General features: G+C 42.0%; 3 protein-coding genes and 1 long non-coding RNA gene across 4 annotated transcripts; 1 reads left to right on the top strand and 3 right to left on the bottom strand.

Annotated features, from left to right (window-relative positions):
* Positions 1-25,541: 25,541 nt before the first annotated feature.
* LOC122046331 (ethylene-responsive transcription factor 8-like) lies at positions 25,542-26,851 on the bottom strand. Its single transcript, XM_042606968.1, has 2 exons — positions 25,900-26,851; positions 25,542-25,807 (listed from the first exon to the last, which is right to left on the bottom strand). The coding sequence occupies exon 1, from the start codon at positions 26,826-26,828 to the stop codon at positions 25,941-25,943; it is 888 nt and encodes a 295-aa protein (XP_042462902.1). The 5' UTR covers positions 26,829-26,851; the 3' UTR covers positions 25,542-25,807; positions 25,900-25,940.
* Positions 26,852-26,903: 52 nt separating this feature from the next.
* LOC122046332 (phosphoglycerate mutase-like protein AT74) lies at positions 26,904-33,047 on the bottom strand. Its single transcript, XM_042606969.1, has 4 exons — positions 32,916-33,047; positions 28,135-28,231; positions 27,511-28,060; positions 26,904-27,433 (listed from the first exon to the last, which is right to left on the bottom strand). Exons 3-4 carry the CDS (start codon positions 27,959-27,961, stop codon positions 27,003-27,005), a joined length of 882 nt encoding a protein of 293 aa, XP_042462903.1. The 5' UTR covers positions 27,962-28,060; positions 28,135-28,231; positions 32,916-33,047; the 3' UTR covers positions 26,904-27,002.
* A 1,859-nt stretch (positions 33,048-34,906) lies between these two features.
* LOC122048449 (M protein, serotype 24-like) lies at positions 34,907-36,838 on the top strand. Its single transcript, XM_042610014.1, has one exon. It carries the CDS (start codon positions 34,907-34,909, stop codon positions 36,836-36,838), a length of 1,932 nt encoding a protein of 643 aa, XP_042465948.1.
* Positions 36,839-64,303: 27,465 nt separating this feature from the next.
* On the bottom strand, positions 64,304-70,773 carry LOC122049281. Its single transcript, XR_006130906.1, has 3 exons — positions 70,636-70,773; positions 70,436-70,526; positions 64,304-64,347 (listed from the first exon to the last, which is right to left on the bottom strand). It is a non-coding gene; the product is annotated as an uncharacterized LOC122049281 (long non-coding RNA).
* Between the last annotated feature and the right edge of the window lie 1,316 nt (positions 70,774-72,089).

Genomic DNA, 72,089 nt, shown 5'->3' with positions numbered 1-72,089 from the left:
CATATACTTTTTGAATACTTCTTAAAATAGTCTTGTATAAAGAACTTAATACTAAATCTTAGTCCAATTAGTTTATACTGAATAGAGGTAACTTCAGTTAGTTCACTAAGTTGATTGTACCAAGTTGAACACATATGATTCTTTTAGACACTCTTTCATCTTAGCTTCCCGACCTATTATCATCTTAGTCTCTTCTAAAACTAAGTTAAAATTTTTCCTAATATTATTGGTCCTAAATACCTAGACAGGTAGGTTAAGTTATTGAGGTAACAACTAGTTTGTTGCCTCCCTTGAAATATTAATTTTATGTTTTAAGAAATAAATATTATTTTTTGGTACATAATATTAATTTGGTCCTACTTGCTTTGTTAGAAAAGCTTTTAGAACCCACGCTCAGACTAGGTTCCTAACATTTTTACTTAACAAAGACATAGGATTTGTTGTTTGAGTTATCTTCATATCCAAGTCTAGATTTGTTATACACAGCTCATTGAGATCCAAACATCATATTCAAATACTTAGAGCCCAGATTAAACTTTTCTAACATTTTCTCGAGTCCTTCTACTTGACTTTTCAAGTTGAAATTTTTCTTCCTTAAATTTTGCAACTTGAATTGAAGTTCCTCTTGAACATGGTCAGTTAAGGGATTCAAGTTGACTTGCTCCTTAAGGAGATTGACTTCCTTAAGTAGAAAATCATTCTGAGCCTCAAATTTAGTTAATTTCTTAAATGAACATTTGATAACTTCGTGCATTTAAAATTTTAAAAATAAATTTACCTCTTTTGGTACTTCTAAAATGGATATGGATACGTGACTTGACTTGGATTTGGACTCAGACTCAAATTAATGCTTGAACTCAGATCCTTCATTCATTGCTATAAGTGCAAGATGATTTAATTGCTTTGGTTCTTCCATATTCGATTCCTTCAATGAAGATTCGTCTCACATTGTCTTAAGTGATTTCCTTCTTCTTACAGACTTGGTCTTCTCCTCCTTTACGTTGGGACACTCATACTTGTAGTGACCCTTCTTATTATATTTGATCCGGCGGTAAGAACAGGGGACCCCCATTCTGGGGAGTCAACGCCACGTGGAAGTCAAAGGGCCAGGTGACCGACCGGAGAAGGGTGGACTGACCGCCCGGCCGGTCGACCGGTGTCTGACTGATGGAAAAAGGCGCTCCGGCAGGAGTCGGGGTTCCGACGCTCATTGAACAGGATCGCAAGGCCGAACGGATGTCACGCTCGGCCAAAGACATAAGGTAGCATACTGCTAACAGTCTCCACAGAGCACGTTATCAAGAATCTCCCAAGTAGACCACTATATATGACCGGCCGGACATAAGGCGAATGCTGGCCGGTCGGACCCCAGGCAGGGAGTAAGGAGAAAAGGACATGAGACATCTTCTGACAGCGGGCATGCTCTATAATTTGACCATACTCCAAATCTTACGACCAGGGGTTCCGCTGTCCCATCGAAGACATGCGTGGACTGTGGCAGTATGGTGGCAGGTAAGCTCACTGACAGGCATTTACTTGGGTATGGGCTGAGGACATGTGTACACCTCGGTATGTGTGTAGCCGCTTCTCCACAGCCCTATATAAAGTCTCTCATCCTTCGACGGAGGTACACATTCTATGATTCTTGGAGCCACTTTCTGGTTGAGCTTCGCCTTACTTGAGCGTCGGAGGGTCGCTGCCAGGAACCCCTTCCCGGCCCGACTTCTGTGCAGGTTCGCCGGAGGACCGTACAACCGGTTGGAGATCCACGTCATTGACTAGGGGAGCGCCACGTGCCCAGCGTCCGTTGAATCAGCTTTCGGACAGGATCAATTTGGCGCCGTCTGTGGGAACGCTCCTGCATCCGATCGAAAACAATGGACGAAGCTGGACGACCGCACTCGGTGATGCTCTCCACAGAGGAGCTCGATGCTTTGATCGAGACAAGGGCCGCCAAGCTCATGGAACAGAGACAAAAGTCACAAGCCGAGCGGGCGGAGCAGCAAGCGACATCAGCATTAGGCGGCCGAGCGGAAGCACCGCAGGCCATAGTTGCATTCCATCGGGCCCTATTCCGCACCCCTGAAGCAGCAGCGACTAATCCAGATCGGGGATCTTCTTCGGATGAAATGCCAAGACGAGACGACAAAAAAGGGAAAGCCCCCCGAACGGACGCATCGCCCGAGCGGATCAATCGCCAATTTTCAGAGGCTATTCTACAAGACCCTCTGCCCAAGCACTATGTGCCTCCAACGATCGGCGAATACAATGGAACCACTGATCCGGATGATCATTTGGGTAAGTTTGATAACACGGCAACCCTGCATCAATACACAGATGGGGTGAAGTGTCGGGTTTTCCTCACCACCCTCTCTGGATCGGCTCAACGGTAGTTTCGGAGACTGTTGGACTGATCTATCTCAAGTTTCAAAGACTTCCGAACGGCTTTCCTCCACCACTTCGCAAGCAGTCGGCGCTATCAAAAAACCAGTGTTAGTCTGTTTGCCATCAAACAGGAAGCCCGCGAATCGCTCCGAGCCTACATCCAACGGTTCAACAAAGTGGCCATGGATATTCCAATGGCCACCTCGGAGACCATGATGAATGCCTTCACACAAGGCCTCGTGGATGGGGATTTCTTCCGATCACTCATTCGGAAGCCGCCCCGAGACTACGACCACATGCTACGCCGGGCCAACGAATACATCAACGTGGAAGAAGCCCAAGCGGCCCGGAAAAAAGAAACTCCAACCGAGCGGGCTCCCCCTGCCGAGCGAAAGCAGCACGCCGCTCATCAGCCACCCAGAGGACTGAGGGCCGAAGCAATCCGCTCCCCCCATGCTAGGTCCCACGTGCAAGAGGTAGCTGCCGCTCGGCCCAAGCCAAAGAAGAAATAGACCCCAATGTTCTGCTCCTTCCACCGGACGGATACGCACAACACAAGAGATTGTCGAAGTCTTCCCTTGATCGCTCAGCCCGTTCCCCGGAGTGGCGGTCGTCGATCGCCATCAGCCAACAGGCGACAGAGGCCTCGTGAAGTCGATCAGGCGCAAGTTGACAGGCGACAACAACAGACTCCCGAGCGGCATCGCTCTCCGAGGCAGGAGAATCTCTGGATGTCTAGAGAACGGCCCCGACCGTCCGCTCGGGAAGAAGAAAATAGAAGTAATACTTCCCGAGGCGAGATCAACATTATTGCTGGCGGGCCGACCGGAGGCGACTCTAACCGAGCAAGGAAGGCGAGCGTCCGGCAACTCCAGATCCATGCGGTCGGCTGCAGCCAGGAACGGGCAAGTGGACCCGAAATCAGTTCCGGGACCAGGGACTTGGAAGGAGTTGAAGTCCCCCACGACGACGCTCTTCTTATCAAAGCGGTAATAGCCAATTACACTATTCATCGCGTTTTTATCGACACAGGAAGCTCGGTCAATATCATATTCAAAAAGGCATTCGATCAACTGCAAATTGATCGAGCCGAGCTACTGCCCATGACAACCCCCTTTTACGGGTTTACGGGCAATGAAGTTCAGCCGGTCGGACAGATCCGGCTGGCCATATCGCTGGGAGAAGAGCCGTTCAGAAGGACGCGTACTGCAAACTTTGTCGTGGTGGATTCTCCGTCGGCATACAACGTCATATTGGGGCGACCGGCTCTCAGTGAATTTCGAGCGGCCATTTCCACCTTCCACCAGAAGATCAAGTTCCCCGTTGAGGACAAAATAGGAGAAGTACGAGGGGATCAACTGGCAGCTCGACGATGTTACGTCGAGATGGTCCGAGCAGAAGCCAATGCCGCTCGGAAGACACCCCGGATCGAGGTGAACGCTATCACTGAAAAGCCACCCTCTTTGATTTATGAAGAAAAAGAGGAAGTGCAGATTCACCCGACCCGATCGGAGGCCACGACATTCATCGCGTCCGATCTGGAGGCAAACCAGATGGAGGAAGTGATCCAATGCCTCCAGAGAAACCATGATGTCTTCGTCTGGGCGACGCATGAGCTGCCCGGAATTTCACCAAGTATAGCGCAGCATGAGCTCCATGTCCGACCGGATGCTCGGCCGGTGAAGCAGAGAAAGAGGGATTTCAGCGCCGAACAGAATGCCATCATCCGAGCGGAGGTGGAGAAACTCCTGGAGGCCAGCCACATACGCGAGGTCCAATTCCCGAGCTGGTTGGCGAACGTGGTGCTTGTCTCCAAGCCCGGCAATAAGTGGAGAGTGTGCATCGATTTTCGGGATCTTAACAAGGCATGCCCAAAGGATTTTTATCCCCTGCCCCGGATCGATCAACTGGTGGACTCTACGGCCGGCTGCGAGTTGATATGCATGCTCGACGCTTATCAAGGATATCATCAGGTGCCGCTCGCCCGAGGAGATCAAGAAAAAGTAAGCTTCGTTACGTCCGACGACACCTACTGCTATAATGTGATGCCGTTCGGACTAAAGAACGCGGGAGCCACTTACCAACGCTTGATGAACAAAGTGCTCAAGGAGCAGATCGGGCGAAATCTGGAAGTATACGTGGACGACATTCTCATCAAATCCGTCCGAGCGGCCGATCTCTCTGAAGACATGGAGGAGACTTTCCAAACGCTAAGAAGGTATGGAGTTAAACTAAATCCCCTGAAGTGTCTGTTCGGAGCAAAAGGAGGGCGTTTCTTGGGTTACATAGTGACCGAGCGGGGTATCGAAGCGAATCCCAGCAAGGTGAAAGCCTTACAAGATATGCCGCCTCCAAGAAATCTGAGGGAAGTGCAGCTCTTGACCGGTCGGATAACAGCATTGTCTAGATTCATCTCGAAGACCGCCGATCGGAGTCTCCCATTTTTCAAAATCTTGCGCAAGCCACCAAGTTTCACTGGGATGAAGAATGCGATCGGGCGTTCGAAGATCTGAAGACATATTTGAATTCTCTTCCGGTACTAGCCAAACCAGCTGCGGGTGAGCCACTTTGTATCTACTTATCTTCAACTGAACAAGCCGTCGGCTCGGCATTAGTAAGGGCAAGCGGAGAAGAGCCTGTATATTTTATGAGTCATATTTTAAAGGATGCTGAATCTCGCTACACTGGTCTCGAGAAACTGGCTTTCGCTTTGGTCCTCGTCACTCGGTGCCTCCGTCCTTATTTCTTGGCTCATACTATCATCGTCCGGACGAATAGCCCATTGGGAAGAGTGCTGTTGAATCCCGAAGCGTCCGGACGGCTAATTAAATGGACGACGGAGTTGAGCAAATTCGACATCCAATACCAGCCCCGGTCGGCGATAAAGGCGCAGTCCTTGGCGGATTTTGTCACCGAAGTACAAAGGCCAGAACCCGAAGCCATGTGGAAGATATTTGTGGACGGATCGGCCACTCGGCTCGGCAGCGGTATTGGTGTATTGTTGCTTTCTCCCCAAGAAGAAAAGATGCATCTATCCGTCCGGCTTGATTATAGAGCTACGAATAATGAAGCTGAGTATGAGGCCCTTATAGCCGGCTTACAGGCTGCCCGGCATGTAGGGGTCGGATGGGTGACGCTACATTCAGACTCCCAATTGGCCGCTCAACAACTCTCAGGCTCCTTTGAAATCAACAACGCTCGGCTCAAGCTTTACGCTCAAGCCTTCGAGAAACTCAAGGCAGACTTCAGAGAGGTTATTATCCAGAAGATACCCCGAGTGGAGAACCAAGCGGCCGAGGAGTTAGCCAAACTCGCAAGCTCAATAACGCCGGTCGCCATCCAGCAGCCAATTGAACAAGTTTCGCTGGTGGCTCATGTCGACCGGATGGAGGGCCTCTCGTTTTCGATCGACTGGCGGACACCCATCATGGAATTCCTCCGCTCGGGAGCTACACCGTCCGATCGGGATGAAACCCAGCTACTAAGGAGGAGAGCCGGACGGTTCACGCTCATTGGAGACCAACTATACAAGAAGGCTTTCTCTCGCCCACTGTTGAAATGCGTGAGCTCGGAAGACGCGGCGTACATCCTCCAAGAAGTGCATCAAGGATCCTATGGAGGACATCCGGGCGGACGGTCGCTGGCTAAGAAAATCCTGCTGGCCGGATATTTTTGGCCAACTTTACAAGCAGACGCCGCTCGGACCTTCGTGACGTGCCTTTCTTGCCAAAGGTATCATAATTTCTCTCACCGACCGGCAGAAGAAATGAAGGCAGCTACTGTGTCTTGTCCGTTCGACCAATGGGGAATGAATATTGTGGGTCCGTTTCCTATGGCGACCGGACAGCGAAAATTTTTATTGGTGGCGGTTGATTATTTTTCCAAATAGGTGGAGGCCGAGCCGCTAGCCAAGATCACTGAGCAGATGGTCAAGAAATTTATCTGACAACATATCATCTGCCAGTTCGGCATCCCCCGTCGACTTGTTTCAGACAACGGTCGGCAATTCACAGGAAAGTTGCTCGAAGATTGGTGCAGAAGCTATGGCATCGAGCAACACTTCACGTCCGTGGCATATCCTCAAAGCAATGGTCAAGCCGAAGTAGCCAATCGGGAAATTCTTCGTATTTTGCGCGCTCGGCTCGACCATCTGGGAGGAAGTTGGGTGGATGAAGTGCCGGGCGTTCTGTGGGCCATCCGAACGACCCCAAAGGAAGGAACGGGCGTCATGCCTTTCCATCTGGTGTACGGCGGCGAAGCGGTGATTCCTGTTGAAATCGGCGTCGAGTCCGCCCGGATCCAGAATTATGATGATGGCAACGCCGAGCGGAGGAACATGGAGCTAGATTTGGTTGACGAGGAGCGAGCCAAGGCGTCCGTCCGGTTGATGGCGTACCGACAACAGATGAAGCAAAACTACAACCGGCGTGTCATCCCCAGATCATTCCAGGTCGGCGACCTTGTCCAGAAGAAAGTGAAGTCGGCCGGCGACGTCGGCAAGCTAGAAGCTCCTTGGGCGGGCTCCTTCAAAATCATCGAAAAGCTCCGCTCGGGTGGTTATTGTTGGTGCGGGAAGCATCTGACGATCGAACTCGTGTTTTGATAACGGCAAAGAATTCAAAGTTAAGATGTTTTTTAGTCTAACAAGTCTACTTGAGGATTTCAGGAAAGTCCTAGCTGCGGTTAGGCAAAGGGAAAACCCTAGGGGGGCGGTAACCCTAGGTCATAGGGGGTAGTAACCCTATGCGTAAAGTCTTGGCAGGTCGATGACTTCAGGCAAAAGTCCTAGGGGGTAACCCTAGGTGAAAAGTCCTGGTGTCGCGAACCAGGTGAAAGACTGGACTAGCCGGGGAAGCGGATGTCCAGCAGAAAGTCCGGAAGCATCGAGTGCTGAGCAAAAGTCCAGTCGATGATCGTGCTGACATCAAGTAAATCTCCGAGTGGAGTAGGTGAGGACGCGTTCCCACTGAGGAGCAGGGCGTCGGGTCGACCTAGGGCTTCCTACCGGAAATCCAAAGTCGACTCGGACAGAATCCATCAATTATTACTTATCGTGTTTTATCGATTCTAACATTGTCTTGCGGTATTTTGCTCGGACTAACCTTTGTTTGCAGTGAGGAACCTGCTGGAAAAGGCTGTCCGAACAGTCCGAGCGCCGGAGCAGTCCGCGCCCGGACCAAATTCTATCCCGGCGACTTCGCCACGTGGAGCATCCTGGTTGGTTGGCCACGTCACACCGGAAGGGATCCAGGCGCCCGGAACCGCATATAAAAGGAGGGTTGAGGTGCAGCTTCAAAGGACAACGAATTCTAAGTGATCTTTCATCAACACGCTGCTCCAAAAGACGCTCTGAAGTGCTACTACAAGTGCCCGACGACCCGAAGCTTCAGATTTAGTATTTCTTGTTGTCGGTATAATTTTTGATAGCTTTTATTTGTACTCATAATTGTAATCTTTTAACGATCTTATAGTTGTTGCCCACCGGAAGCGATCAAGGATCGCGGGCCTTCGAGTAGGAGTCGACTTAGGCTCCGAACGAAGTAAAATCGACCTGTCTCCTTGTGTTGTCTCTTTATTTTATTTCCGCTTATTCCGCTGCACGTTTTAACTCCGATAGTTTTCCGATAATCGAACGAAATAGCCACGAGCGCTATTCACCCCCCCTCTAGCGCTTCTTGATCCAACAGTTATTATTTGGAAGATGAAGACGGGCGGCAGCTGGATCGGCCGTGGAGCGCGAATCATCTTCAGCTGTACCGAGCTGGGTAAGAGGTGCGCTGATGTAATTTCGTATACGTTTTGGTCACCCATGTACCTGTAATGCATGAAGTCAAAATAATTGAAGGATGGCAAATAGCCTCGCCGAACAGCTGTGTCAAGTTAGCCTTAAAGACCGTCGAGCTCCGACGTTAAATATCGAGAGACGAGCCGGCGTCTATAAACCCGCCGAGCGGAAGACCGTCGAGCTCCGACGTTAAATATCGAGAGACGAGCCGGCGCCTATAAACGTCCGAGCGGATAGCCAGTCACATGATGCAATCAACAATAGCCTGGTCATACGGCTGAGCGGCTCGCTTATCAAAAATGTATGGAAAAACCCTTTGGGGGTAAGGCACAAAGAAAAAGTGGGTCAGTGGAAGTTAGGGATATTAGCATGTAAATGCCGAGCGTTTACGTTCGAAAGCCTAGCAGCTGCGCGGTCGCATGATAAATGTCATTAAAACGATCGAATTGAGCCGGACAGAAGCGTGGTGCCGAGCGGAAAGGATATAAAGAACACTTTGACGTGACGACGGAAAAACGACGTTAAATATCGAGAGACGAGCCGGCGTCTATAAATAATCCGAGCGGAAGACCGTCGAGCTCCGACGTTAAATATCGAGAGACGAGCCGGCGTCTATAAATCATCCGAGCGGAAGACCGTCGAGCTCTGACGCTAAATATCGAGAGACGAGCCGGCGTCTATAAACCCTCCGAGCGGAAGACCTTCGAGCTTCGACGTTAAATATCGAGAGACGAGCCGGCGTCTATATACCCTCCGAGCGGAAGACCATCGAGCTCCGACGCTAAATATCGAGAGACGAGCCGGCGTCTATAAACCCGCCAAGCGGAAGACCGTCGAGCTCCGACGTTAAATATCGAGAGACGAGCCGACGTCTATAAACCCTCCGAGCGGATGAGGGCAATAAAAAGGATGCGAGTGTCCAAGGGACTCGCCGTCAATATTGTTCGACCGTCTCTGCGTTCCGCTCGGCTCAGTACCCAAAGGTACTTCATCAGCATCTAGCGAATGATCTCTGCTATCAAAGCGGAATGTTACGTATCCGGAGTATTACATATTTAGCCGAGCGGAAGGGTCACGCCAATTACTTCGTAAAAATCCCTTTCGGATACTAGCGGTGCGATAATAGACGAGCAGACAACACACATCAACTAGCAAAAGGACAAAGTACGCGAAAGGAAAGCATTGCATTAAAAATAAAACTTTAGGCCGAGCAGCCTAAGTACAAAAAAGGATCATTTTTGGCCGAGCGGTCGAGTTACATACAAAAATATCTACTATATATAATCGTAAAGATCCTTGGGAATGTTGTCCAGGAGCGCCACTTGATCGCCGGCCGGAATAGTAGTGGACTCCGGAAGAAGACCCTTAGACTTCAGATACGTAGTGGTGGCGGTCATAGCCAAGTCGAAGGCTATGTACATCCGCTCGCAGATTTTCTCCGAGAATTCAGGCGAGCGGATGTAGCCCTGTCTTAGGGCAGCGACCCGACTCGGCTCGACCTCTTGATACTCTTTGAAGGCCACCTGAGAGGCTGTGAGAGCCTCCTTAGTATTTTGAAGCTCCTCCTTCTGCTTGTCTGCGTCGGCCGAGCGGCCCGCCTTCTCTCTATCGAGCTGCTCAATCAGCTCCTTTACCTTCTGCTCCAGGCCTCGAGCCTCCACGTTCTTCTTCTCCAAGTCGGAAATGGCCGTGTTTTTTCGAGTGGTGGCCAAGGTTATTTTTGTGTCGAGCGAATTGACTTGTCGCTCGGACTCGGCCAAGGCATGGGCCTGATCGGCCGTCTTTTGTCTGCTCAGCCGCCAACAAATCTTGAGCTTTCTTCAGCTCCTTTTGTAGCTCAGAATAGGAGGGGCCTTTAGAGCCGGACGGACCGACGACCGCCTTCAGTTGCCTTAATTCTTCGTCTACCAAGGCCAGGTGGTTGGAGACAGCAATCTCCTCCACCCATCTCTAACAAAAGAAATAAGAAGTTGCTATTGGCCGATCGGAAGGAATGCACATAAAACTCGGAGAGAAAATAAACTTACCCCCGTGGCCTGCTGCATATGGCTATTGGCCAAATTTCAGAGGGGGATGAGCGTGACGCGTGCCCGAGCGTCGGCCCACATCTCAGCTAGTGGGCCCTTCAAAGTGATGGTATGCTCGGGCGTTGTCGGTTGGTCGGCCTCTGGCAGCAGTTCTTCAGTTGGAAGATGAAGAGTGACTCGTATTGTGCGGCCATGACCTGGGGTTGTCCGACCGGCATCCGGAAGAGGATCAGAGGCCGGCGCCGAAAACTGCGAGTGGATGGTTGAACGCCTGACTGGTTGAGGGGGCGGAAGGGTGCTGACCGGAATAGCCTCAATAGGGGCCTCCGGCTCATCCCATTCCGAAGGAGTCCGATCGGACGAAATGGCTTCGATCTCCGGAGCCTTTCCGCGAGCACTTGCAGTGGCTCGGGCGGAGGGTTGAACAACAGATGTGGCTGAGCGGACGGGAGTCTCCACTCGACGCCTTTTCGGAAGAGGCTGCTCTTCCTCCAGAGCTGAGTCGTCACCCCGAGCGGAAGGCTCTTGGCTGATGGTTGCTCCAGCCGCTGGTTCTGGGAGAGAAGCCTGAGCGGCTGACTCCCCGGCATGTGTCCCGCTCTCTTCTTCGTGCGAGCCGACCGGCTGGATGCCGAGCGTCTCCATTTCCTTGGCTGTCGCGGCTTCGAGCGCCGCTGCTTTTCTCTTCAAAATGTCGGCCATTACCGACTCCATGACGATGTCCGCTGCATAGGAAAGAAGAGAAATCAGTTAGCAATCAAAATATATGCCCAAGTTAAATTCTTACCGAAGCTGCTCGGAAGGGGAGTCCGCATGGGACTCAGACCGAAGATGTACATCACTCCTTCGTGAAGAAGCTTATTGATGTCGAGCCGTAGACCGGCTAGCATATTTGCAGCATGGAGGTAGTCCGGTCGGGTCTTGAATTTCTTCAGCTCAGGAGTGGGGGGTAGGTCGACCTGCCACTTGGTCCGGAAATTGGCCTGCTCGGGAATACGGATATAGAAAAAATACTCCTTCCAATGTTTATTGGAAGAAGGCAGTTTGTTAAAGAAGACTAGGCCGGGCCGAGCTTGGAACATGAAGGTGCCCGGCTCAGATTGCTTGGGGTAATAGAAATAATAAAAAACCTCCGGTCGGAGAGGGATGTTGTGGATTTTGAACAAAACAACAACACCGCAGAGAAGGCGAAAGGTGTTGGGTACTAGACTGTCGAGCGGAACACCAAAAAAGTTACAAACATCTATGATGAAGGGATGTACAGGGAAACGCAGACCGGCAGTAAACTGATCGCGGAAGACACAAAAAGTTCCGCGCGGTGGCCTGTGTGGCCGAGCGGAGGGACCGGCTAAAAGAAGTTCAAAATCACCAGGGATGTCAAAATTGTCTGTCAGAACATCAAAATCACGCTGGTCGAATCGGGACTGCATGGTGGTGTACCATGGGCCGAGAGACTGGTCTTCAGGATGAGAAGAACTAGCCATGATCCGAGCGGAAGAAAGCAAAAAGGCAGAAAGGTAGAAGAAAGACGGCCGCAAGCGAAAAGAGGCCCCAAGGATTGAAACTGGGGAAAGAAATGCGGAGCAAACACCGGAAACAAGGAAGAAAAGATATAGAACCTTACTGCGAGGAAAAGGATCAAGGAAGAGGCGCCGGAGAGCATCGGAGAGCAGGAATGGAATCGTCGGAGCACCGAAACACTGGGGACGAAGGTAGAAGTCGCGAAAGCAAATGAGGGGAATAGGGGAGAACGAAGATTTTATATAGCGGAGGCCGAGCGGCCTCCACTGTTGGATCCAGGTCACGGGAATCAAAGCGCACATCGCGCCATCCATTTCGAACCGCCTCGATCCCATCACAGCACCACGCCGTCGCCGTACGATGACGACAGTACGCCACGCGGCGTTCAGCCATTCGAGGCATTTAATGAGCGCATGCTCAGCCTTAATGTCGAAGATTGGCGCATATTATGAGGAGATTCGAGGAAGGTTGCTGTTGACTAACCTAACGGCCATCCCTGCGGAAAGCCGAGCGGAGGAGAAGTGCCTGAAGGCGCCGCCCGGCTAGGCTAGCAGTCCAGTCAGTCGGACTAATCGCCTCCTTCGACTAGACTTGAAGGGGAGACAAGTGATCCAGCGGTAAGAACAGGGGACCCCCGTTCTGGGGAGTCAACGCCACGTGGAAGTCAAAGGACCAGGTGACCGACCGGAGAAGGGTGGACTGACCGCCCGGCCGGCCGACCGGTGTCTGACTGATGGCAAAAGGCACCCCGGCAGGAGTCGGGGTTCCGACGCTCATTGAACAGGATCGCAAGGCCGAACGGATGTCACGCTCGGCCAAAGACATAAGGTAGCATACTGCTAACAGTCTCCATAGAGCACGTTATCAAGAATCTCACAAGTAGACCACTATATATGACCGGCCGGACATAAGGCGAATGCTGGCCGGTCGGACCCCAGGCAGGGAGTAAGGAGAAAAGGACAAGGGACATCTTCTGACAGTGGGCATGCTCTATAATTCGACCATACTCCAAATCTTACGACCAGGGGTTCCGCTGTCCCATCGAAGACGTGCGTGGACTGTGGCAGTATGGTGGCAAGTAAGCTCACTGACAGGCCTTTACTTGGGTATGGGCTGATGACACGTGTACACCTCGGTATGTGTGTACCCGCTTCTCCACAGCCCTATATAAAGGCTCTCATCCTTCGACGGAGGTACGCATTCTACGATTCTTGGAGCCACTTTCTGGTTGAGCTTCGCCTTACTTGAGCGTCGGAGGGCCGTCGCCGGGAACCCCTTCCCGGCCCGACTTCTGTGCAGGTTCGCCGGAGGACCGTACAACCGGTCGGAGATCCACGTCATTGACTCGGGGAGCGCCACGTGCCCATCGTCCGTTGATTCAGCTTTCGGACAGGATCAATATCCATAGCAGATTATCTCTGATTTTGATGTAGTTGGGATGCTTTGTACTTTCTTCGGTTTCTTTTTTTTTTAACTTTATTTTAGTAAACATTCTTTTTACCATATTTACTATTTATTCTTCATTGTTTGGATCCAAATCTGACTCATTCTCAAGTTCTTATTTTGGATTTGATTTAGACTTAGCCTCCTTGATCTTATTTTGACTGGCATATAGAGCTATATCCTTCTCAGTTTGGCTAGTGTTTGTTTGCTCATGTAATTCCAATTCACAAAATAATTCATTTAATTTTATAATGGAAAGATCCTTCGAAACTTTATAGACATCTACCATCGATGCCCACAGTGCATTTCGAGGGAAGAAGTTTAGTGCATACCTTATTACATCCCGATTTTCTCGAAGGTGGTCGATGAGATGGAGTCCGTTGATTATGTCTTTTATTCTTGCGTGCAGTTAAGTTGTGGTTTCTCCATGAAACATTTTAATATTGAACAACTGATTTAAATGAAGATCTCTTTTGCTACTTTGAGTCATCGATTCCTTCGTGCAGCTTGACTAGTCGATCCCACAGTTCTTTAGCATTTTGAAGGGGCTGACTCGGTTGATCTCTTACTTTGTTAGACCACACTGGAGGGTGTTCATGGATTTGAAGTTGATTTGAGCCTTCCTCTTCATTTCTTGATCCCAATCTTCTGGATCTAGTGGTTCTCCATTTTGGTTTGGTAGTTTGTACCCCTCTTTAATGCTAAACCATATGTCGATGTCAGACTTTAAAAAGCATTCCATCCTCCTCTTCTAGTAGATAAAATCTTCTCTATTAAAGAGGGATGGAGGAATGGTGATATAACATTCTTGGTGAGATTTTTTTCATTCTAGTATAGAAAAAATATTGAAGATTTCCAATATTTTGTCTTGGGATTAGTAGTGCGAAATAAAAATAATAACAAATAAAAAGTTAGTCTAAAGAAAATTAAAAATTTCTAGAAAGACGGTTAAGTTTTTTCATAGCAACCTTGTTATGATACTAATTGTTGGATCATAATAGACGGGAGAGGGGGAGGAGTGAATCTCGTTTCTTAAAAATCTTTTCTTTATTATAAACATAAAATTGAATCAGAGTAAAAATTGCAGTGGAAATAAAAATAAAGTAAAACTAAAGACTCGGTTATTTTTACTTGGTTCGAAGCCCAATTAACTCTTACTTCAAGACTCATGATCCTTGACCTCTTTCGTTGGGCAATACTAATATTAATTCTGCCAAAAAAGTAAGATTATACAAGTATGATATGATATGATAATAGTAATAGTCCTACTATCTTCAAAGAATAAGTGCAAGACAAAATTAAAGTTACCAACAACAATTACGTAGAAATGTAGCACAATTGTCGGAGAAGTTCTCGAAGCAGAGTTGACAAAGCTTGCACGGACAGTCACAACAAGAGTAGAGTAGATTGGATTAGAGAGTTGTTCCTAGCTCGGTGCTCAAGGACTTCTTTTATAGGTAGTGTTTGGTTGACTAAAAAATTATTCGGTCAACTAATCCTTTAGGTCGACTAATCCTTCTATCGATCGACTGAGCCCCGTGCCTTCCTTCTTTGCGTTGATCTGAATCGGCTGATCCTGTGATTTTCCCTGTTCGGTAGACTAATCAAATTTACCGATCGACTGGACCCTGAATTACCATTCCAGTGAAGATTCAATTTCATCATCTGTAACTTCCATTTTGGGTTCGGTCTACTGATCCCCATTATCAGTTGATCGATCCTCATGGTTACCAAGTTCGCGAGTTCTGCCATTGCTGCTTGATCGGTCGACTAATCCTATGGTTTGGTAGACCAAACCTTGGTCAACTCGGAACTTAGTTTTATTTATAAAATAGAGTTAGCACAAATACAATAATAATAGTGCTCATGCAAAACAGAGTTAGATATATTGATGTATAAACAAGACAATAAGAATTGTCCTGATCTTAACTTAGAATCCTCCATCTATTTCTTCAGTTGGATTAGCACCTAAAGTTTGTTCCTTCTAGAACACGACCTCACCATACTACCTCCAGTAGCTTACTTCATCTCACCTGCCATATATTGGGTTCTCCAAACCTGTTTGGACTTGATTGCTCAGCATCGGATCAGTTGCCAAAGCTTCCACTTGACTCGATATCGGGTCCTCTAGGCCTATCGAGTCCACCTGCCAGATGCCAGGTCCACTTGACTCATTTGGACTTCTTGCCTAATTCCACAATCAGCTAAGACTTTCCTTGTCTAATATCGAGTCCAGCTTACCTACTAGGACTTTTCAAGTTGAGCATCCTGCACACTGGATTAATTAATTGGATAATAACTAGATTTAACTTGAACCTTTGACAACATCAAAATATAAGTTTGATTATAGTACTCCCTGCACCAATAGTATGTCCCTGATTAGAGTGAACCAAAGAGCCCTCCTTTTAAGTAGTCGGACCTCCTCATAATCCGGGAGTAGAATTCCTCACACCAAATAACTAATGAGAGGTTATCTCTAGTCGGTGGGTGTATCCTAATTTGGAATCCTATCAATTTGAGCCGCTAGCAAGGTCTACGTTACTAAATTATCAGGAGTTCAGGTGGTCATTGCACTCGCTATCTTGGCTAATGCATCAGCTCTTTGATTTTTAGCTCAGGGAATCTTGCATCTGTTGACTTCTTGGAACCCAGCCTTAAGTTTTTCGAAGAGCTCCGAGTAATGTCATAGCCAGCCATTTCGTATCTCAAAGTTCCTATCTAGTTACTGTGTAGCTAGTTGGGAATTCGAGTGGATGACCACTTGGTAAGCCCCGACTTGTTTGGTGGCTTGAAGTCTTGCTAGCAAAGTTTCATATTCAGCCTCATTGTTGGAGGATTGGAATTTCAATCGTATAGAGAGTTGGATCACATCATCTGGGGGAGAAATTAATAGGATCTCGACTCCACTGTCTTACTGAGTGGATGATCCATCCACATATATATTCTAAATTCCTTCGCTCTCTCGATCGGAAACTTTAGTGAGGAAATTGACCAAGGATTGAGCTTTGATAGTCGTTCGTGGCTAATACTAAGTGTCATATTCACTTAGTTCAATAGTCCATTTGATCAACCTGCTGGAGATCTTGGGATCGTTAATATGTGACCCAAACTACTATTGGTGAGAACCATGATGGGGTGAGCCTAGAAGTATGATCTCAGTCGACAGGCTATGAGAGTCAACACGAATGCTAATTTATCTAAGTTAGTATATCTGCTTTCCGCTTCTTTTAATAGGTGACTGAAGAAGTAAATTGAGTGCTAGATGTTGTCTTTCTGTCGTAGTAATACCATGGTGACGAATCCTCCTGAGGTCGATAAATAAACCTATGGTTTTTCCCAGCCATTGATTTGGCCAGAAGCGATAGGTGGGTTAAATATTCCTTCAATTCTGTGAAGGCATTGTCGCATTTTTCATCCAACTTGAATTTTAAAGTCTTTTTCAACCCTCTGAAGAAGGGCAAACTTCAATTGATGGAGCGGGAAATGAACTTGGACAACGCCTTGATGCAACCTACTAATCTTTGCACTTCCTTGAGGTTGTGAGGGGGCGGCATGCTTTGGAGGGCTTGGATCTTCTCGGAATTAGCCTCGATTCCTCTCTAAGTCATCAGGTACCCAAGGAACTTTCTACTTTTGGCCTCGAATAGGCATTTACTCGGGTTTGGGCCCATATCGCCTCAAGGTGTCACATGTTTCTTCAATGTGCACATTCAAGCTCCAGGTTTGGATGGTTTTGATTAGGATGTCATCTACGTATACTTCAATATTCCTCCCGATTTGATGTTCAAACACTCAATCCATGAACCATTGATAAATAGCTCTTGTATTCTTTGGTCTAAACGACATAACCATATAACAAAAAGTACTGACGAAGGTGATGAAGCTGATCTTTTCTTGATCCTCCCTTGCCAAGGGATTTGATGGTACCCCTGGTTAGCATACAACATACATATAAACTCACATCCGGCAATTGAGTCTACCAACTGGTCGATGCAAGATAGAGATAGCAATCTTTTGGGTAAGCTTTGTTGAGATACTGAAAGTCGATACAGACCCTCCACTTGCTCCTTAGTTTGGACACCAACACCACGTTGGCTAACCAGATCAGGAATTGAACTTCCCAGATGTGCCCTGACTCCTTTAGTTTCTTGATCTCCACTTGGATCACATGATTCTGTTTGGCCAAAAAATTCCTTTTCTTTTGACAAACAAGCCTAGCATCCAGGAGCATGTTTAAACAGTGAGCCACCACTATCGAGGAGACTCCCATCCCATGATAGCTCTAGAAGACCAAGTGAAGATATCATGATTACGTGAGAAGCACATGATCAATTTTGCTTTAGGCCCGGATGAAGGTCACTGGCTACTCAAGTGGTTTCATTTGATAAGTTGAGATGAATCTGTACTTCTTCTTTGTCCTCACCAGGTGAGGCACAGGTACTTCTTGAATGGCTTGTATTGAGGTCCTTGTAGCTACGGAATTTTACGTGAGTCAACCTTGATAATATTGACATAATACTTTTTAGCTGCAAACTAATTCCCCTTTACCTCCCCGATTTGATCTTCCACTAGAAATTTGAGCTTCTAGTGGAAGGTAGACACCATCGCTTGAAATTCGCTTAGTACCAGTCTCCTCAATATCACAATATCCATACACTGTGTCCATGATGAAGAAAGATGTCCGCCTTGTTCTTATAGCGGGTTCTTCTCCCAAAGAAAGGGAAAGAGTGATTTGGCCTATGGGTTGTACTTCGTGCCCTGTGAATCCGTACAATGAGGGGTTTAATGGGCATACTTCTTCTTCGTCCAATTGCAATTGATTAAAAGCACCTTTGAAGATGATATTAATGGAGCTACCGGTGTCCACAAATACCATTTTCACCATGTAATTAGTGATCCGAGCCTGGATCACTAGAGCGTCATCATGAGGAGTCTCGACCCCTTTTAGGTCCTTAGGTCCAAAACTGATGGAGGGTCCTTTCTCGCTTCCTCAGCTAGTACTTACTCCATAATTTTTCAATTTTTAGCCATAAGCTTTCCAGCCTCTCACGGAATCTCCATCTGTTGTTCCCCTTGAGAATATGTTCATGGTTCCTCGGAGATCCATTCCAATCTCCTTCTCCTTTCCTTTTTCCCAACTCGCCTTATGAGGAAACTGGGATGAAGGTCGGGTTTCTTTCTTAGAGGGGAGGGGGGGGGGGGGGGGGGGGGGGTGGGGCGGAAGCATCCGATGATCAAGCCTATGTTTTGATTATGTCAAAAGGTTCAAATTTAAGATGTTTTGTTATCTAATATATTGAATGAGTTTTGCAGGAAAGTCCTAAGTGTACTTAGGTAAAAGTCCTAACTGCGGTTAGGCAGGTGAAAAATCCTAGGGGGTGGTAACCTTAGGTGAAGAAAAGTCCTAACTGCAGTTAAGTAAAGAGAAAACCCTAGGGGTGGTAACCCTATGTCATAGGGGGTGGTAACCCTATGCGGAAAGCCTTGGCGGGTCAGAGTCTTCGGGCAAAAATCCTAGGGGCGATAACCCTAGGTGGAAATCCTGGTATCGCGAACCAGGTGGAAGTCTGGACGAGTTGTGGAGCGGGCGTCCAGCATGAAGACCGGAATATTCGAGCGCCTAGAAAAAGTCCAGTCGGTCTGGAGGACCGAACTGGCAAAAGATAACTTCTCCTGAGTGGAGTAGGTGAGGACGCGTTCCCCGCAGAGGGAACAGTAGGCGTCGGTTCGACCTAGGGTTTCCGGTCAGAAATTCGAAGTCAGAATCGGACAGTCCGAAGACTGCCAATTTATTTACTTATATATTATCTACTATATTCTAACTCTGTTTTGCAGGAAAACAATTCTAACAGCTTCTGTGCATGGTCAGAATTGACCGGAATCGATTGACCGAACCGGGTTATCGATCGACCGAACCCCCAAGCCGTAGATTGGACTTACAACATGTGGACCGGGCTCGACCAGAGGATCGGTCGATCAAACCGAGTTATCGATCGACCGAACAGGGGATAAGACTTGACTAGATCGAAGCGGAGCGAGCGGATTGGGCGGATCGGATGAGGGGAAATCATCTGATCGGTCGACCGAACGCGGGGATCGGTCGACCAATCCGGCTCGGGTCAAACCAGATCCTAGGTTTTGTGGATCTGGATCAGATCTGTAAAGGCTATAAAAGGAGCCTTGGGTTGCAACTTCCAAAACAACTCGAACAGAACGACTTGTGCTCTTGTACGCTGCTCCGAATGCTTCAACTACGCTCTGCTACTCCGACAATAGACGACTCCGTTCTACAATTCCTTTGTATTGTCAGTATTACATTTCTTTATTCAGCACTTGTACTCTTAAATTATAAAATATTTACGGATTGATAGTGATTGCCCACCGAAAGCGATCTACGATCGCGGGCCTTGGAGTAGGAGTCGCCTTAGGCTCTGAACCAAGTAAATCTTGGTCTTCTTGTGTGTGTGTGTTTTTATTTTCCGCTGCATTACTTGAATTTACGAAACGTGTGAAAGTCACGAGCGCTATTCATCCCCGCTTCGATCCAAGGGGGGTGCTCAATTGGCCGATATGAAGAGTGGTATCTCATTCAGATTACTGGGGGCGATGGTAAGGCTTCGGGGATCCTCCTTTACTAGGTGAACTCCGAGGGGCATTTCGGAGATCCACTGCCCGTCGCATCTTCTAGACGTACTGTTGCCATTCCCAAGTTGAATTGGTACTTGAGTTGTGGAAAGAGCAATATGGTACCCCCACAGAGAATTCCTGATTGGATTTTGAAGTTGGGATAGAGGCTGCTTCCACCGCATGCACCACCTTATTATTTCTATGATTAAAATATTCTTGGTTCCTTAAGGAAAGTGGGGGAACTTTCTATTTGGTTGGGATAGTAACACTCATTGGTATTGGCACTTCTCTTTTCTTGGTAGACTGAGCTTCTTCCACATGAATGTATTTGAGTGCCCGAGCCTATATTCCATCAAAATCGTTTAGAAGTTTCTGTACTAAAGATCTAAATAAATCATCATCTATTAGCCCCTGGGAGAAGGCGTTGATGTGGATCTCGGGTGTGACAGATGGGGCGTCCATGGCGATCTGACCGAACCATTGTAGATAATCTTTTAGTGTTTCCTTGACCCTCTGTTTAAGGGCGAATAGATTATGTAGAGTCTTTTTATACCTTTAGCTAGCAGTAAAATATTGCAGCAACAAGATTCTAAATACTTCAAAGGTGTGGATGGAGAAGGCGGGGAGTCGACTACACCACTTCTATGTTGGGCCTGAGAGGGTTGTCAAGAAGACCCGACACTTTATGTCATCCGTGTATTGATGTAATAGGGAGCATTTTCGAACTTGCTGATGTGATCTTCCAGATCAGTAGTTCCATTGTACTCCCCGATCTGTAATGCCCAAAAATGTTGAGGTAATTCATCTCGAAGGATCTCGATGAAAAATGGAGGACTCAGAGGAGTTTTTGCTTTGCTTGATAGGTGATTCCTTCTGTTCAAGAGATTTCAATGTAGGGTTTCTCCAGACGATTCCAGAGATGACTCTCATATCATTAATGTGCCCCCAATGGTGGGGATCACTACCGGAAGCATTTCCCTTGGTAAGCCACCCTAGAGTTAGGTTATAGGGGTCTTTAGCAAAAAAACAACACATAAACGCAACGAAAAAATGGATCCCTCCAGAGATCCATGCGAATACAATATACTTGTTATTCTACTCTATCAAATAAAATAGTTACCTTTGTTGCGTGAATGGTACAATCCCGACAGTAACTTTGATTCTTCGGATCTCAGTACGATCAGAGTGGTCGCACTTCTTCGATATCCACACGAACACGTCCTTTGTTTGTTTCACGAACTCAGCCTTTGGAGAAGAATCACCTTCGTGGTGCTAGTCACTTAGATGATTCCGCCAAAAGAAGAAGAAGAGGAAGAAGGAGAAGATGAAAAATCTCACCCAAAACTTTCACTCAAAAGGCTTTTGTATTCATCCAATGAATACCAAGAGTTTCATGTCTTTTGATCTTCTTCCATTGATGATGAATTAATTTCTATTAATCTTCTTAATCTTCATAATGAGTTGGATTTAGTATATTGGATTAACCATTAACTGAATAACCCAATAAGCTAATAAGTCTAACCCATTAATCTAATGAGTCTAATCCAAATTCATTTGATCCTAACTCAATGAGTCAAATTTGAATTATATTTAACCCTATAATCTTAAGGTTCATCATATTTTAGTCAAACTAAAATATACTCATATCTAAATTAACATGTTCTTTGTGTATGACCCAATAGATTCTCATAACGTTAGTGTTGTATCTAAAATAATATTTTAGATATATAAGCAATAAGTGACATCTAGTAATGCATCATTGCTATCCAAGTGACGAGAATGTCGAGATCCAACCTAATCTTTCCGTGTCTATTATCTTGTATGACTTGGTCCTTCTATTCTCAATATCTAGATTGATCGATGATGAATAAACCGTGTTATCCTCTTATCAATTTTTATATTTTTTAATCTCCAAGTAGACTCACTTAACCAAATAAGTTCAATATCTTATATGAGCTTATTTGAGCATGACCATGTATTTTAGTAGTCATACTTAATCAAGAGACTCACAGATATCACTTTCATCATATGAAAGGGATATATCTCATCTACATCACTCACATCCCTATGCATAACTTATTGCATACCCAGTGATCAATTTTATAGTCCAATTTATTACAAGTAATGTTTGCCGATACCAAAGTACACAAGTCCTTATGTAGGAAACTGTAGTGACTTCAGGCCTAAAGACTATTCATATCATAGTCACTATGAGAATGTTTATGACACTCATATAACGATCCATGAAACATTCTCATGACGGGTCAATTCAGTACATATTCTCTAATATATACCTATGTGTCAACTTGATATATTATATCCACGACTTGTGAGATTAAGTCATCAATTAATCTACATGTTAGTTTCAACACATTAATATTGTCCTTGTATATTAATACTTAACTAGAAATAATTAAGAGTAGTGTCTATACATATTTACAGTATCCCACTATCAATTCAACCAATCGATACGTTGTAGACTAGAACTTACTACCCTAGGACATTATTATACTTATTCATCTAGCATAAATCTAAAGTAAATATAATAATTACTACATTTTATTAATAAAATATGATACAAAAATTTCTTTGTAAATCAGCTCATAATTGACTCTAAGGAATAATACTAACATAGGTATTTATAGCACCTCTGGTGATTCAATAGGGACTCCATCAAAGAGCACTGTGGGCGGCACTGATTGCTGTGATTGCCCTCGCAACACCGCTTGTACCATCACGACGACCAACTTGTTGAAATCTTTGGTTGTCATAGTGATGACGTTAAACACACCAGTGTTTTCCATCTCAACTTCCTGGTTCAAGTCTTAACTTAGTGTTCCCATAGACAATCCCTATTGATCCTGTCCGAGAAAGATGATGGGTGAGTCACCGATGAGTTGACATCAATGCTGACTTGACTGTCAGTTGTCAGGCTACTAGATGACCGTAAGGAGATTTGTCGATACTTATGTAAGAGAGAGAACAAAGGATGAGAGGTTAGAGGGACAATCAAGGAATTCCCCAGCATTGTCACTCCGACGCTCAAGTTATGGCGTGAAGAAGATGACCAGTATTAGGGTTATTAGGAATGATGTGCGCATACCTTTGATTATGAGGGTCGACTACCTTTTATAGGATCAGGACTCTCCGCCATGTTATCTTCGTGCCCCATTGTTTTTTGCGATCGTTGCCACTTTCCTAGAAATAAATGACTATTACAACTCATTTATTTCGAGGTAAATAATTGTGTTTTCCGCTTTTCTCACGATAACAATTCATTACTTTAATTCTTGATAGCTGGGGCAGTTTCAGTTTAGCCTGAGGGAGTTCGAAATATGAATCAGGACCCAAGAGTCGAGAGCCGAGTCGGGAGTTGAGAGTCAGGAGACGGGAGCCGAGAGTCGAGAGTCAGGAACACGACTTTCCTGGACTTTTGCCTTCCACTTTGGCAAGATTGTTGACCTTTTTAGTCATGTAACCTCCGTTGATTACCCCTGCATCACTATACAATGAGGGTTCAATTTTCTATATCAAACTTCTGCAATGCTCGAACTACTCATGATGTTGGATCTCTCGTTAGAACTCATATGTGACGTAATTGATGACATATTTGGAAAGCCTATAATCTAAGCTATCTATTAGTACCACTTTTATTAAGAAATATCGCGACTTGAAATATTAAGTATTGAATTTAAAATATATATATATAAAATAAACAGATGAATTAAATCATAGGATGTGAAATGAGGGCACTAAATTAAAATTGAATTAAGTTTAAATTAAATCCAACGGATAGGTACGGAGATAAAGTTTACGTTGGTTCAAATCGAGATTGATTTAGAGTTAATTTGATCAAGTTATGATTGAACCAAATTTAAGGTTTAAATTAGTTTGATCGATTTAAAACAAATTAAAATTTTTTTCAGTAAACCTTCTATTGCATTTTTTTTCCTTTTCTGTGTACACATTGCAACCCTATTTTACCACATGTCACCCCTTTGTCCATCCCTCTTATTTTTTTTTTCTTTCTTTTCTTCTCCATTTATTTCTTCTCATTCTCTTTTCCTTTCTCTTCTCTGGCAAACAAGAAACACATCATCAACTTTGGGTCATAGATAAGCTTTGGGGATCACGGATAATTTTTTAACTTTGAGTAGTAGATAAATTTTAAGGATTGACGAATTATTATTTCAACTAAACTAAGGGTTATAGTCAAAATTTTCTAATTTATGTTCGTTAAGCTCTTTAAATTTAAAATTTAAACTATCTATCTATACTAATATTTATTTATTTTTAGTTATTATGATTAAAAATCCTAGCTATGCTGAGTTTATGAACCCGTAGGATGAGTCATCATATAAATTATTTATTTTTTCTATTTTCAAAAATCTTCTAAAGACAGAGATACTTATTTAAAAATCATTTAAATAAAGAAATAAAGTATCTTGAAATACAAATATAAGAAAATATAATAAAAACTAATAAGAAAGAAAATATTAAAATGGAGAGCGCAAAAGATTGTCATAGAAGAAACGCTCATTAATTTGTCATAGTTGTTCGGGTTGAAATTTCTTGGCTCAGTATTTATAAATTCAAAATGATTAACAAAATCCTATCTAGGGTCATCATTGTTGGACCAGTTGATTCATTTCTAATTGTCAATCGACTAGGTGCACTTTCAGTCAATTGATCTATATCTATCTTCCAATCGACTCTTCTGGATCAAGTTTCAACACAATCTAGATTTGAAAATTTTCTATCATGTGTCATCAACTAACCTAGATCTACTAATCTTATATTGACTGTGACATCAATGGGCTCTTAACAATTAGTTGACTAATCAAATATCATTAGTCAATTATGACGCACTACTAATGAGATGATAATTTTAAGCCACTTGAAGCGGCTTTCACAATTATTTTTTAATTTATCTTGATTTTCGATGAAAAATTTATGTATCATCAAATCAAATTTAATGAGTTTAAAAATTGAATATCTGAATTAAAAAAAATCTATATTATTAGTCAACTCTTTTCTTTAATTAATATTATGTTCAACCATTGATTTTTTAAATAGTAAGTCAAATTCTAAGTGTCTTGTTCAATTGACTAAACACAAATAAAATCCTTTGTTTATAATCCTTTAGAGTTTAGGCTACAGTTGATTTCCCAGTCTAATAGCCATATCCGTCAACTAATTAAAATCAATAGTTGATTGATACATTGATTTTGACTTAAACATCTGTGTCTTTATCAAATCCTGATAAAACTGTCTAGCCCAAAATAAAAATAGCTTATAGTGTCTCTCTCTCTCTCTCTCTAAAAAAAAAAAAAACTTTGAAACTTCTTATTTGCTAAATCCTATTAGACTTCTTCTAATTATATCTAGTCAATGTAGATTTAGGACTTCTACATGTTAGATGATCACCCTCAACCTACCAAACCATGTCTGTCAAGAACTAATGATATTTTCATTGATCTATTAGTTAGTCTTCCATTATTAATGTCGATGGATTTGATCGTCACTATTGTACTTATCATATAAATGTTAAAAGACTATTCTTTTATGGTCATCCTAGATTATATAACAAGAGGTATTCAGATGTCCCTCACAACCTGAAATATAAATAACGAAATCAATTTATAATTGACCATCAAGTTAACTAGAGGTAGGAGGGACTTTATTTTTAAAGATATGTGTCTGTCAAAAATTAATCTCTTGTCCTATTATAATAAATCTGTTAGAAAGACAAATTTAATTTTAAATCTTTGACAAATATATTAAAATTATATGATTGATTTTAATACTTGAGAGTATATTACACGCCCTGAAGGTAGAAGGAGCCAGAGAAGCGCCGAGGCTACGGTGCGGTTAAGATCCTCCCATGGTTAATCAGACATTGATTCTCAGCTGCGGCGTATATTTTTCTGCAATAGAATGACAAGCCCAAGAACGCTTGTCTAGATGGCCATCGCGAGCACTTTTCATTCATCCTAATGGAAATTTCCGTGGGATCGATCTGGATCAATCAATCATCTTCAAGATTGAACTAGAGAAAAATCAAAGGATAAAGGAGAGTAATTTTGCAGCAAAAAGTAAGCAATTTTTTACCCAGGATTGCGAGGTAAATATGCCATTAGTGGGAGTTTGTTTCACGCCACCTCGGCCGCCGGCGGCATGTTGAGGTCGACGTCAAAGGGAAGCTTTTTTGCTGGCGTCAGCGATGCTGGATAATTTCTCGAGAGCGTTGCGTCCTTGATTCCAGGCAAGTCAGTAGGCGGCGCCGCCCCAAAATAACTGCCGGAGCTGCGCCCTGCTGCGCGCTCCGGCATCACAACAGCCTCGAGGAAAGAGAGCGGCCGCGCCGGGGCGAGGCGGGCGTACGCGCGGCCGAGCTCGAGGTCCGGCGCCGGGCGGGCAGCAGCTGCGGCGCGTGGAGAAGGGGCGGAGGATCCTGCGCTGTAGGGGTCGACGGCGGCGAGGGAAACCGGGAGGCGGGGGAAGTTGGTCTTGGCCTTGGGACCACGGAGCTGGATCGCTGCGGCGTCGTAGGCGCGCGCCGCCTCCTCGGCGGCGTCGAAGGTGCCGAGCCAGACGCGGCTCTTCTTCACCGGGTCACGGATCTCCGCCGCGTACCGCCCCCACGGCCGCTTCCTCACCCCCCGGAACCGCACTTCCCTCCCCTGATCTCCACCTACGTCGCCATCCTTCGACCTCGGAGCCATGAGGCGTATTCTCGCAGCGATTAGGTACAGATTTGGATTGCAGTGGAAGGAAAGGAGACGAGGTGAGGTGGAATATAAAGAGCGGCGGAGGTCGCCGAGAGAAACGAGATTGTGGCGGCGGAGCGGAGAAAATGAAGAGAGGATTAATAATGGGAGCAGGAGACGTGGGTGTTTGACCGACAGCGCCAGCCGCCCTATCATTAAATCTAATTGGATGCGTATTAAAGATGGCCATCGAGGCGGCTGTGACCTGGCCCATCCATCCGGCACGCGCTTGACGGGGCACGAAAGCCACGGCTCAAGCAGCGGCGCCATGGCAGCGCCGCCGGTCTCCCTCTCTTCCGCCACGCCTCCCACAGCGTCGTCGACGCGCTAGTTCATAGTTGTTGGTTTGTCGTTTTATGTAACATTTCAAAAGAAAGCGTCGAGTTACAATTTAAATCAAATAAATAAATAAATAAACAGGAAAAATAAATTAATGGTGATGATTCATGCGCCGGAATGGTCGTGGGAAGATTCCTCCTCCGACGACGACGATGACGACGACTCGGAGTCGTGGAAACGGCCGAAGAAGCTGTCGAGATGCCAGGGGCAGTTATCGTACCAGCTGCCGTGGGTGGCGGAGGCCCGCCACTGCTGATCGGCGATCATCTCCGGCGAGAGCCCCCAACGCTGGAGCTCCTCCCGGGAGTGGTGGATGGCGAGGCTGTACTCGCCGCCGGGGCCGAGCTGCATCACGCGGAGCTCGCAGTTGTCCAGGTTGCTCAGCATCTCGAACTGTTCCACCGTCCACTTGAACCACTTCATCAGGAACACCCTCGACGTCAGCCCGTGCGACACGATCACCATATTCAGATCCATGCTCTCGTCCTGCTCCAGCCGCCTCATCTCGATGTCTCGCCACAGCGACTCCATGAAGCCTGTCGAGTGTAAACAAAACGTCGGAATTGATTCGAACTCAGATGGGAACATCGAGATGTCAACGGAAGGATCGTACTCGCGACGCGGTCGAAGACGTCGGCGGCGGACTCGCCCTCCGGGAAGCGGAAGAAGAAGCGGCCGAAGCGCTCCCGCGTCTGCTTGATGGCCTTCATCCGCTCCTCCACCTGGAAGTTGCCGAAGTCCTGCTCGCGGATTCGGCACTCCTCCCGGGCGCCGATGATCCTTCCCCGGGAGAAGGCGCGGCCGATCTCCCGCAGCGTCGCCCGTGTACGTTCGTACGGCGACACGTAGAAGTAGACCTTCCACCGCTCGCCTTCCGACACCACCACCTTGATCTTCTCCCCGGCGGTGCGAGCCTGCTCGACGCCCAGCCGCGTGAGTGGGATCCGATAGTCCGGCGTGGTGGTGTACGCAGCCATGTCCAGGTTGCCCTGGCTCTCCCCGTGCCGGACCAGAATGATACGCTTGGGGAGAATCCTGTGGCAGGCCTTCGAATGCTTGTCCATGGCTCTCTTCCTCGCCCCCTACCTCCTCCAACTAATCCCACCAGCAATTTATAGCTTCTCTCTGGTTCTTCGTTACTTCCAGCTGTAGCCAAAGCCAATCTGGAGAGGGACCGAGGAATTCTTAGCTGAATCACCGACGTTAGGTAACGTGGCTTGTCTGACAAACGAAGTACCTGAGGTCCCTTTCACGTGCAGCACCATGAGAGACCATGAATTCTGTGAAGAAACGCCATGCCAGTGCAGGTTTTTTACGGCAGCTTCTTTCAGTTTCTTCAGCAAAAAATGGAAACAGAGGAAGAACAATTAGCAAGATCTGCATCTTAATTTTCTAAGCAAAAGAGATATTTAGTGCGAAGATAAGCAGCACGAAAAGTTGCGTGAACGAGTCCCCGCGAATTGTGCTTCTTGTACAAGTAGGTCACCAGTATTACTTCGCCCACAACTACAACACGTCCAATTCTTTAAGAAGAAGGCAGTTGAACAGAATCTCACAAGCGCAGTTGCAAAAGTCATGACCAATTCAGAAGCTATCGAATGGAAAGGGAACACAAGATTTTATCCTTTTTTAATCAATCTTGATAAAGTAAAACACTTGAACGAAGCATGATGGTAACAGGAAGTCACCACAGCAAAGGCAGCTAGTTAATTAATATGCTCCTAAGAAAAGTTGGATGGGCATGTTCAGTCTACTGTCATACAATATAAGTATCATTGAGTTGACTTCCACTGGAAGAAAAGAAAACCGGCAAAAATGCACACTATACTTTGGGTTTAATAGATAAGAATTGCAGAAACAGCTATTAATGCAAAGTCCGGGGGTTGCAGGAAATCGTGTAGGAAGATCAACAGGCTCGTGTATGTGTTTTCATACACTGCGTGAGATTTAAAATCATGCACCCCAAAAAGGAGCTTGAGCTTGGAAGGAACCTAAGATTGTACCTCAAAAAGAATGTTTCATTAGAAAACATGACCTGAACCTACTGATGCCAAAGTGTCTAGGCTTTAATCCTGATCAATCAACAAGGAGCTCATTTTTCTACCAAACATCAGAACTTCTCAACAGATTGCCCTCGAATTGAAGGCTTACAGGATAGCATGAAGGGAAATCTCATACCTAATCATGTTTTCAGGTAGCTATTTCCTCGATTATTAATGATTGACTAATTTCCTAGTAGAGTAACAATGCTCAAACAACTCGGTTGAATAACCATGTCTTAACAAATTTATATTATCTTGCAAGTTCTGAAGATAAATAAACATCATGATTAAAAATGGTGAAATATACAAGATGGTCATTGTCCCATAGCTAAAGAAAGTCATGTTGTCACATCCGAGATATCCCATTGATACGGCTGGCAATGGAGGGGCCCAAAAGGAAAGGGTGAGAAGGGTCAAGGCCATATAGTGGTCAAAAGTCAAGATGATGTGGCAGTCAATAGTCAAGCTGACTGGGCAGTCAAAGTCAAACATATGTGGTAGTCAGAGGTCAGGCAGACTTGTCGATCAAGGGGACAAAATAGTTGAAAGACAAAGGGAGACGACGGGCAAAACACAGGATACAGGTCGGGATCGGCAGAGCTGTTCAGAGACGGCTTGATCTACAGGCCTGCGTTCGAAGGCCCGGAGCATAAGTCACACGGTACAAGTCGGGATCAGCAGGGCTGTTCAGAGACAGCTCGATCTACAGGCCTGCGTTCGAAGGCCCGGAGCATAAGTCACACGGTACAAGTCGGGATCAGCAGGGCTGTTCAGAGACAACTCGATCTACAGGCCTGCGTTCGAAGGCCCGGAGCATAAGTCACACGGTACAAGTCGGGATCGGCAGAGCTGTTTAGAGACAGCTCGATCTACAGGCCTGCGTTCGAAGGCCCGGAGCATAAGTCACACGGTACAAGTCGGGATCAGCAGGGCTGTTCAGAGACAGCTCGATCTACAGGCCTGCGTTCGAAGGCCCGGGGCATAAGTCACACGGTACAAGTCGGGATCAACAGAGCTGTTCAGAGACAGCTCGATCTACAGGCCTGCGTTTGAATGCCCGGGGCATAAGTCACACGGTACAAGTTGGGATCAGCAGAGATGTTCAGAGACAGCTCGATCTACAGGCCTGCGTTCGAAGGCCCGGAGCATAAGTCACACGGTACAAGTCGGGATCGGCATAGCTGTTCAGAGACAGCTCGATCTACAGGCATGCGTTCGAAGGCCCGGAGCATAAGTCACATAGTCCAGGTTGGAATCAGCAGAGCTATTCAGGGACAACTCGACTACAGGCTGCGCTTAAAAGCTGGGGAGCAGGTCTGACAGGAGGAGGTGAGGAGGTAATCATCACATACCAGGAGACATACGCACAGGCGGAGGTTCCTAAACGAGAAGATGCCTCCATAACCAGTAATAACCAGACAAGTGTCTTTCACTACATGACAAAGTCCCTGCGCAAAGGCGGAGGTTCCTAAACGAGAAGATGCCTCCCTAACCAATAGTAGCCAGACAGGTGTCCTTCACTACATGACAAAGCCCAGCGTCTAACGTTTTCTGAGATGCTTGCAGGTTCTAGAAGGGAGGCGATGCATAAAAGGAGGGGGATTCTTCGTACGCGGGTACGCTCTCTCATCACTTTTTTCCACAAACTTTTCACTTTCAGTCGTTTTTTTTCTCTCTGCGTTTTCTGGGGAAAAAGTACCTGACTTGAGCGTCGGAGGGCCTGACCCGGGGACTTTTTCCCTGGGGTTTTGGTCTCTAACGGAGGGGATCGTCTGAGTGTGTGCAGGGGCCTGCAGCAGCGTCAGCCGCCCGTGGGAGCCGAATCACCCACGACTTTCCGTCAACAACCAGGCCGTCGCGACCAGCCTTCGTCCGACTCAGCCTTCGGACAGGATCACCCATAAAACTAGTAGTCCCTAAACATACTAAAGAAGTTATGTTATTTATCTATCACTTACTGAGAAAACAAAATCTGCATATATAAACTGTCATCTCTATAGAATTTTCAGAGATTCTTCTCAACTATCATTCTTGAACTCGAGACATTCTTAAACTCGAGACCAAAATTCAAGTCCTAGAAATACTGCCGATCATAATAATTTTAGAAATTGAATAACTAGCAACAAGGAGCAAAAAATATAGACAAGATGAACTCAGAAAACAAACTAGAACAAATAGGTTCACCATCACAGTAAGTTTAGAAATTGAACAACTTGTCCGTGGCAAGGAGAAAAAGTTATAGAAAAGACAAAGAATACAAAGAAAAAAAAACTAAAACAAATAAGTCAAACAGACAAAAGTTCATGTGATTTAGCAAGATTACTGATCCACAACTGCATATAGATCTCATTAGGTTATCAAAGTAGCATGCATGGTATATCAAATGATTTTGGTTGAGAGGCAAACAAATAATTGCCTGAGGGCTCGACCAAAACTAAGTATTAAAAGAACCAGATCTAAGTGATCCAAACCACCAATTTGGCTCATCTCTCATTTTTTATGTTGATCATTACATACATCCAGAATCTTCTCTTTTCTAGTTTTTACTTGTTATTTTTTAATTTTTCTGTAATGCTAATTGACTCATGTTTAACTACGTATAGGAAGTCACTTGTTGAGACCCTATGAACCAATTGAAACTCCTGGTCAATACTAGAACCACAGCGATCCAAATTATGGAAGGTTCAAAAGAAGATTAAGATGATGTGAATGTAAAAGACCAGCAAACAAATTAGGTTGTTCCTTAAGGTTGGAATTGAACTTTCTAGATGTTTGTAGATGCATAAATATAATCTCTTACATACATGGAAAAAAAAGAGAGAATAATGGATAGTGGAGAAATTTCAAATGGAACACTTCGGGTAGGTTACAAATGACTCATAAGGGAGGATTCCCCAATTAGAAACACAAGTCTCTCATCTCTCTGGTTTTATTTAGGCAGGTAGCTCCTTTCTAAGGGTGAAAATGAGCCAAACCAGGTCAAGCCAAGTTTGACCATATTCAAGATTGTTCATTTAGTACTTATCGAGCTTGTTTAAACTTCCCTATTAAAATCCTTATCAAGCTTAGCTGAGCTAGAACTTTTTATCAAACCCAAATAGAGACATTGTTATCCTTGTAATTTAGTTAAAATATTGATTGAATAAATGAAACATAGTATTTTTATTTTAAATTGTATAGAACTTTAAATTCTAGAAATTATAATGAACCATATTTTTTCATGTATCTGAATAAAAAATAGAGAAATTTGATCATAATTAAAATTTAGATAAGTTGATAAATAAAATTATTGAGCTGAAAATCGAGCCTATTCGCAGGCATCTTGTTCATTTATAGCCTACCTTTTATCAATCCCTAGATGTAAAAGATTATTGCAAGGGGTTAAACAACATTGAAGAAACATTTGAAGATAAGATAAGATATCCATCAGTCAAGTACAGTTTACCAGATGTTGTTAAGCAATAGACACATTGGACATCTTAACAAGCAACAACAAAAGAGCAAACCTTATTTGGTAAAATGCAAATGAACTAAATGAATGGGAAATTATAACGGAACAACAACTTCAAACATTCCTATGCGTAAAAGCAATCAAAAGATCCCTGATTTGTTATGGATAGAAATTCTACATACAAACAAACATTTTGAACTATAAACATCAAAATAAGTTCCGAATTAATTGGTTGTAATTAGAATCTGAAGGAGATAAAATCACGTTGTTTCCCCATTAGATCAAACTCCCTAGGAATTATCAATTTTCAAAGTCCTAGGGAAAAAGAGATTCGGAACTATAGGGGCAGCATTGATTGATAATACGAGACCCAATAATGCAAACAAAACTGCATTGATGATAATAGCCATCAATTCGCCGATAGACACACGAAAGAAAAAAAAGGAGCAATCAACCCGGTTGATGCAACACGACAGAGAAGGGAGACGAGGGCGACTAATTGATTCGAGGGTTTGGCCTTCGTACCTCGGGATCTTCATCTCTGGGCGGCGACGACACGGAAGAGCATGCGGCATTAGGTTTTCTCCGGCCGCTTGGCGGTGAGGCGAAATTGCATAAGCATCCAAACTCTTCCGCGTGTAAAACTAACTAAAATAAGCAAAATTTCGTTTTGCCATATAATTTCTCTTTAAAAGAAAAACACCTATGGAATTTCAAAAATGACAAATTATCCTACAAAATTCATGACAAAAAAAAATAAAAAAACTACTAATTATGTATATCATCTTTTTTTTTTAAAAAAAATATCAAAATAATGTTTAATCCATATCCGAAATATCGTTTGTGCTCCATCTTGAAATGAATACAACCTTATCAATCAAAGGTGTTCTGAGATAATGTACAGAGGGAATTTTGAATATTAAATTATGAATAAAATATTATTTTTCATAATTTCCATCCATATTCTTTCATATATGGAACTCAAAGAAAACTTCAACTACAAACAGTCAATTATATTTTACTAAACAAGTTATCATATACTCAATTTTTATAATATTCAAATCATATATTATACTCAATTTTCATCAAAACGGATTAATAAAATTAAAAAATTCTAAATTATTTTAAATTAAAATTAATGTACTCCGAAAAACTTCTTTCATATATGTCTCATATTTAGAATAGTATATTTTTAAATTTACACCGACTTATAAAATTTATTAGAGGCTCATTATAAAGCGTAGAATAATAATATTTACTAATCCATACCATGGATAAATTAATAGAACTCATATGATTCAAAAAATATTAAATTTTTTAATTTTCAAATGGTATAGATTCATTAGTCAGTTTTATCATACATTGACTTATGAACTTAAAGAATTTCAAATCATTAAAATTAAAACTAATGTATTCCTAAAATTCTCTTTAATGTATTTTTGCCAGATCTAAATTCTATAAGTGAATTTTTGAATTGGTAAAATAAAAAATATATCGATGTACTTTCAATTTAATTCACGTTTTTTAATTTATGTTATCAAATTTAGATCCAAACATATAAATACATTAAAAAAAATTTAGAAATAAATTAATTTTAATTTAAAATAATTTAAAGTTAAATCTATAGAGAAAGGGAGAGATATTTTCAAGAATATAATATTCATGAGCTCACTACGAATCACGCGAAACCAATACGAGCATGTGGTCTAGCTACGAGTCACCATCGTCGGAAAGTGAGTTGTTTTTCCTTCTTCCTATTTCTTATCCACAAAGGCAAAGCATCCATGTGGATAAGAAAACCCCAAGGCAAATCGAAGGTGTCACGAGACAGAGTTTTCTAAGTAAATAGAAGGCAAATGCTCAGAAAATAACAATTAAAATTTCATGGAAAATCCCTATATAATTCAGGTCACAAAGGACCATTATCAACGTGCGTCTCTTGTTTCTCATCTCCCCTGCTGCGGGAACAACTGGCCTCCGATTAACTCCAAGTCACGCTCGCGCGTCGTACATGGTACACGAATCTTGAAGCTTCGATGCCTGATCAACGACGCGGCACTACTTTGCCTATATATATTTATAGGCATTGCAAGTTCTTAATTTACAACGTCGTTGGACAGGAATAAACGATTTTGAAAAAGCCTGAATTAAAAAAAAAGAAAAGAGGATAGAGAAATCTCGATCGTCCGTTTCCACCGCGCATTCAAATTCCGAAGAGAGGCAATATCTCCCGTATCCAAGTTTGATTCGACTGTGCAAATGATACAGGAAACACGTAAAGAAACGAAAGGATTTGATTGTGACGTAGAAATAATAATGGTAATGGATTGATTCCTGTTTTGTGTAGGTCAGCAAATCCTCTAACTTTCCTACCTTCCCTTCCTATGCACCGCCGGCGCTTCACTTCCCCTTCTCGCTATAAATACGTTATCTTGCCATCGTTTCAGTTACCAGTGTAAACCCTAGCCCACCTAATCCTCGACTTCGCCGGACCTGTAAAGAATCGCCGCTCTCCGATGGCCAAGAAGAAGGCAGCCTCGGCCGCCGCAGCAACCGCTCGGCCGTCGGATGCGCCAGCAGCGGATTCGCAGCATCCTAGAGACACGGCGCGAGACACCGTGGAACTGGAAAACCTCAAGACGCTGAACCGGATACTGGTCGGGAAGGCAAATGAGCGGAAGAAGAAGTTGGACGAGATATCCGCGGAAAATCAATTTACTGGCGACCTCCAGCGCGGCATCACCAGCCTTGTCGTCTCCTTCCGTCTTGCTGAGATGGCTGACGAGAAGAAAGCAGCGGAGGGGAAGGCCAGATCTACGGAGGAGGCTCTCGCTCGTGCTCGTTACGAGTTGAAACTGCTAGACGAAGAGAAGGGTGCGATTAAGAAGGCGTTGGATGAGTCAACCAAGGGGAGGGAATCGGCCCTGGTTGAACTCGAGAAAATGGAGCGTCGGGCAGAGGAAAGAGAGGCAGAGGTGCGGAAGGCGTCCGAGATGCTTTTGTCCGAACTTGAGCAGAGAAAGGTTAACATCCAATCCTTGGAAGCGGAGAAGGCCGCCTTGTTAGTGAAGGTTACTTCATTGGAGGAAGCTTTGAGGAACGATAGTGACAAATTACAGCTAGTTTTGAAAGAGAAGGGTGAGATAGAAAAAGTTTTGAAGACTGCAATCTTGGAGAAGGATGCATGCAAAAGGGAATTTGAAGCGATGTCTTTGGAACTTGAAACGACGACGAAGAAGATGAATCATTTTACTGAAGAATATGTTGCTCTGAAAGAAATGATTGTGAAAATTCACCAAGAATACAAGGAAGAAAAGTTGAATTTTATCAAGGAGATGGAAGCATTGTCTGAAAGACTTCGTGGTATTGAATGTGAAATTGACCAGGACAAAATCGTGTTTGAGGCTTCAATTTGTAGTTTGCAGAGTAAGGTTTTGGAGCAAGAAAAGAAAAATTTAGATCAGAAGTTGGCTTTAGCAGATGCAGCTCTCACTCTCAGAGAGGCCAACGAACGTTTAGAGTTGGTTACCGAAGAACACAATGATGTCAAGAAGGCTATGTATCAGGCAGTATCAGAGAGAGATCTGAGCCAGAAGAAGCTTGCAGAGGAAGAGGACCTGAAAGTTATGGCTACAAGGGAGACAGAGAGTTTGAGGAAGGAGTTTGACTCTATTGTAAAGGACAATGGAAAATTGCAGCTTGCCATTGATAATCAGAAAAATGAATATGAAAAAGAGATTGATAGTTTGAGGGTTGCTGTCAAAAGGGTTGAAAAGGAGAAAGAGGCAATCCAAGAAACAAGAACTAAGCAGGATGCTGAAATCTCTGATTTGCAAAGAGAGGTTGCAGACCTTATGTCTAATGTGTCTGACCTGAATGTTGCTAATGAAGAAGTGAAGGGCCTGAGTTTGCAGATAGAAGAGTTACAGAAGGAAAGGGACAATGTGCATGCAGAGCTTCAAAAAGCTATGGCATCATTTGAGAGTTTTGTTGCAGAGAACGAAAGAATTAAGATAGAAAGTGATGCTTTGGCTAGAGAAAATGAATCTTTGTCTAAAAACCTGAGTAGCAGCATGCAAGTAATCAAAGAGATGGATGAGAAGGCCAGAGCTGCAGATGAAAGATTGTCAAGGGTTGTGGCCATGCTAAGGAGTACCTCAAAGATCATCAATGGTACAGAAGAGGGCAATGCGAACAATGTTGGAAGAGAAGTTGTCACTGAACATGAGTCATGTGAGAATATCAATGATATGGCAGGGGAATTGGAAACCATCAAGGCCGTTCTTGAGTGCAGAGCTTTAAAGATAGAAGAATTGAACAGTGAAATCAAGGTTTTGCATGGTTCCCTTGCAGAGGCTACTCCGAAGGATGGAATTTGGACTTGGGTTTATCCTACTGTCTCTACTGTTGTAGCTGCTGCCTCCATTGCCTATGCAGTAAAGCGTTAGCTTTTGGAGTTCTGCAATCTTCTCGACCTAAAATCCCTGCAGACAAAGTATTGCAATCAAACTTTTTCAATGTGCTTTTGATAAAATATCATTCTATAGCAGCCCTCTTTCTTGACATATGAGTATTTTTTTGTTCATCTACATTGAGTTATGTTTAATGACTTGTGAGATTCTGATATCGAAATAGTTCCGAAGTAACCCAAGACACATTTGAAAAAAAAAGAAAAAATTTCTGGTATGGTGCTCATGAGACTTTGAGCTTGCATGTTGGCACTACATTCCTGTATCAGCTATGATGAAGACAATGATCTCATTTTGTCTCACTAGTCTCCTCTCTTGTAATCCTTGTCCTCTTTATGTTTGACATTTTGATGAATCATGGCTTATCTACTATATCTCATTACACAGATTCACCAAATGCTGCCTCCCTATGAATGCATGCTGCCTCAAGTTTTTGAACAACTTCCCAGTCACCTAGAATTTCAATCTTTCATACAGATGAAACACTTTGTACTCTTTGTACACCATATTGAGTGATTAGGAATCAGTTTGGATCATTCACTCAAACTAGGAAATTATATCTCTAATTTACAGGTTTGTGAACTCAATAGTTTCTGAAAGCATATGGTGAATTATGATAGAGAGAACATGTTGTGGCACTGTACTAGGTATTAAAGGCTAGCGATAGAATGATTTAAGCTGCTTACCACCTCATGGATGCTGACACACTTGCCACGGGTTCCCGAAAGGCATGAAGCATTTTAAAGCATAAATATGAATTATTACCATGTCTAATTGATAGTAAGATTATCTAATCACATGGATGTTAGTACCAAAACCTGTGGAAATATTATTGACAAACCAAATTATGTATAAGGGAGAAATATAGACTACATTAGAGTTCCGAGAATGAATGCCCTCTGTATGTCGTTAAAGATCGATAAAAGGTGATAGAGAACCGCATTTTAATATCAGCTCTCGACGTTTAGAATGTGTAGCCTAGTGGCATTCTCATCCATTGCGTGGTTATTGCAAATAACCATTCTTGAGCTCAGATCCACTCTTTGGACTCACACTTGAGCCTATTAGTGAAAAACAAAGGACTACTAGTCTTCACTAATTATTACAAGGACCAAGCACTTAATTAAAGTTCTCTCTAGCTTCATCCCTATGGATACGTATAGAATTTAATCTTTTATTGGATTAGAGTGAAGGGGAGCTATAATGATAATTATTATTATCGTGTGACCTATTGATTGTCATGGGTTGGCTTCTATACATAATCAGATTACTGTATACAAAAAGATCTAATGGAGTTTGAATTCCATATTAATGGGAGTTTTCATGCATTAAGTTGCCGCATCCTCATCTTTAAAAACAATGTCAGATTTAGGAATGAAAAGCAACTTAGTAAATTTGATTCCCTACAAACTGTGATGATGTTTTAAACAAATACGAATCCTGTCGAATCATCTTTTGCTAGTATTCATGTAACATTTTGATGATTAATTGGAATTATTAATATTCTCTTTTTTTATTTATTGGCTAATAAATAATCTGGAAATGATAAATTTATATAGGAACAAAAATTAAAAAACGATTTGTTTGATAGAAGGGGGCTCTGAGGGAGTAGTGCAGATCCAGTGTAAACCGACCTGTTATCCTTCCACCGTTGAAAGGGGGTGGGTGTGCTTGCTCTGTGAAACCAGCCTAGACCGGTGCCCTCCACACTATGAACCAGGAGAATCGGGCTTACACATTGGATTTTCCAGATTCACTATTAACTTGGAACGGGCAGGCCAGCAATGATACACGTTGGATCGACGCCTCAGAACCCATCAACATCATCCAAAGCATTTATTGCCCCCGCTTCGGTCACAAACTGGCGCTGCCCAGCTCGGCAATAGTAAAACCAACGACAACCCATATACAGTCAGCAAGCAAACTTTAATTTGACGATGTGGGACTAAAAGAGTTCCTTCGGATTAGTTATAATAAATAATTATAAGAGAAACTAATGGATTGTCGTTGGATGCTCAATGGCCGAGCTAATCCGAAGGAACTAATGTTGGCTTTATTGAATTAGAGTCGCACCCTCACCTTTAAAACTAATGTTGGACTTAGGAATGAAAAAAATAAATATATTAAAAGTAAAAGTAACCTAGTAGTTGTTCTCTTTGATAGAAATTATATTTAAAGCTTTACCATTAATTTAGTTTGATTTTTTTTACATTTTTAAAAATTAAAACTCAAATAAGAAAAATAAATATTTAGTTTTTTTTATTCATTCGTATTTGTTTTATTTTCTAATAATTTGATTCCCTAAAAACTGTGAGGTGTTTTAAACAAATTTGAATCCTGTTAAATTATTATTATTTTTCTAATCATTTAACCCTTTCATGATTAATTGGAATCATTCTTGTCAAATCAGTATTTTTTTAGTTTTCTATTTTTTTAATAACATCCACAACATACTTAAGGCTGTAAACAAGTCGAACCGAGCCGAGCCGAGCTTTGAGGTGTTTAAGCTTGTTTGATAAGATAACTGAGCCGAGCCGAGCCAAGCTTAAAATGAACCAAGCTTTTGAAATGAGTGTTCAAGCTTGGCTTGGTTTATTTTTTATGAGCTTAAGTTTGTTTGAAACTTGGCTTGAGCTTGTCTCGTTTAGATGTTATCAAGCTCTCAATTCAAGCTTGGCTTGAACTTGGTTCGAGCTTGGCTTGAGCTTGGTTTAAGCTTGGCTTGAGCTTGGTTTAAGCTTGGTTCATTTAGATGTTATCAAGCTCTCAATTCAAGCTTGTTTGATTATTTGGAACTTTTAATTGTTTGATTGGTTATTAAGGTTGATAATTTAAATTTATTTTATTTTATTTTATTTTATTTTATTGTTTATTTAGCATATTGAAAAGAATTTTATTAATAAATATTGTTCGTGAACATTGTTCACGAACGTTGTTCACGAACGTTAACGAGCTGAACACATGTGTGTTCAAGCTTATTTGTTTAGTTTAACGAGTTGTTCAAGTTTGTTTGTTTAATTAATCTAATATATATTGAACGAACATAAACAAGTTCTTACCAAGCCGAACATCAAACTTATTCACGAACGCTTGGTTCATTTACAGCCCTAAACTAAACATACTCATCATAAAAACATCTTTTTTTCACCCATATTTCTTTTAACATTAACAATCATTATTTATGGATTCCATAATCCACTCAATTATCTTAAAATAATATCATATTAAATAAATATATTTTAAAACATTTAAATTTCGAATTAACCGTTAAAAAGTTAACTGTTTTATTTAATTTTAAATTTTAATTTTAAAAATTTTAATTTTTTTAATAAATTATACATATGGAGTGGCTCATCCTAGGCATGCTTGAACGCATTCAAGCGGATGAACACGGAGGGAAGTTTTCAACGCCAAATTAAATTTACAGTGTCATTATAATACAGTAGTAACGTGACGTTACATATGAAGAGAAAAAAAAAAGTCACGAATTCGAGACTTAAATAACCTATCATTTCCTGCCATATCGACCAGAGCTTTGTTCACCTGCCCTTTATTTAATTTTTTTTTTTTTTTTTTTTTACTTTTGATAAGATTTCATATCCGAACCAGATATATAATTTACTTTAGGGCAATACTCTTTACTCTCCTAATCTTCATTTAAAAAGTTTAAAAATTTCAAAAGCATCTAAGCGCCATTGTTAGAAGTGGCATAGCAGTATTGCACAAGCACAAAGTTAGTAATCTTTTCAGGTATCCAGTTAGTTATAAAAAGATAAATTTATTATAATAAAATAGTGATATTTCTGACGGTCGTAAATTCTCGAAAAAAAATTCCTTTCACTATTTAGTCAATTGATGGTCCACTATAAATTAACCTGATGATTTATCTCTTTTTATAGAATTTATGTTGTGTTTACTCTCAAGCACGAATAAAGAAAAGAAAATAATCTATGGTAGAAAATTATTCTCGGAAGAAGAGAAGAGAAAGGATAAAAAAATCCCTTCCTTTGTATTCTTGTTTATCTTCATTGAGGAAGATGGATACATGCGACGTAATTTTATAAACAAAAAAAGATATATGCGTCATTTTATTAGTACATGGTATAATTTTGTAAGTTAAAAATGATATATGCGTCATTATTTTTTGGTATATGGTGTAATTTTATAAATGAAAAAGGATACATATATCATTTTTTTTCCATCCGCTGCTTTCCGTCCGATTTTGAGATGATCGATTTTGATTTCAAAATCATCCGTGAATGAATTGCGTTTATCTTTCATCTGAAAATTTTAATGAAATAAACGATGAAATTTTTTTCATTATACAAACATTTTCTTAATTTTATTTTCTGCTCTCCAAAATAAACATAGCATTAGAGACGACAGTGAAAGCTAAATCAGCATAATCAATTTTTTATTACAATAGAAATTAAAAGTAAAGTAAAGTTGAATTTTTAAAATAATTATATAAATCGAGGTTAATTAAGAGTTTTAGAGTACCGTGAAATGGAAAGAACTGATTGGATCTGGTTCGTGCTGTAACAAATAACAAAATGATTATTTTCTATTTGGAAAAGGCATACTGAAACAGAAAGATCTCGCTCTGCATTTCACACAAACGACAAACAAAGGTAATTATTAGGCAAAATATCGGTCGTAAATAAATTGGATATTCGTTAATAAATTTAGAGTTTGGATTGGTAAAAATTTATTTATCTTCATTCTGTACCTACAAAATCAATTATATAAATAAATTTGATTGACTTGTTAAATTAAATAAATAAATTTAAACATATGTGTCTAACTCGTTAATATTCATGAACAACGTTCATGAATAAATTATGCTCATTCATAACACTTTTATCAGCATGCTAAATAAATAATTTTTTTAATGAATAAATAAATTTAAATTATCAAGTACAATAACTAATTAAATAAATAAAAATTTTAAATAATCAATTAAGAGTTTGATAATATCTAAACGAATTAAGATCAAGTCAAGCTTAACCGCTCATAAAAATAAATCAAATTAAACTTGAACAATCATTTTAATGACTTGGTTCATTTTAAACTCGGCTTGACTTAACTTGGTTACTTTATCACACAAACTTGAATACCCTAAAATTTAGCTCAACTCAATTTGTTTGTAGCCCTACTTGATAGCAAGAGTATCTAATTGATCCTGTTTGGAAGCTGAGAAGATGAAAAATGATGTAGCTAGAATGTTGACTGAATCATCATGACCCAAAGGGGAGGGTGTGATGAGTTGTCTTCTATGTTGACCAAGTCGCATGAAGTCTTTGGTCAACGCTACCTGTAGACAGTGATCGGATTGCCCCAGTCCCTAGCATCCCGATGCTCGAGACAGATCTGACAAATATATAAGGAACAGGATAATGGTAGAATAATGAAATGAGTAAAGAATGAGTACGATGACGTACCCTGGCCAAGGGAGCGCTCTTTGGTAGACCGGTGAGCTGGTTGTAATGCTGATTGAGTCATCGTGACATGGAAGAGCAGATGAATATGAGCTGACTGAGAAGCTGGATCTGGGGGTGACGGCTCGGAACTGGACATGACATAGATATGAAAGGCATTATGCAGGCTGAAATATGACAACGACACGTAAGCCATAATACCCCAACGGCTCGAAGACAGGAACACGACACGTATGCCAGAATATAATAACAGCTCACAGGGCTAAATGCTACAGCAATACGAAGGTTGGATCATAATAACGACTCACAAGCCGAATAATATCAACAGCTTACTGTCATAATAGTGATGCGAAGGGTGAAATACAGTGCTCGACGGCTGTCTCCATTGCCCATGCAGCAAAGCGTTAGCTCCTGGAGTTCTGCAATCTTCTCGACCTAAAATCACTGCGGACAAAGTATTGCAATCAAACATTTTCAATGTGCTTTTGATAAAATATCATTCTATAGCAGCCCTCTTTCTTGACATATGAGTATTTTTTTGTTCATCTACATTGAGTTATGTTTAATGACTTATGAGATTCTGATATCGAAATAGTTCCGAAGTAACCCAAGACACATTTGAAAAAAAAAAGAAAAAATTTCTGGTATGGTGCTCATGAGACTTTGAGCTTGCATGTTGGCACTACATTCCTGTGTCAGCTATGATGAAGACAATGATCTCTTTTTGTCTCACTAGTCTCCTCTTTTGTAATCCTTGTCCTCTTTATGTTTGACATTTTGATGCATCATGGCTTATCTACTATATCTCATTACACAGATTCATCAAATGCTGCCTCCCTATGAATGCATGCTGCCTCAAGTTTTTGAACAACTTCCTAGTCACCTAGAATTTCAATCTTTCGTACAGATGAAACACTTTGTACTCTTTGTAGAATATATTGTTCTAAATGCATGATAGACGAATTAAATAAATGCGGTAAAAACTTACAGCGATCTCCCGTAGATCTGCAATCGACAATGACGAAGCTCGCTATCGGAAGAGCGATCACAGGATCGGAAAGCCCTCCGCAATTCCACAAACCAAATCCCGCCGCTTTGGATGTTCTCCTCTTACTCTCGTCGCACGATCGCGATTTCTCACCCCCTGAGCCTTGGACGGACCCCCTTTATATAGGGAAATACCCTAGGGGCATAATGGACATTTCCATTATGTGTAGTGGGGAACATGGGCCACGTTCCCCACTAACCCCATTTCCAACATCTCCCACTCGTCCAAGGTAAGTCACTAAGACTTTTTCATTCAGGTAAGTCACAAAGACTAGTTCATTCAGGTAAGTCACAAAGACTTAATAAGTCACATAGACTATTAGAGAGTTCGGTCACATAGACCATATGAGAACATCCAATCCATACTTAGAGAAAATGGTTCGTGCGACAGCAAGCACACTGAGCGATAGTTGCTAAGAAGATTGTTACACCTTGACTTAGCCGCTCGTTGAGCAATCAATGCTAATAAAGTTGTTACACTTTGCTTAGCTGCTCAAATAAATTAGAGACACACTCTACATGGCACTTAGCCACTTTCCTGGTGGCACATAGCCATTATCCAGGATCCATCCAATCTTCAAGTGACACACAGTCATTATCTTGAAGATATCCATGTCTTGCTATTTACCCAGATTAAATAATTTTCATTTACATCGATATGAACATCTCTAATCCCTTATAATGACCACTATGTCATGAGCATGTTCCATATCCTATATTCACATTCATTTCCGTACATAACAGAAATGGGTCGACCAGTGAATAACAACAAAAGATGTAAATATATTTAATCTTCCTTTTTAGCTAGAATCAATTCATTTTAATCAGTCGATTTCCTAGTTATGCTCCATAGACCGAATCATCCATAGTCATAGGATACACGCTAAAGTAGCAATCACTGATTAAAACTTCAAGCAAACAGCTAAATAGTCACTAAGGCAAAAATTGAGATTAACATATAATCTCAAAGGTCTCACATAGTAGAGAAACAGGGATTCATTCTCCTACTACCTTTATTGTCGCAATAGCACATGTGGTATGAATCACATGCTACGATGTTATTCTCTTTACTAAAAAGAGTGCATGTTGTCTTCAAATTTAACATCGTACAGATTTCGATCTAGACATACCTAACGTCTAATCCTGAATTCAACATATGAATTCTAATCTGGCTTTCAACAGGTTTAGTAAATGGTGGGTTCATTTACTTCGATCATTATTTACACATAAATGATCTCATCTTGACACAATTATCAAGGTGACCTCAACTTATGAATCTGTCTCTAATTTCATAATTTTAGCTACGTAAGCTGTTTCATAAGTAACGGTCTTACCCCTATTTGTACTTAACAAACAGAGATGATTGTCCATGTGAGTAGACCAATCTCCACCTGCCAACATGCTCACCGAGATCTTACATGAATGTAACAAATACAACATATACACTGAATAAATTATGGCAAATGACACAATCATAACACAAAGTCTGATTGTTATTTCAATATTGTTACATTCTACGAAGTCCTAAAGACTTTACATGTTCTTTAAATGACTCTTTAGTCATTGGCTTAGTAAAAGGATTTGCAAGCATAACACGTGTAGGGACATACTCAAGAATGACTTTTCTTTTAGCCACAATATCCCTTACAAAATTATATTTAATTTCTATATGCTTGCCTTTGCTATGATATTTGGGATCCTTGGAAAAAGCTATTGCAGCTTGACTGTCACAGTAGACAGTTACTGGACTCCCACTATCCTCAGCAATTTTCAGATGCTTCAGAAACCTTCTCAACCAGACTGCTTCTTGCACAGCTGTTGAACATGCCACATATTCAGCTTCCATAGTCGACAAAGCTACACAAGCTTGTTTCTTGCTGTTCCAGGAGATGGCGCCACCATTCAGCAAGAATGCATAGCCTGATGTGGATTTTCTATCATCCAGGTCTCCAGCCCAATCTGCATCTGAATAACCTTTCAGACTCATATCTGATCCTTGAAAACAGAGACAATAATCTGTTGTCGCCTTCAGATATCTGAATATCCTTTTTACTGCCTTCCAGTGTCTCGGTCCTGGGATTTGACTAGAAGCGACTGACCAAGCCCACAACATAGTTGATATCGGGACGTGTACACAACATAGTGTACATCAAACTACTAATAGCACTAGCATATGATTTTTTATTCATCTCAGCTATTTCCTCTGGAGTTTTAGGACACATACTCTTGCTCAACACAGTACCTTTCACAATAGGTGTATGTTCTATGTTGCAATTAGACATGCTGAAGTGATGTAACATCTTATTTATATAAGACTCTTGTGACAGACCCAAAAGTCTTTTAGGACGATCTCTTATGATCTTCACCCCTAAGATGTATTCAGCTTCTCCCATATCTGTTGTATCAAATTGTGATGACAGCCACTTCTTGACTTCATTCACATATCCTATGTCATTTCCAGCTATCAGCATATCATCAACATATAATGATAAAATGACATACTTTCCTTTTTCCTGTTTCAGGAAAACACAATGATCCTCATTGATCATTTCAAAACCATAAGATAAAACGACTTCATTAAATCTTATGTTCCATTGTCTTGACGCTTGCTTTAGCCCATATATAGACTTTCTAAGTCTACATACTTTTTGCTCTTGGCCTTCAGCAATGAAACCTTCTGGTTGAACCATATAGATTTCTTCGTCAAGATCATCGTTAAGGAAAGCAGTTTTTACATCCATTTGATGTAATTCTAAGTCATAATGTGCCACCAAGGCCAAAATAACTCTTATTGATACAAATTTCACTACGGGAGAAAATGTCTCTTCAAAGTCAATACCCTCTATTTGGGTATATCCTTTTGCAACTAAACGAGCTTTGTATCTATTAATCGATCCATCTGCTTTCCTCTTTATTTTGAGAATCCATTTATTCCCAATAGCCCTTCGGCCCGGAGGAAGATCGACTAAGTCCCAAACATGATTTTGAATCATGGACTCCATCTCTTCAACCATTGCAGCTTTCTATTTTTCTCTAACTCTACATCCCAATGCATCCTCAATGGATTGAGGCTCGTCGTCGTCAATTGGAAGTGTAACCAATGCCTCATTCTCAATATCAAACCTCTTCTTTGGTTTGATCTTACGAACACTTCTCCGTAAGTTGGGCTGTTGAGAAGTCAACTCATGACTCGACATATCACTCCCACTCGGTTGACTAGACTCAGGTATCCCTTTTGACACCTCTCTTGTTGATAATATCTCATCCTCCTCAAATAGAGGAACATTTTTATCAACATCACCTCTGATTGGGAACTCTGTTTCGAGAAAAGTCGCATCTCTCGAGTCTATTTCTGAGATGGTTCCATCTAGTTGCTCACCTATGAAAACATAACCTTTGGAGGTCTCATGATATCTTATAAAGATACATTTCTTACCTCTAGGCCCCAGTTTTCCATACTTGTGAGAACTATCATGAACATAAGCAGCTGACCCCCAGGGTCTCAGATTACTTAAATCTGGTTTTCTGCCTGTCCAACGTTCATATGGGGTAGATGGAACTGACTTTGAAGGCACTTTGTTAAGTATATAGGCTGCAGTTAATAATGCATCTCCCCAATAGGAAATTGGCAAATTAGCTTGCGCCATCATAGACCTAACCATTTCAAGAAGAGTCCTATTTCTTCTTTCAGCTACCCCATTTTGCTGTGGAGTTCCAGGGATTGTCAACTGTCTAATAATCCCTCTATCATTACATATTGTCTTGAACATATCAGACAAATACTCCCCACCACGGTCAGTGCGTAAAGTCTTAACTTTACGTTCCGTTTGATTCTCAACTTCGTTCATATAACGAATGAAGCAATCTAATGCTTCGGATTTGTGAGAAATCAAATACACATGACCGAACCTAGAGAAATCATCAATAAATGTAATGAAATAGGAAGCTCCATGTCTAGCCTTCACATTCATTGGACCACAAATGTCCGAATGAATTAACTGCAATGTTGATTCAGATCTAATAGCCTTACCAAATGGTTTCCTAGTTGCTTTTCCAGCAAGACAATGCTCACATATAGACAATTGAATCTTAGCTCGAGTGCCCAATAGACCCTCTTTAGCTAATCGATTCATACGTTCTTGTCCTATGTGTCCTAATCTAGCATGCCAAACCTCATCAGTTATATCTGCATCACTAGTTAAAGCAATGTTTGAAAAACAACCATCAATAGCATAATTGACATCTGGTTCTACATCAAGAACCATAAAACCATTTGTTAAAAAACCATATCCGATTGACACTGAGTCAATCTTAAGTTCAACAGACCGACTATAAAAATTAATACAATACCCTAAATCAAGAAGACACGTAACAGAAACAAGATTCCGTCGAATTTCAGGAGCATACAGGACATCATGTAGAAATAAAACTCTACCACCACGTAGGTTGAGTTTGCAAGTGCCGACTCCTTTGACTTCAACTCTTGCATTATTTCCCACATAGATCCACTTGTTGCCAGCTGGTACCCGACGATACTCAACAAATGTAACTTGTTCCCGAGCTACATGGTTGGTTGCTCCCGAATCTATAATCCACAAAGGATAAGAATCAGCTAACAACACTGAACTAGCAACAAAATGCTCTTGAAAAGAAGACACACTTGGATTTACCTTTTTCTGCTCAGTGCACTCCCGAGCAAAGTGGCCCTTTTTGCCACAGTTAAAACAAGTCAACTTGTTTTAGGTTTCTTTCCGTCTTCTTGGCTATCTTCTTGATTGGGCCTTGTCCCACAATGCAGCCTTTCTTCTTTCCCTTCCCTTTCTTGAACCATTTCTTTTTCTTGGATCCATATGATCCTAGAACTTACAACCACATAGGCTTGTCCAGAAATCCTCGGATTCAACTCTCTCCGCCTCCAATTCTACATGGCGTGAGACATCGGTGAAAGTCTTGATACTCTCACCGTGAGTTAAGGTCTGCTTCATGGTCTCCCAAGAATCGGAAGTGAACGAATAACCGCTTGAACCTGTTGTTCATCGGTCAACTCATGACCAGCAGTTTTAAGCTCCCGAATCATGTTCGACATCTCCCTGAGGTGTTGAACCATTGACATATTCGGACGCTTTTTGTAGCTGTCAAATTTAATTGTCAGCTGTCGAAGCTTGCTCAGACTTACTCCACTGTATTTTTCTTTAAGGGCAACCCAGACTTCATGAGCCATAAGATATGACTCATATTCAAAAGCTAGGTCGTCTACCATTGAACTAATCAATATACCCTTTGCAGTGGAGTCCTTTTTCTTCCATGCCTTATAGGCATCAAGATCTCGTCTGTGTTGTGCAGTGGGACCATCTACAGGTACTTCCATAACCTGATTTACAGCCTCTAGAACTTCTTGTTCCTCAAGTACATATTGTATCTTGAGGTGCCAAATCTTGTAGTTATCCCCATTAAGTTTTTCACCTTTGTTGAGTTCAGCTATTATGTTTTTGGTTGCCATAATCTATCATAAATAAACAAATTATTTAGTATTCAGTGTATATCATATGTATGCAATTTATGATTGACTTAATATTACTTTGAGTTGGTTTACAAAATCAAGTGACAACTATGTTTTCACTCATCATCCGTATGACCAATCAAATTAATATTAATCAATTCTATTACATACATCCCAACAAATGAACTAATCATTTATAATATCATGAATTCATTAATTAAATGAACTAATCATTTAATATATCATATTTTTTTTTAATTAAATGAACTAATCATTTAATACATCATGAACTAATCATGCATCATGTCAAGCAAACAGCATAAATAAATGAACATATCATTAATATAAAATTATGCTGCAAATTGTTAACATATAACCAACTGACATGAATGAAATGGACTAACTATTGTTCATATAAAACGACAATAAAAATAACAGAACTCTAATAAACTAGATAGGCAACTACCACTCCCACTAGGACAGACACTAGTGCAGTGGCTAATATAATCCCTCTCAGCCTGGACTCATTTGGGGTAATCCCAGGCAAGACAGCTTCAAGACTCTCTATTGGATCCACAATTGGATCCTCTTCTGGTTTCTCCTCGATCATTTCCGGGTCCTCTTCGAACTCTTCCGGATCCTCTTCAGTCATATGATGAAGCATCTCCTCACATAATACAGAATATGTGACGCGTCCTTGATGACGCCCCCAAATATAGTCTGCTATCATCCTAGGATTTTCTGGCAATGATTGCATCAAGGCCCAAATCCTATAACTGTCCAGGACTGGAAACTCTTCTCGCTCAAGTTTCCAAAACAGATCATCAAGCCGTCCAATGTGTCCGTCGACTCCATAAGTAGAGTTATACTCTATCTCCTGAATCTCCTCCCTGAGCTGATTTCGTCGCACTTCGCGACGAGTCAATGTGGTAATCGTCCGTGCCATCTGAAAAATTGAAAATAAATAAGTCAGTACAAAATCGGTTTATTTCAATTTATACAGGCATAGTACCAACATAATAAATAAAGAAAAATAAATCTTCTCTATTTTCAAGAGTTCAAGTCGATAATTAGAACTAATCTAATTGGTCAAACCCATTGGATCGGTTGATTAGGGATCCAGATCCTAAGCTCGTTCCATTATCCTTAATTAGAACTAATCTAATTGGACAGGGATTTTTGTACCTATGTTCTGTTACTTTTTTCTCTAAGTCCATTTCTACCAATTTCAGACCTATTGATCAAACTCAGGTCCGTTTGATCAAACCAATGTCCATTGGTTTAAGTCCGATCAATTAGAACAAATCTAATTGTTATGATCAAATCTGACCCATTAGAACAAATCTGGTCATTTGATCATATTTGGTCCAAGCCCAATTACTTAACCCAAATTAACTTCGGGTTTGGATCAAATTGGTTCAATTAAACCAACTAATGATTTAAATCTGAACCAGATCTAAGTGGACCAAAATTACTCTGGATCATTTATCATTAATGATGAAATTAATTGAACTCAATTTTCAATTAATTAACGAGCGAGCAAAATTAATGCTACAGTAGGCATTATTTGGCAAAAGATATATTTTAATTAAAAAACATAAATATATTATGTTTCTTAATTGTAAATGCATGCAGATTTATAATGTAACGTTACTATTTTTTTTTAATGTATTTAATTCTTCACAGCATGCATTAAACGGATAAAAATTCAGTTTATACTGTGAACTCTAAAAAATTATCTTCTGCAACTCCACGTTCTATACCGCCTCCGCTCGTTTCTTCGCCACGAACCCACGCCGCACATTATCTCACAGCGACGAACGCTGGTTGCCACACACCGCCTCCCCTTTTGTGCAGAAATTGCAAGAGGCAGCCTCGAATATGCCGCCGGCCAATACACAGAGACAAACTCCATGAGTGTTCATTCGAGGCCTTTTTAACGGCCGTTGATTACGGCTGCTTTTGATGCCGGCGACTGTGGCAGATTGCAACATGGACGTAATCTTGCTCGGCTACAGCAAAACTAGACGGAGACTGACTCCATTCAGGGCAGCGATTATTATCGCTGATCACGACTTAATTGTGATTTCGTCCAACAAATAGAATGAACAGAACTAAGTCATAATTTTGATTCAACGCAGAGGTAAGGTTTTAGGATTTATCATGCATTTAGAACGAACTACGCGCTCTGATACCAATGTAGAATATATTGTTCTAAATGCATGATAGACGAATTAAATAAATGCGGTAAAAACTTACAGCGATCTCCCGCAGATCTGCAATCGACAATGACGAAGCTCGCTATCGGAAGAGCGATCACAGGATCGGAAAGCCCTCCGCAATTCCACAAACCAAATCCCGCCGCTTTGGATGTTCTCCTCTTACTCTCGTCGCACGATCGCGATTTCTCACCCCCTGAGCCTTGGACGGACCCCCTTTATATAGGGAAATACCCTAGGGGCATAATGGACATTTCCATTATGTGTAGTGGGGAACATGGGCCACGTTCCCCACTAACCCCATTTCCAACACTCTTTGTACACCATATTGAGTGATTAGGAATCAGTTTGGATCATTCACTCAAACTTGGAAATATATTCTAATTTACAGATTTGTGAACTCAATAGTTTCAGAAAGCATATAGTGAATTATGATAGAGAGAACATGTTGTGGCACTGTACTAGGTATTAAAGGCTAGCGATAGAATGATTTAAGCTGCTTACCACCTCATGGATGCAGACACACTTGCCACGGGGTTCCCGGAAGGCATGAAGCATTTTAAAGTATAAATATGAATTATTACCATGTCTACTTGATAGACAGATTATCTAATCACATGGATGTTAGTACCAAACCATGTGGAAATGTTATTGACAAACCAAACTATGTATAAGGGAGAAATATAGACAACATTAGAGTTCCGAGATTGAATGTCCTCTGTATGTCGTTAAAGATCGATAAAAGGTGATAGAGAACCACATTTTAATGTCAGCTCTCGACGTTTAGAATGTGTAGCCTAGTGACATTCTCATCCATTGCGTGGTTATTGCAAATAACCATTCTTGAGCTCAGATCCACTCTTTGGACTCACACTTGAACCTATTAATGAAAAACAAAGGACTACTAGTCTTCACTAATTATTACAAGGACCAAGCACTTAATTAAAGTTCTCTCTAGCTTCATCCCTATGGATACGTATAGAATTTAATCTTTTATTGGATTAGAGTGAAGGGGAGCTATAATGATAATTATTATTATCGTGTGACCTATTGATTGTCATGGGTTGGCTTCTATCTGTATACAAAAAGATCTAATGGAGTTTGAATTCCATATTAATGGGAGTTTTCATGCATTAAGTTGCCGCATCCTCATCTTTAAAAACAATGTCAGATTTAGGAATGAAAAGCAACTTAGTAAATTTGATTCCCTACAAACTGTGAGGATGTTTTAAACAAATATGAATCCTGTCGAATCATCTTTTGTTAATTGGAATTATTAATACTCTTTTTTTAATTATTGGCTAATAAATAATCTGGAAACGATAAATTTATATAGGAACAAAAATTAAAAAATGTTTTGTTTGATAGAACGGGGCTCTGAGGGAGTACTGCAGATCAAGTGTAAAACGCCTGTTATCCTTCCACCGTTGAAAGTGGGCGGGTGTGCTTGCTCTGTGAAACCAGCCTAGACCGGTGCCCTCCACACTATGAACCAGGAGAATCGAGCCTACGCTGGATTTTCCTGTCTCACTATCAACTTGGAACGGGCAGGCCAGTATTGTTACACATTGGATCCACGCCTCAGAACCCATCGACATCATCCAAAGCACTTATTGCCCCCGCTTGGGTCACAAACTGGCGCTGCCCAGCTCGGCAATAGAAGGACCAACGACAACCCATATAGAGTCAGGAAGCAAATGTTAATTTGACGATGTGGGACTAAAAGAGTTCCTTCGGATTAGTTATAATAAATAATTATAAGAGAAACTAATGGCTTGTCGTTGGATGCTCAATGGCCGAGCTAATCCGAAGCAACTCTTTTAGTGAAACGAAATAATTAAAATAAATAATTATAACATCGTTGTTTAATTATTTCGTCAAATTCATCTTTGCTTCCATATTGTAACATCGTCAAATTCATCTTTAACTAAAATGGGTTACCGGACGGAAGAAGAGGCGTGCTACGACAAGCGCGAGATGCCAGGTGGTGGCACTGGCCTTGTCGGGTGGCCGTGCAGTAGCGGTGGGGGACTAGAAGCGGAAGTCAGGGAAACAGGCAGGCTTCCGTTAGGGCTTTAGGAGACGAAACGAAAGGGAACTCTTCCTGTCGGTACTCTCGTTGACCGAAAAGGTAACGTTTATGCCCCTTTTCGTCCTCTCGCCTACGATTCCTGCTGATCGAACTTGGAGAGTGGAAATTTCACTATGATAATCTATTTTTATTAAGATCTCTATTCTTATTACGATTCATTTCGCTCAAGAATGATGACGATATCAATGCAGTTAAAAATAAGGAAAAAAGATAATAAAGAATTACAAAATATTTTTAAAATATAAAAAAAGATAATAAAGAATTAAACAAATTTTTTTGCCTTTTTTATTATTTAATATCTAATTACAAGAAAAATAAGGAAATAAGAAAAAGTAAAATATAATTAATAAAAAGAATAAAATAAAACAATTTTTTTAGTTATTTTATCAAAGACTTTAATATAAAAGTAAACAACCTTAAAAATCTAAAATTTAGATCAAATTAATATTATTTACTTTAGATAACCTCCTTAATTTATTTATAAAATTTATAAAAACAATTTAATTTTTTTAAATTCATCAATGAATTTTAACCAAAAATTACTTATGACTCTATACAATTTAATTTTATTTTCAATTTATATTGTTTTATTATGATCATCTAAATTTATTTATATTTTTTTTAAAATTTGAATAAAATATAAAATTATAAAAGAAGATTAATAAAAGTATTTTTTAATAAATAATTATAAGAGAAAAAGTGAAACGAAATTAAACAAATAAAAATAAAAATTAAAGTTAAAGCGTCACCTTAGTACTGTTTTGGTTAAAGCATCACACTATTAGTGTTGTTTAGGTCAAAATATCATGTATTAATTTCATTAAAATATCACCATCTTGATGCTCTAAAAATAAAATATCAAGAGATTTAGTCTAATAATTTTATTTTTTTAACTCTCCCAATACTAAAAACTCATTCATTACCTTTATTAGTTTAGAGAAATTACATAAAAAAAATTAATCTTTTTTATTTTTAGTAAAGTGTTATATGATTTAGGGAATGACAATACCAATACTTTTTTTTTTTTTTTTTTTTGACTGGTCTAGTCGAATAAAAGTTTTTCATCGATAACTAGTCAAATAAAAGGTTAGAAGAGGAATACGGTAGAAGATCAAGAGGTCTTTCTAGAAGGTATAACTAGTAATTTTTTCCTTTCCGCATCATACTAGTTATTTATGGAAATAATATCAAATACAATAGGCTTACGATTCTAGTATTTCGAATATGTTTTTCGATGTTATGTTCTTTTGTTTTATTTATCCTTGTAATTTGATTGTTCTTTTCGGTTAACCTTAAGTTATTTTAGGAAATTAAATATTAGCTTTCCATAAAAGGTTTTGTCTAGTCGGTGGTGGTTGCTCCCATATCCAAGAAGGTCGTGTGCCTCGCCACGTTAGTACTGGGAATCAATTATGGAAATTAATATTTAATGGAATTAATAACTTAAGGTGATTTGGGTCGAACGTGTTAAGTTCCGCAGGAGACCCAAGTCAAAACCTAAAAGAACGAATAGATTAAGTTTTGGATCAAACGTGTTAAGTTCCACAGGCGATCCAAAATTTAATTTAAAAGAACATATGGTAGTTAGGAAAAGGTTCAGACCTTTGTACAAAATTTTTGTACAGTGGAACCTCTAGGTTTTCCGAGTAGCAACCAACAACAGCTAATTACCTTTTAAATAAGGTGCCCCGGAAGAAAATAGATAAGAGCCCTTATGAGTTGTGGAATGGAAGACAATCGTCCTACAAATATTTACGAATGTGGGGGTGTCTTGCCAAAGTATTGGTACCTGATCCGAAACGGATTAAGATAGGACCAAAGACTGTTGATTGCATATTTATTGGATATGCACAAAACAGCGCTGCGTATAGATTTTGTGTGGTTGAGTCACACATACCGGAGATACACAAGAACTCGATAATCGAATCGAGAAATGCCTCATTCTTTGAGCATGTATTTCCTTTTAAGACCCGAGAGGATGCTAGCTCCTCAAAACGGGCATATGAAACACAAGACAAAGAAAAAAATGCTGAACCAGTGGAGGTTGAGCTTAGACGGAGTAAACGAGCTCAAGTAGAAAAATCCTATGGATCGGATTTTATCACTTTCATGCTGGAAAGTGAGCCCCGGAGTTACTCAGAAGCAGTAAGCTCGTCTGATGGACCTCACTGGAGAGAGGCAATTACATCTGAGATAGACTCTATCTTGCAAAATCACACTTGGGAACTCGTGGATCTTCCTCCGGGAAGTAAACCATTAGGTTGCAAGTGGATCTTCAAGAAGAAAATGAAATCAGATGGCACAATCGATAAATACAAGGCCAGATTGGTAATCAAAGGATATCGACAACGAGAAGGACTTGATTACTTCGATACATATTCTCCGGTATCGAGAATAACTTCCATTAGAGTATTGTTAGCTATCGCCGCTCTATGGAATCTCGAAATACATTAAATGGATGTAAAGACAACCTTTTTAAATGGGAATTTAGAAGAGGAAATCTATATGGACCAACCTGAAGGATTTTCTGTACCAGGACAGAAAAACAAGGTCTGTAGATTAGTGAAGTCATTATATGGCTTGAAACAAGCACCAAAGCAGTGGCATAAGAAATTTGATAATGCCATGAAGGAATGTGTCTTCAAGATTAATGAATGTGATAAATGTGTCTACATGAAAGTCACAGAAAATAGTTACGTCATCTTGTGCCTATATGTAGATGACATACTTATCATTGGGAGTAATGATAAGATAATCACATCCACAAAAGCTATGTTAAACTCAAGATTTGACATGAAAGACATGGACCTAGCTGATGTGATTCTAGGAATCAAAATTCTTAGAACGGCAGAAGGACTTGTTCGTAGTCAGGCCCATTACGTGGACAAGATTCTTGAGAACTTCACCAAGGGTGATATTGCGTTGGTACGAACACCAATAGACATGAGTCAACATCTATCGAAAAATCGAGGTGAAAGTATCTCGCAGATAGAGTACTCTCGAGTGATTGGAAGTCTGATGTACTTGATGAGTTGTACACGACCAGACTTAGCCTACACAGTAAGCAGACTGAGCAGATACACGAGTAATCCCAATATTGAGCACTGGAAAGGGATAACAAGAGTACTGAGGTACTTAAGGTACACTCGTGAATATGGACTGCACTATACAAGATATCCTGCTGTGATCGAAGGATACAACGATGCAAGTTGGATATCTGATATACAAGACTCTAAGTCTACGAGTGGATATGTCTTCACTCTAGCTGGTTGTAACGACCCGCCTTCTACTACTAGGCTGTAAGGCGGATCGCTACAGTTATTGCTAAACTATACTGTGCGGAAAGCTGGGCTAATGAAAATTTTTCTACTAAACTGATCAAAACTTAATGCTCTGGGTGTACCTAGGAGTTGTACACTTGCTAGGGGAGACAACCTATGCCTCCCGAATGACCTGCTAGCTGTAATCATGCATTTAAATCGATCCACAGATCGATTGGGCTGTCGGATCGATCACGGAATCGATCCAGCTCGATACTGGCACGGTAGAAGTCTCTGGATCGGTCGGCGGACCGATCCAAAAGCTTTCTCTTCTTCTTTCGCTTCTGTACGCACCTGGATCGGTCTGCCGACCGATCCAGGACCTCACTGATCGGTCGGACTGACCGATCGGTGAGCCTCTCGATCAGTTCACCTCCCATGTCTCTGTTCGCCTCTGGATCGGTCGGCTGACCGATCCATGAGGATACAGTAGCATACTGTATCTGTCTGGATCGGTCGGCGATCCAGTGACACAGCCAGGCCCTGATCGGTCTGGAGACCGATCAGAGTTCTGATTTCGAATCTGAACTCTGATTTCAGCCCCTGGGTTGTGCCAAAACTCCACCTATCAACTATCACATGCATAATAATTATTCTAACAACATGCAATAACAATTTTAGACTTAAGCTAGAGTAAGGTTCACTGGTTCATGGCATATTAAGTCACTAAACACATTTAACAATTGGAAGTGTATGAAAGTAAAAATTGCTAGAGTTCTAATTGGTTAAACTTGCTAAGTCCCCTAAGGACCTTTGACTCCGGTTCCTGCCACACACACCATCCTTGCATTGCCCTCCAGCTTCCACTGCTAGTCCATCTTTCCTTTACCTTTATCTGCAGTATAAGAAAAAGTAGAATCTGTAAGCTTAAAGCTTAGTAAGAAACCATCTACCTCACAAAATCATGCATTCGATGCAATATGCTTTTAAATCATGCTATTTGAAAATATGCACTGAACTTGCTAAGACATAGTATACTGAAATCGTAAGGCATAACATATAAGCATGGCATAAGCACTGAATCATGGCAAAGCAACCAAATAAACACTGAACTGAATATAAGCTAAACTAACTGAAACTAAATCTGTAACTGGAAACAAACGCAACTAGCATCACTGATTTTGAGTTTTGAAATCTAATACATAATAAGTGAAAATACTAAACATCTTGTTTGGGCGCGCATCCCTACTAGACCCGGGTTGCAAGTCCCGAATTTAGAGGTTGTCTAGGCTATCTGAACCTAGGGACGTGGGAGTCTAACCCAATGGATATCTAATCCGATGCAGTGCCACTGAAAATAAAATACCGATATCTATAGCTATATTGCTATTTCTAGGTTATCTGAACCTAGAGCTAGGTTGTCTGAACCTAGAGGCGACTGTGGGAGCCCACCCATTGGACCGTAGTCCCATACAGCTAAAATAAACTGATTTACTGTTTTAAACGCTTCTAATACATTTAACTGTAGTATTAAAATGCCTAAGTTGCATTTTTTTACGGATCTAGTTATTTTATCGAACACTTAGTGTGCCCCAACTCTCCTCTTTATTAGGGAGACCACCTTTAGGCACCCGACAACGTCTACAACCCCAACTGAAGAGGGTAGGCGTGTCCGGCCCATCTAAAGGTGCTCAACTAAATCCCTAAATCTGAGAGGAGGGTTAAAACACCCTACATGTCAACAAAATCTGCATATTACTAATCTAATGCATAGAAAATCCAACGGAGCTATTATACTGTAGGTGAGGGGTTTCTTACCTCTTGATCGTAATTTCTTACGATTCTATTCGCTAGAGTTCCGGTGGAGGTGATCCTCTCGACGATCCGATCACGTCTTCGCGTTCCTCTCCCGGAGAAGAACCTCTTTCGTGTTGGAGTCGTTGCCGGAAGGTGAACCGATGGACCTTGGGCTTGGTGTGTCGTGCGTGAGGAAGAGGAGAATAAGAGGGGCGCCGGCGTGAGGGTTTGAGAGGAGAAGGTGCCGAATCAAAATAAAATAACCCAACTCCAACTTAAGTTTATTATTTATATTAAGTGGTTTAATGAACCCAACTCTAATATAAATATATTCGGTTCTCCTTTCTTTCAGCACGGCCCTGCTGGGTTCACCGGTTACTAATCTCATCCGTAAACCATAGGTCTCGGGTTCGATTCCCGCCTAAGATATTTTACGGTTCTACTTATTTTTGCTACTTCCGATACTCCGATTTTTTCGAAAAAATATCTAAAAATTCCAGAAAAATCATAGAATAATTCTAAAATAGTTTTGAGAATTTTCGGGCGTTACAATCCCCCATACCTTATGAAAAGTTCGTCCTCGAACTTAGAATAATTTTGGGTACTTCTGTCTCATGCTGGCCTCTGTCTCCCAAGTCGCCTCTGCTGCTGTGTGATTTTGCCAGCTGACTTTGACTAATGGTACTTCCTTGTTCCGTAATTTCTTTACTGCTCGGTCTATTATCTGAATAGGCCGACTGTCATAGCTGAGATCATCACGGACCTGTACCAACTGGGGCTCAATCACCTGGGTGACGTCTGGGATATGCTTCTTCAGCATGGAGACATGAAATACGTTGTGGACGGCTGACATCTCCTGAGGTAGCTCTAGCTCATATGCTACCTTGCCCACTCTCTTCGTGATAAGGTATGGTCCCACATATCTGGGAGCTAGCTTGCCCTTCTTCCCAAAATGCATGACTCCCTTCATGGGAGCTACTCTGAGGAAAACTGTATCCCCAACTGAAAACTCTAGGGGTCTGCGTCGTGTATCAGCATAGCTTTTCTGGCGGCTCTGTGCTGTCTCTATCCTCTGGCGGATCTGCTGGATGGCTGCTGTGGTATCTGCCACTAGATCTAGTTCCTTCTGTTCCCCACTCTCATACCAACAGATTAGTGATCCGCACCTCCGCCCATAGAGTGCCTCATAAGGTGCCATGCCGATAGTGGCTCGATAGCTGTTGTTGTATGCAAATTCGGCTAGGCTCGGATATTTGCACCAACTTCCTTGAAGTCTAGGGCACACGCTCGGAGCATATCTTGAGCACGATTTACTCGCTCCTTCCGACCATCCGTGCGAGGATGGAATCTTTGTCTTGAACTTTAACTTGGTGCCCAATGTTGTTTACACACTCCGAAGTGTGATGTGAATCTGCTGTCCGAAATGATGGTTCGTGGGATTCCATGTAGTCTGACGATCTCCCGGAGATACAACCGAGCTAGCTTCTCCATGGAGTAGGATATCTTGATAGCTAAAAGTGGGCTGATTTAGTCAACTGTCGACTATTACCCAGATGGCATCAAAACCATTCGTGGTTCCGGGTAGCCCCACTATGAAGTCCATCGAGATATCCTCCCACTTCCATTCTGGAATCAGATAGGCTGCAGAACTCCTCTGATGTTATGCCTTGACCCTCTGACAGGTGAGGCGGATGCTAACATATCCGGCGATGTCTCGCCATCCCGGGCCACCAAAACGCTTTCTTGGTCTTGATACATTTTGGTGGAGCTCGGATGCATCGCATAGGAGTCTGTGAGCCTCATCTAAAATCTTCTCCGTAGCTCCTCCCGATCCGAATCTGAGTCTATCACCAAAATACAACACCCGCTATCGGACACTCGAATTCTCTACTTTCGGATTCTATTAGCCCTTGCTTGATTTTCGAATTTCGGGGTCCTGAGCTGACCGAATATCACCAAGCAAGGTAGACTCTAAGGTCATAGTAGAGAGCTGTCCGACAATGAGTTCGAGACCAAAATCCGCGATCTCCTTCCGTAGGGGTGGTGACATGGCTGCTAGAGATAATAAGGTAGCGGATTTTCTGCTAAGTGCATCTGCAACCCTATTGGCTTTCCCTGGGTGGTAGAGGATGTGTATGTCATAATCTTTGACCAGCTCTAGCCACCTACGCTGTCGCATATCCTTCCGAGTGAAGAAGTACTTGAGACTCGATGATCTATACACTTACACCTTGAGCTCCATACAAGTAATGTCTCCAAATTTTGAGAGCGAACACCATGCTGCAAGCTCAAGATCATGAGTAGGGTAGTTCTTCTCATAATCCTTGAGTGGTCTGGAGGCATAGGCGATTACCTTGCCATCTTGCATGAGTACTAATCCCAATTTAGAGGCGTCACTATATATATCGAAGTTGTCTGTATTTTGCGTCAGAATAGGTGCACTAGTCAATCTCCTCTTGAGTTCACTGAAGCTGTTCTCGCAGTCCTCCGTCCACCGAAATTTCTTGTTCTTCCCGGTGAGGCTATTATAGAGAAGTCCTCTACAAACTTTCTGTAATATCCTGCTAATCCCAGAAAGCTCCTGATCTCGCTGGCGTTCCTAGGTCTCCTCCAGTTACTTACTGCTTCTATCTTGCTGGGATCTACCATAATACCATCCTTTGAGATGACGTGACCCAGGAAGGACACCTGATTTAGCCAAAATGAACTTGGCGTATAGCTGGTTCTGCTGAAGGGTCTGCAATACTAGTTTCTGGTGCTCTGAGTGTTTTTCCTGAGTTCCTGAGTAGATAAGAATGTCATCGATAAACACAATAACAAACTTATCTAAATACTCCCTGAATACCCTGTTCATGAGATCCATGAATGTAGCTGGAGCATTTGTCACGCCAAAAGGCATGACTACGAACTCGTAATGTCCGTATCTGGTCCTGAATGCTGTCTTCGGTATATCACCTTCCTTGACTCTGACTTGGTGATATCCTGATCTGAGGTCAATCTTAGAGAACACTGCTGCTCCCTTTAATCGGTCAAACGGTCATCTATTGGAAGAGGATACCTTCTTGATCGTGACTGATTGATTGCTCGTAGTCTATACATAGCCGCATGCTTCCATCCTTCTTCTTCACGAGCAACAAGCGCTCCCCATGGTGAGTGACTAGGCGTATGAAGCCCTTGTCAAGTAGCTCCTGTGGCTGCTCATGAAGTTCCTTCATTCTGCTGGGCCATGCGGTAGGGCGCTTTGGAAATAGGATTGGTGCCGGGAAAGAGCTCTATCTCAAATTCAATCTCCCGACTGGTGCTAGGCCTGTAACTCTGGGAAGACTGCTCGGTAGTCACATACAACTCGGACCTCTGCTAGCTATTGGTCCTCCTCCCTGGTAGTGACTACATGTGCTAGGTACCCGTACATCCCGAATCCATCAACTTCGTGCCTTCATAGCTGAAATTTGGGCTTTTCTCTTTGGTTCTCCGATGTACTCAAACTGTGCTTCGGAATACGACTTTCTATTTATGACACTCTATGGAAGCACCGTATTTGACCGTAAAGTCCATCCCAAGGATGACGTCGAGTCGACCATTTCAGCAGGATCGGATCACAAAGAGTTCCCGATCCGCTATAATGACCGCACCTTGCCCGAGCGTGGATGCCATGACCTCTCCCGAAGGTAGTGCGACCGCTGAGTATCTCCGGGGTATTTCTAATTTCTCGGAGAACACCGGCTATATATGAATGGGTTGCCCAGATTCAAATAAAGAGCACTATATCGAAAGATGCTAATCGACTGTGACGGCCGAGGCATTTGCTACGCCCTCTCCGGTGAGTGAGAAGATCCTCGCGATTCGCCATAGCTGGAGGGCTTCTAATCGCCCCGGCCGATGAGTGGACCTTCAGGCTACCGCATCTCGATGTGAGCCGGCCGGCTGCATCTTGGATCTGCTGTGGTGAGGAAGACCGATCTTGTTCGGACACTGTGGCCATGTGTCCTTCTTGTCCATATTCAAAGCATCCTCGTGTGCCCTTGCGACAAACCCACGGTGGAATCTCCCACAAGTGGCACACTTTGGATAATTGGGTCGCTTGCTAGATGGCCCTCCTTTTGAGTCACTCCCGATTTACGCTTGCGTTGGAGTTCCCTTTCAGTTAGAGTGTGGCCTTGCTGTTTTGAGTGTGAGAGTTTCCTTGGCCTTGACTCGAGGAGACTTGCTCATGTTGTTCTCGTAATGCTCGTGGTCAAGGCACTACTCACTAACTCCTCGTGGTTTGTGGCCTATGTATGCCACCCGCCACGCTCATCGCTATCTCGGCCTCAAGATCTTGAGCATCAACTGATCCGTTCCTTTTCCGTCTTGACTAGCTCAGGCATAAGCGAGCCAACTGTTGAATTTCTTCACGGCTTCCTCAATCGAGAGGTTACCCCAGCGAAACTCAGTGAACTCGTCATAGTGGCGGTTTGTAACCCGCATATGAAAGAACTCCTCAAAGAATTCCTTCTCAAAGTCGCCCCATGTCATCTGGTTCACCGGGCACTTCGTTCGATTCTTTCCCACCACATGCGTGCGTCTCTGTGAAGGAGGCACACTTCACCTTCTCGTGTTCGGGCCAGCTCGAAGCTCCATCGTGCTTTCCGGTGTTTTGAACCATGCTTGTGCATCCCATGGTTCACTAGTGCTGAGAAGTTCTCCGGCTTGACTCCGCCACTGGATGAGATAGGCTTCCTTTCTTGGCTCACCGGGCGGTCTGTGGTGTTGTGAGGTGGGGAACCTCTAAGACTTCGGAGTCGTCGATTCGATTCGGGGTGGGGGTATTCTCACGATTAGCCTTTAAGGTGGCTATCTCTTGTTGCTGTTCAGCTAACTAGCCACTAGTGCTGTAAGGTCTGGAGGAGGCACTGAACTGCCTGCCTCTTGCTGGGGCTCAGTAGCTAGTGCCCTCCTAGCTGGGCATCCTCGTGCCATTTCTAAAGACATAGAGAACATATGTATAACTAACACTATCACAGTTATCTAACTACTGATATCATGTTTAAACTATCACATACTAACAGGAAGTAGGCATATAAACATGAACTGTAACTAGAAAGCAAGAACAATAAAGAGAGGGGAGGTATTCTTACTTGGAAGCTGCAGGTACAATGCTGATGTGTGTGTAGGAAGTATGGAACCCTGCTCTGATACCACTCTGTAACGACCCGCCTTCTACTACTAGGCTGTAAGGCGGATCGCTACAGTTATTGCTAAACTATACTGTGCGGAAAGCTGGGCTAATGAAAATTTTTCTACTAAACTGATCAAAACTTAATGCTCTGGGTGTACCTAGGAGTTGTATACTTGCTAGGGGAGACAACCTATGCCTCCCGAATGACCTGCTAGCTGTAATCAGGCATTTAAATCGATCCACAGATCGATTGGGCTGTCGGATCGATCACGGAATCGATCCAGCTCGATACTGGCACGGTAGAAGTCTCTGGATCGGTCGGCGGACCGATCCAAAAGCTTTCTCTTCTTCTTTCGCTTCTGTACGCACCTGGATCGGTCTGCCGACCGATCCAGGACCTCACTGATCGGTCGGACTGACCGATCAGTGAGCCTCCGTGCGTCTGCTGCGTTGGGCGCAGCTGGATCGGTCTACCGACCGATCCAGGAGCACCCTGATCGGTCGGTAGACCGATCAGTTCACCTCCCATGTCTCTGTTCGCCTCTGGACCGATCCATGAGGATACAGTAGCATACTGTATCTGTCTGGATCGGTCGGCTGACCGATCCAGTGACACAGCCAGGTCCTGATCGGTCTGGAGACCGATCAGAGTTCTGATTTCGAATCTGAACTCTGATTTCAGCCCCTGGGTTGTGCCAAAACTCCACCTATCAACTATCACATGCATAATAATTATTCTAACAACATGCAATAACAATTTTAGACTTAAGCTAGAGTAAGGTTCACTGGTTCATGGCATATTAAGTCACTAAACACATTTAACAATTGGAAGTGTATGAAAGTAAAAATTGCTAGAGTTCTAATTGGTTAAACTTGCTAAGTCCCCTAAGGACCTTTGACTCCGGTTCCTGCCACACACACCATCCTTGCATTGCCCTCCAGCTTCCACTGCTAGTCCATCTTTCCTTTACCTTTATCTGCAGTATAAGAAAAAGTAGAATCTGTAAGCTTAAAGCTTAGTAAGAAACCATCTACCTCACAAAATCATGCATTCGATGCAATATGCTTTTAAATCATGCTATTTGAAAATATGCATTGAACTTGCTAAGACATAGTATACTGAAATCGTAAGGCATAACATATAAGCATGGCATAAGCACTGAATCATGGCAAAGCAACCAAATAAACACTGAACTGAATATAAGCTAAACTAACTGAAACTAAATCTGTAACTGGAAACAAACGCAACTAGCATCACTGATTTTGAGTTTTGAAATCTAATACATAATAAGTGAAAATACTAAACATGCTGTTGGGCCCGGCAACTGTACTTGCTGTGCGCGCATCCCTACTAGACCCGGGGTTGCAAAATTTAGCAGGGTTGTCTAGGCTATCTGAACCTAGGGACGACTGTGGGAGTCTAACCCAATGGATATCTAATCCAGTATAGTGCCACTGAAAATAAAATACTGATATCTATAGCTAACTGATAGAACATGCTGTTTCTAGGTTATCTGAACCTAGAGCTAGGTTGTCTGAACCTAGAGGCGACTGTGGGAGCCCACCCATTGGACCGTAGTCCCATACAGCTAAAATAAACTGATTTACTATTTTAAACGCTTCTAATGCATTTAACTGTAGTATTAAAATGCCTAAGTTGCATTTTTTTTACGGATCTAGTTATTTTATCGAACACTTAGTGTGCCCCAACTCTTATCTTTATTAGGGAGACCACCTTTAGGCACCCGACAACGTCTACAACCCCAACTGAAGAGGGTAGGCGTGTCCGGCCCATCTAAAGGTGCTCAACTAAATCCCTAAATCTGAGAGGAGGGTTAAAACACCCTACATGTCAACAAAATCTGCATATTACTAATCTAATGCATAGAAAATCCAACGGAGCTATTATACTGCAGGTGAGGGGTTTCTTACCTCTTGATCGTAATTTCTTACGATTCTATTCGCTAGAGTTCCGGTGGAGGTGATCCTCTCGACGATCCGATCATGTCTTCGCGTTCCTCTCCCGGAGAAGAACCTCTTTCGTGTTGGAGTCGTCGCCGGAAGGTGAACCGATGGACCTTGGGCTTGGTGTGTCGTGCGTGAGGAAGAGGAGAAGAAGAGGGGCGCCGGCGTGAGGGTTTGAGAGGAGAAGGTGCCGAATCAAAATAAAATAACCCAACTCCAACTTAAGTTTATTATTTATGTTAAGTGGTTTAATGAACCCAACTCTAATATAAATATATTCGGTTCTCCTTTCTTTCAGCACGGCCCTGCTGGGTTCACCGGTTACTAATCTCATCCGTAAACCATAGGTCTCGGGTTCGATTCCCGCCTAAGATATTTTACGGTTCTACTTATTTTTGCTACTTCCGATACTCCGATTTTTCCGGAAAAATATCTAAAAATTCCAGAAAAATCATAGAATAATTCTAAAATAGTTTTGAGAATTTTCGGGCGTTACACTGGTGCAGCCATTTCCTGGAAATCTTCTAAGCAAAACGTAATAACCAGATCCACAATGGAATCTGAGTTTGTAGCTCTTGACAAATGTGGTGAAGAGGCTGAATGGCTACGACAATTCTTAGAAGATATTCTACGTTGGCTAAAACCTATGCCGGCGATTTGCATACATTACGATAGTCAATCAACAATTGGTCGGGCACAGAGTCATCTGTATAATGGTAAGTCTAGACATATACGTCGTAGACATAATACCATTAGACAACTACTCTCAACTGGAGTTATCACTGTTGACTATGTGAAGTCAAAAGATAACCTAGCGGATCCGCTAACCAAGGGGTTAAATCGAGAATTAGTTGCAAGCTCATCACAGGGAATGGGCTTGATGCCGTTGTCAGCGATCAGTGCAGAGGACACCCAACCTATGCTGACTGGAGATCCCAAAAACTAGGTTCAAAGGGACAACTAATCTGCACTGACTAGACACACTGTAGGGGAAGCCCCATGAAACAGTGACTAGACCAGGATAAGCCGATGGACTTTTAATGATCAAAACAAGAGTAGATGGTAACTCTTGAGAGATCACCTATGTGAGAAAGAAGTGGGGTCGCTTCGAAGAGAATTGGAGGCACAATTCTGAGAGCTTCTCACATAACCAAGCGTGTTCATGGCCAAGAACGAACACACTCATAAGACCTGAGCTATATCAGGGAGAGTCTTGGGTAAGATCTGTCCTGCTTACATCAACGGCTAAACAGTTCAAAGACATCACGTCTACTAATCAGCCAGTGAGCAAACAGAGTTTACAAGGGAAGGTTCAAAGGATCACACCTACCTATCCTATACTCGACTCAACTGTCGAAAACTATCACAAATCCTTATTTCATTCATGTGGGGGATTGTTGAAAAAAATTGAATAAAAATGCGGCATGTGGGTTGTAGTCCCACAACGATTGAAAGCAAGGCTTTCCGACTGATTCAGAACAAAGGGGGTTGGAAATCTAGGGCCCGGATGACATCAACCCGAGGGGTATTTTTATAAACCCCATTATTTGTTACATCAGTCAGACAACTTGTTGGCCAGCATACAAGATAAGGAAGGTCGCCAGCTTACTTACACGCCACGTGGCACGCTTGCTTGTGCCACATGGCACGCAAGGCCACATGGCAAGCAAGCTTGCAAGCCAAGTGGCTTGCATGCAGGCAGCCACCAGCAAGCCACGTTGTGGCTTGCTGGCAAATTGCAGCCAACAGCAAGCCACGTTGTGGCTTGCTGAACGTGGCTTGCATGCTTGCAAGACAAGCACAACAAGGTCTATATAAGACCTTGGAGTGGAGAGGAATGAAGCAGACGAGGGAAAAGCTTCAGTGAGCTTTGAAAACAAACACCAGTGAGCTTTGTACTTTGTGAGAGGAAAAGCTCAAATGAGCTTTGTGGGAGAAGAGCATGCTGCAATTCCTCTTTGAATCCCCATGTTTCCTTCTCTTCTGTTGTGCACTTCTTTTGCTCAATAGAAATAGTGATAGTTTTCGGATCTAGTTCAGATCGTCACGACAACCAGTGCTCGGTTGTGTTCGTGATCCTGCCGTTTTATCCTGGGAAACAGACGTCCACCTGATCCTCTGAGCACCGCGGATGGGCCGAATATGTTTTAAGGAGACATCGCTCTGCTGGACTCGGCATCCACTCTGAGTTCGTGTTGCAGCTCTCGACATCCTGTCAGCAATTCTCAGCAGCAACGTGGTGCCGCTCGACAACTCACGGTGTCCTCGACTTACCTACTCGGCACGTGGCTCGGCTCGCTAGAGTCGACAGTTTGAGATTATCTGCTCAAACCTACTTGATTGTAAGTTCTTGTGACTCTGGTACGCACTCAGAAGCGTGGAAAAGAGCTTCTGAGACAATCACACAGATTGTAACGGGTTTACTCCCAACAATATCATGATTCAAGATTGATACTGTCCAGAATCTGAATCAGATGAGGGACGAATGAGTTGTCGCGGATGCTGACGGAGGAGCGACTGAGATGCCTTTCTCGTACGAACTTCCAAAAGAATTAGATATTGGAGGTTGTTGCGGATGCTGTCAGAAGTTGCCGGAGTCTATCATTTGCCTTGTAAATTTGAATGAATTAGATATTGGAGGTTGTTGTAGGCTTTCTGAGTTGCCTGATGGTTTGAGCGGCATGAAGAACTTGATGCAACTTAACATGGCAGGATGTGCAGCATTGACTAGAATGGCTAGTGGAATTAGATAAACCTACAGTGTCTGAGGAGAATTGATGCCGTGGACGGTCTTGGAGATTTCATGTTGTCAAAAAATCTTAGAAATCTTGAATCCCTGCATATTCAGCACCTTGAAAGATTAGAATTAGCTGAATCAAAGGGTGTTACTCTACCAACTCGTATGATGGGGAATCTACAACTAAATGAGTTGGTGTTGCATTGGGAATGGTGGAATGATATGGCTACTAAGGAAACTTTCAGGCCCATGGTGCTGCTCTTTGCAGGCTTCCCACATAGTCTACAAGGGTTGAAGGTCTTGCGGATCATTTCATACATGCGCAAGAAACTCCCACATTGCTGATGATAGACCCCTGGATGATTATTCTCGAAAAGTTGAAACGAGTAGAATTTGTTGATCATAGGAGATGTGCGAAGCTGCCACAACTTGGAATATTAGCTCAGCTTGAGGAAGTTGCAACAAGTGGTTTTGATTCAGTCGGAGATGAATTCTATGGAGAGGATATATACTCATTTGTATATCCTGAGTTGAGGAAACTCACATTCTCTGAAATGCCTAGGCTAGAGAAGTGGCTAGGCTCAAACGGCTTAAGAAAAATCATCTTCTTTTTCCCAAACTTGAGGAATTGTTCCTAATTCAGTGCCCAAAGCTCAGAGAATTCCACGTGCAATTTCCAACATCTTCTCAATCGAAGTTGAAATTGTGGTTGAGCAATGAGATGCTAATGCCTACTTCTAAATTCAATTATTGGTCCAACCTCGGAGGAATCAATATGTTGTAGATATTTGGGTGCCAAGCACTGAGAAGTCTACCAAATGATATAAGGAACATTCACAACCTAAAGACGGTGACAATAATGAATTGCAACAAATTCAAGGCTTTGCCAATTTGGCTCGAACAGTCACATTTGGAATCCCTGTGTGTATATGGTTGTCGGGCACTGTCATCCATTCCAGAGGAATTGAAAGTCAAGTGTCGTCTTTAAAATCTGATTGTTGAATCTTGTCCCAAACTACAAAGCCAGGTAAGATAGCCCATCTAATATGGTTAGACACATAGGAATAATTTTTTTTTAAAATTTTTAAAGTTATATATAGTCCTTTTTTTCAAGAACAATAATTGACAATTTCACTAATTTACTTTGTTTGAAGAAATACCGAAAACATAAATGGAATCCTTTTTCATAAGGGACAATAGTCATGTTGTGGCTTCTCCAACTTGTTGCATAATTAGAAGGTTAGACCCTAACAACTCAGTTACTTTTGCTTTGTCGGAATCTAGTAATCTTGCTCTTTTGTTACTCACTCACCTTCCTTATTGCTATTTGGATAACTTGTTGGTCCTTTATTTTTGTATGTCAACTCAACTCGGCCCCTCAGCCCTTCGGTCCCTTGGACGGCTCAACTGACGGTCTATTTGATGGACGGTCCCTTGGGCGGTTCAACTGACGATCCCTTATGTCGTCAACCGATGACCCTCAACCGTGTTATTATTCACTAGATCTTCTCACCCCTGATCAGTGGATTTTTATCTTTTCCGAGATTCGAACTCTATACCTCCAGGGTAAATACTAAAGTTTATGAATCCTGATAACCAAATAAGTATCATTGCAATTAAATAACTTTAGTGAAACTTGGTGTGTTCTACTTCCTATGATGTTCTAATTTCTTTTCTTGTATTTATTTTTAAAAATTCATAAAGACGAACCTTATGTAATGATACACTATCTTTATTAAGAAGGTAATGTTTTATAAATGTCATCAAGATTAGTCTCAAAGTTGTATGTGGCATGCATCTTTGTTGGATTTTTTTTATCTATTTTGATTCTTGGGACAATGTAATCAGTGGTTCTTCTGTCATGCTATCTTCACTCCCAAATTTAAGTAGATGTATAATTCATTCCCTTGCCTTCAGAAGTTTCACAGCATCAAACTCTATTCTATTTAATTGACTTCTTCATCATTGAGCACCAATATAATTGCCTTGCCCCCAAGGGCTGGATCAGTTGGTAAGTGGCTGGGATGTTGTACCATGACCGCAGCGGTTCGAGTGTCGACGGTTGCAATGTGGGATAATATCTCCGTCTGCCGGCTTAAAGCCTCGAACCCCAGCCACTTGTCAACCCAGCATTCACCCTGATTAACCCTCCTCCTACATCACCGTGGGGCAGGCGTAGGGGGCCGTCGGGGCGGCGGATTCCGCCTTTTTTTTGTACCATGACCAATATAATTGCCTTATCCACAGTACATTAAGAAATCATCTTATGTATAAAAATACCTAAATCTGATCCCTTCATGATTGTTTTGAGACAGAGTAAATGATGATACAAATTTAAGAAATGCAATGTGAAAGGAGCTTACTCCAATGGAACATCATCAACCAACATCCAATCTCCATCCTTGTGTCGGGCCATACTCAGATCCATTCGGCAGATCCAACTGGTGTTGATTTCTTCAAGGAACAATGTGGGATTAATAGATGCGCAGCTCAGCTCAGTGATCAATGTGCCAGCAAAATTAGATCAAGCAATGTGGGACTAAGAGAGTTCGTATTTTATTACCTATAACAATCCGGATGGAAGATGAGATCTTGCTTCGCGGCGACAGCAGCGAGATGGTGGACGGTGGCGCTGGCCTTGACGGCGGCCCCGCCGTTGTCTATTGCCACGGTGGACTGCAAGTCGCTGCTAGGATTTAAGGACTGCAAGTTGTTGGAACAGACAGAACAAAAGAAATAATTCTGTCGAAGTTTTGCAATTGTAATCGCTGTATCGGACTATTAGTAATGGTCTAACGGACGGTAAAATTAGTGATGGAAAGAATAATTTTACCATTAAAAAAAATTGCAAAAATGATTTGTTTGATGGAAGAGGGCTGTGAAGGTAACTGTGGATCCAATGTAAACTGGCTTGTCATCCTTCCACCGTAGAAAGCGGGCGGGTGTACTTGCTCTGTGAAACCAGCCTGGACCGTTGCCCTCCCGCACTATAAACCGGGAGAACCGGGCTTTCACCCGATTTAACCGATTCGCTATCCACTTGAAATGGGCAGGCCAGTATTTATACGCCGGATACACACTCCACAACCGAATAACATCATCCAAACCATTCATCGCCCCCGCTTGGGTCACAAGCTGGCGCTGCCCAGCTCGGCGACAGAAAAGTCAACGAAACCCAATTATAGTGTCAGGATGCAAAGGGCATGTTAACGATGTGGGACTAAGAAAGCGTGTTTGTTGCGTATCGATGAGCATTGGTGGAATTCCATCTACGCCTAGAATCACTTGATCCCATCTATTTATCACTCAGCTACGTCCAAAGAGATCAGATAATTTACATCACTAACCCTTGTGGAAGACTCTGGGTCGGCATGCTATGACTGCTAAGGGAAAAGCAAACATTATTTATTTGCACAATGTATCATATAAGCATTTTAATTTTATTTGGATTGCATTAGAGATGATTAATAAATTAATAAAAATATTTTAATATTATTTTTTTTATTTAACAGTCAAATATATTTTGACCGATAAGTTAATTAAAATTAGAGTGAAATATACATTTATATTTATTAAAAAACTAATTAAATATATATTGATTATTAATTTTTTTAAAAAAATACTAACCTAATATATATTTAGTGTATTTTTAAAAATTTATCAGCCATTTATTTTTAAAAATTACCAGTCAAATTTATATTTAGTCGTTATTTTTTAAATAATTACTTGCCATTTGTTTGCCTTTTATTTTTTTTTTAAAAAAATATCGACTAAAATAATAACTGGGAAAAATATTTATCATCGAAGGATATGAAATTTTTTTGGCTGGTAAGATATATTACTGGCCCAAAAAGGATATTTTCAGTCATTTGATGGATAATCTCACTTTTTACTCCTAGTAGAGATGGACCCGACTTTAGGTATGAAAGGAAGGGTTTCAGTGGATTAAGTAAAAAACTTACCTAACTAATTCTTTGATTAGAGCCCAGAACAGTCCTATGTATGATTCGTCTTTAT

The sequence above is a fragment of the Zingiber officinale genome, chromosome 2B (assembly GCF_018446385.1).
Source record: "Zingiber officinale cultivar Zhangliang chromosome 2B, Zo_v1.1, whole genome shotgun sequence".
Taxonomy (NCBI): domain Eukaryota; kingdom Viridiplantae; phylum Streptophyta; class Magnoliopsida; order Zingiberales; family Zingiberaceae; genus Zingiber; species Zingiber officinale.
The sequence above is the reverse complement of the archived record's forward strand: the minus strand, read 5'-3'. Positions and strand labels throughout refer to the sequence as shown.

Excerpts from the sequence above, each read along its gene's own strand:
- LOC122046331 (XM_042606968.1), bottom strand. The coding sequence starts at position 26,828 with ATGGCGCCGCTGCTTGAGCCGTGGCTTTCGTGCCCCGTCAAGCGCGTG.
- LOC122046332 (XM_042606969.1), bottom strand. The coding sequence starts at position 27,961 with ATGGACAAGCATTCGAAGGCCTGCCACAGGATTCTCCCCAAGCGTATC. Across the intron at positions 27,434-27,510 it reads CGTCTTCGACCGCGTCGCGA|GCTTCATGGAGTCGCTGTGG; the intron begins GTACGATCCTTC and ends TACACTCGACAG.
- LOC122048449 (XM_042610014.1), top strand. The coding sequence starts at position 34,907 with ATGGCCAAGAAGAAGGCAGCCTCGGCCGCCGCAGCAACCGCTCGGCCG.